At 34.3% G+C, this 71,201-nt stretch overlaps 6 protein-coding genes and 1 non-coding gene across 9 annotated transcripts; 4 read left to right on the forward strand and 3 right to left on the reverse strand.

Moving 5' to 3' along the window:
* Positions 1 to 4,226: 4,226 nt before the first annotated feature.
* On the reverse strand, positions 4,227 to 21,397 carry LOC106651180. 2 transcript variants are annotated; one of them, XM_014369579.2, is made up of 4 exons: positions 21,308 to 21,397; positions 5,210 to 5,436; positions 4,959 to 5,099; positions 4,227 to 4,538 (listed from the first exon to the last, which is right to left on the reverse strand). In XM_014369579.2, exons 2-4 carry the CDS (start codon positions 5,426 to 5,428, stop codon positions 4,320 to 4,322), a joined length of 579 nt encoding a protein of 192 aa, XP_014225065.1. In that variant the 5' UTR covers positions 5,429 to 5,436; positions 21,308 to 21,397; the 3' UTR covers positions 4,227 to 4,319. The 2 variants fall into 2 exon arrangements, with proteins under 2 accessions (XP_014225065.1, XP_014225066.1); XM_014369580.2 differs by lacking the exon at positions 21,308 to 21,397 and adding an exon at positions 6,904 to 7,194.
* On the forward strand, positions 17,378 to 20,690 carry LOC106651178 (facilitated trehalose transporter Tret1). 2 transcript variants are annotated; one of them, XM_014369578.1, is made up of 4 exons: positions 17,378 to 17,394; positions 18,567 to 18,669; positions 18,750 to 19,165; positions 19,412 to 20,690. In XM_014369578.1, the coding sequence occupies exons 2-4, from the start codon at positions 18,600 to 18,602 to the stop codon at positions 20,312 to 20,314; spliced, it is 1,389 nt and encodes a 462-aa protein (XP_014225064.1). In that variant the 5' UTR covers positions 17,378 to 17,394; positions 18,567 to 18,599; the 3' UTR covers positions 20,315 to 20,690. The 2 variants fall into 2 exon arrangements, with proteins under 2 accessions (XP_014225064.1, XP_014225063.1); XM_014369577.1 differs by lacking the exon at positions 17,378 to 17,394 and adding an exon at positions 17,691 to 17,730.
* Positions 21,398 to 22,039: 642 nt separating the features above from the next.
* On the forward strand, positions 22,040 to 26,391 carry LOC106651154 (cytochrome P450 4c3). The gene is made up of 11 exons (XM_014369542.2): positions 22,040 to 22,318; positions 24,221 to 24,427; positions 24,603 to 24,788; positions 24,849 to 24,918; positions 25,025 to 25,151; positions 25,214 to 25,259; positions 25,320 to 25,426; positions 25,568 to 25,636; positions 25,715 to 25,889; positions 25,962 to 26,141; positions 26,225 to 26,391. Exons 1-11 carry the CDS (start codon positions 22,069 to 22,071, stop codon positions 26,389 to 26,391), a joined length of 1,584 nt encoding a protein of 527 aa, XP_014225028.1. The 5' UTR covers positions 22,040 to 22,068.
* Trnav-aac lies at positions 22,720 to 22,792 on the reverse strand. The gene has a single exon. It is a non-coding gene; the product is annotated as a tRNA-Val (tRNA).
* A 2,224-nt stretch (positions 26,392 to 28,615) lies between the features above and the next one.
* LOC106651173 lies at positions 28,616 to 35,561 on the forward strand. Its single transcript, XM_014369564.2, has 16 exons — positions 28,616 to 29,010; positions 30,583 to 30,688; positions 30,774 to 31,140; positions 31,428 to 31,733; positions 31,936 to 32,238; positions 32,310 to 32,537; positions 32,618 to 32,752; positions 32,817 to 32,984; positions 33,055 to 33,366; positions 33,453 to 33,587; positions 33,658 to 33,825; positions 33,901 to 34,123; positions 34,191 to 34,514; positions 34,840 to 34,979; positions 35,048 to 35,284; positions 35,364 to 35,561. Exons 1-16 carry the CDS (start codon positions 28,968 to 28,970, stop codon positions 35,475 to 35,477), a joined length of 3,309 nt encoding a protein of 1,102 aa, XP_014225050.1. The 5' UTR covers positions 28,616 to 28,967; the 3' UTR covers positions 35,478 to 35,561.
* A 1,376-nt stretch (positions 35,562 to 36,937) lies between these two features.
* On the forward strand, positions 36,938 to 40,168 carry LOC106651182. Its single transcript, XM_014369585.2, has 7 exons — positions 36,938 to 36,977; positions 37,156 to 37,250; positions 37,328 to 37,458; positions 37,570 to 38,452; positions 38,519 to 38,801; positions 38,870 to 39,089; positions 39,154 to 40,168. The coding sequence occupies exons 1-7, from the start codon at positions 36,938 to 36,940 to the stop codon at positions 39,212 to 39,214; spliced, it is 1,713 nt and encodes a 570-aa protein (XP_014225071.1). The 3' UTR covers positions 39,215 to 40,168.
* A 9,365-nt stretch (positions 40,169 to 49,533) lies between these two features.
* On the reverse strand, positions 49,534 to 52,162 carry LOC106651151 (zinc finger protein 775-like). The gene is made up of 3 exons (XM_014369541.2): positions 52,130 to 52,162; positions 51,709 to 52,061; positions 49,534 to 51,649 (listed from the first exon to the last, which is right to left on the reverse strand). Exons 1-3 carry the CDS (start codon positions 52,160 to 52,162, stop codon positions 50,929 to 50,931), a joined length of 1,107 nt encoding a protein of 368 aa, XP_014225027.2. The 3' UTR covers positions 49,534 to 50,928.
* Positions 52,163 to 71,201: the final 19,039 nt, after the last annotated feature.

A 71,201-nucleotide genomic window follows, 5' to 3' on the forward strand; every position in this document is an offset into this window, starting at 1 on the left:
CGGAATTCTTATTTTTCGGAGTTATGTTACCTCTCCCGTCGGTTTGTTTACCTACAATGCCACCGCTGCTGCTGTTGTCTGCTTCACGACGCTGCTGCTCCGAAGTTCTGCCTCTGATGTTGCTGCTCGCTGCTGCGTTCTGCGAATTTTCGGAATTCTTAACGTTTGCAGATACGTTGTATTCAAGCGCCAACTGTGTCTCTCGCTCACGATTCGACGAATATCCTGCGTTCGAAAATCGACGTTGAGAAAAACGCTGCCTTCTTTCCATATGAATTTTTTCTGTTTCGATTATATCCTGTAGCAAATTATCAGTTGAGTCGTAATTCATCGCCAAAATATGATGCGCTAATTCACGAGACCACAATCCACTGGCGATCTCATTTCGTATCTCTTTCACAGACATTTGAAGATCTTTGCAGAGCCAAATTTTATCCAGAACGTAGTCTTCGGTTTTTTCACGCTGTTCTTGCTTTCTAGCTGTCATTATTCTGACTTTTTCAGTCTGGCTTCGTTGTCGAGTGAAAGCTGCTTTAAATGTTGTCACAAATGCCGTAAAATCATTTATGGCACGCTAACCTAAAAATCGCAACTTCGCCGCTACTTTTAGGCTTTTGTACCATAAAATATTGTATGCAACTGATACGGATATGCTTTTCCAACGAAACTCGTTACAGCCCTCGCCTTCGGCTCGTGCTGCAACCCCTCGTTTCGCTGAAAAAGTATATCCGTACCCGTTGCATAAAGTACTATAATTGTGTCCTGTTTAGCCATTAACCACTTCCACGCGCCGCCGCGCAGTCGAGATTTTGCAAAATTAATAGCAGTACTGTTGCTCCAATTATATAAATCTTTAACACTGGATAACTCAGTAATCCACGCGTGCGCTTTTTCAGGTCCTTCGTTACCATAAAACTCAAAAATTAAACTTTGCGCCGATGACAGAGAAACTGTTTCACTTGGAGCACTATGTTGAGAATTCTGAAATATTCCAAGCACTTGAACCTGTTTTTCTAAAAACTCCGTCATCAATTGAGGAAAATAGCTTTCTACCGACTGGGAAGATTTTATAGATTCCAATTCTGCCGCCAACTGCTTATTATTTGCTAACACTTCATTGCGCTGTTGCCTCAAACGATCATTTTCTGAAACCAATTTATCGTATTCCTCTTGAGACGACATTTTCACTTCACCACAAAGTACTTTACACAAAATCACAAAAAAAAATTTTGGCAAATCCCACTTCTGATTTGTTATGGTCAGGATGAGAATGAGTCAGAAGGCAAAGTTAAAGAGATTAAAAATAATTATTATTAGTTGAAAAGGTAAAAAATGGAGTACAATCTCGGTCACACGACCCTCGCCGCAGACGGCCCAAAATCAAGTGACTCTCCTGAGTCTGCGCTCGACGCCTCACACACCACAGTCACGCAACGCGCTCAGCGTCCCCTCCCCTCGCACACACATCACACGCGGCACACACACACGCACGCCACACATCGTGCAGACACGCATATACAGTTTAGCACGCGAAGTGTATCTTATTGCTAACACTTTCAAACTTGTTTCAAAATGCAAACGTCTACACTCATACGTCGAGAAGTTTTTACTACGTTGAGATTATAGACAGAGGAGGTTGCAGGGCTTATTATGATTTCCACCTGTTCGTCCCATTCTGACTGTACGTGACTAATCTGTGTTAGTGGCAATGCCTCAGCGGCTGTTGGCTCTTCCGCGCGTGCTCCAAGTAAGCCCGGATTTCCTATACACATAAATTACGATTCAATTTCAAAATCAAGAGGAAAAATCTTCATGGTGAGGTGTTTAATTAGAATAATTAATTGCAACGCATCTCGACAGTTTTTTCTCTTTTCACGAGCGTACATTATTGCAGATATTTTCGTAATCTTCCTCGAGGTGCGAGTAAAAGAAGGACGGATCGAAATTATTGGTGAGAAAGCAATTGTTGCGCTATGGCTAAAAAATTTTCATTTATCTTCGTTCCGATGAACGTTGGCAAAGAAAGAAATATTTTTCCGGGCTTAGTTTGCGCGTCGCCATCCTATTGAAGTTCAATTGTAAAAAAAGTCACTTTCGCGGTCGGTTCCGTCACTCTACTGACTCTGCGCTCTTTTTCTGGTCTCGGAGGCGAGCTCGAAAAATGATTCGGTCGACGCAAGCGCCACGGTTTGCTGCTTCACCATTTCGTTAACGCAACAGCTCAGAGTTGGGCGCGTCGTAAAAAGTAAATTAAATAAGAATTAAATACAAATAAAAGCGTTGGCCCAAGTAATTGTCTTTGGGCTCGAGCGAGAGCTTTTCTTCTTTACTCTGTCAGCGTGTGCATATAACCGAGGCAATTCCTTTTCTTATACTTTGCCGCTGCACGCGTACACCTCTGGCCAAGCAAGCTCAGACGACGACGACGACGACTGCTACTACTACAACCTTTTCTCTTTCTCTTTATAACGTCACCCTCGTCTCGAGCGCGTGCGAGCTAGACCGCGCGCGCCAGCCAAGGAAATCAATCTACTCCAATTGCAAGACTGTGTAGCGAGTAATCCGCTCGAAGAATTGCCGCCTCGCTACGCCTGCTGCGAGACAATCTCAGCGGAGTTTGCGATACTAACCCGCGATACTTTTCTACCGTTTGATTATTTTCTTCTTTTCCATCGCGTAAAAACACCTTTTCCCAATTATGATTGCATTTTCATCGATATATTTAAATTCGAGAGTCGAGCAAGGCTAAAAGTAGTAAAGAACATTTGAATGGCCTGCTCGATTTATTTGCTGCACTCGGCAGATTAGGCCCGAACTTGTTCCAAAAACGGCCTGCGACTAGGATATCGATTGCGAGCTCGAGGGAAAAATATATGTAGATGCGAGTCTGTATGTGTAATATACGTTAGGTAGACAGTATCACAGGGTAGCCTTTAAACATAAGCTACGTGTAGCATGGCTGCAGATAGTATAGTAGCTGGAGAGAAGAGGACGAGTCTCCCCAGAGCCAATCACGAGCGGATTAGCCTCGCGCTCGCTCCTCCGGGCTCCTTCGTGCGATACAGATATAGCCAACACGAAGCTATCCAGCACAGCAGCGCTACGAACTATACGAGGGAGCTCGGCTGGACGGGCGGAAGAAAGTAGCGTCTGCGTTGCTCGAATCGGGGATGGAGATAAAATCATAGTTGCTATTGTGTACGCACACGCATCCGCACTTGCCTGTTACGTATACAGAGAGAAAGCAAAACTATCGAGGGAGAGGTCAAGTCGCGTCTTTAGCCAGTTTACGTGCTACAAACGTATGCGCGATGATATTTCTCCACAAGCATATGCACGACGACGATGATGACGGGGCGTTCAGCTGCGATGCTCTCGCTGCTACTTTATTGCAAACAAGGATTACCCGCGTAATGGGAATTTTGCACCCTTCCTGTATGTATAAATGTATGTATACATGATATACAGGCTGAATATTTTGTATCTATGTTTCAGCTACGAGGGACCTTCGAGCTCCATGCGATCCTGATTCGATCCTTAATAGTTCCATGAACGATGCCTTTCCGAGGGTAGAACGAACCAAAATTCCTAAAACCTACGAATTTCCTTGTCATTGGAATGCAAGAGTAACTTATCCAACTCATTATGTACTACTGATAGTTGCACAGAGGAGCGAGCGTCATTCTGCATTATAATCCGATTGCTAATGTGTGAAAACTGATTAGTTTCGGCCAATCCGCCCTGGGGTGTAATCCGACGGATGCTGAAAGATGAAAAGCAGATTACACGCGCTGTAATTCGCTTTCGACTCTGCATTGGCATGGATAAAACTGTTTTTTGCGCTTGGGAGGGGGGACAAAATGGAAAGACGAGATATCGATGCTTGCCTACGCACCCTTCCATCCTGCAGCCGGCTCGACATCAGAGACTCGCACCGAGATAAAGACGGAGCAAATAAATACTGCACCAGCCAATTTGTCAACAAGATCGAGATAACATCTTCAGCGCCTACCTCTTGCCTGTTACGTTTGGCCGCACACGAGGGATATGCCATGTTTTGACGCGTAACATCTGAACGCTCGGATATTTCGTGATTCAATTGCGCAACTCCGCTCTTACGAATCTACATTCTTTTTGTTACGACGCTGGATCGACCTGAAAAGCTCAAATTGTAAGAATTTACACTAGGACATTTTTCCGATAATAATTTCTTTTATTGGCCCGAATTCATATTCGAAATTAGATTGAAACATTCTATTAAGTTAAGTAAGTTTGAACCATTTTCTTATTCAGAAAAACAGCGTCGTTTCTTTCTTGTTTTAGATGCCATAATAGGTTCCGTCGATTTTCCTGCTGTAACCCGGATTAGTTCGATCGGTATGGGGTCCTTCGATGGCTAACTGAAGACTGCTCGGATGTATCCTCTTTCTTGCACTAGCTTCTAATCCGCTAGACTTTCCAGAAGTTAAGCTTCTTTTTGATTCGATTTCAGCGTATTTGATTTCGTGGCCAAGTGGAACTGATGGTTTTGAATAAACCTGTTGGGGTAGATTAAATTGTATATAAAATTAATTTTTCTTATAATGATATTCTCGACGCCCCAATAAAGTATTACATCGAACTCGTAGCAGAGCTTCAGAGCTCTATGCACTAACTACAAATTTATTTACAAGCACAAAAGATGAGAATTTTTCATTCGTGCAAGTATCAATTCGCGTTAGGGACAAACAAAATTGCTATTTAATCTGTCTCGTCCATCTTAAAATGGTAAAAAAATTGCACGTAAATTAATAAGTATAATCCCTCTTGAATTCAAACAAAATAACTAATAATAAGAACTTAAAAATTCTGCCTGATAATTTCACACTCTTAATTTTACTGTTACCGAAAAAGGTTATAGACAAGAAAAATGAATAATTAGCTTTAAAGTAACTTGAAATAAAAATTAAATTTGTTACCTTTATTTGATTGCGCAACTGACGCCAAGTCTCTTTATCAATCGACTCTGGTTGGATAGCCGTGTACATTTTTGGTACAAATAAATCTTTGTCGTGGTAATAAATCGAAGATAACATAAAATCGAGTGAATCTTTTGGAACCTGTTAAATTAAGATGCAGTTTGGAAATTTTTAACAAACGTGCCAATAAGATGGTAAAAAAAAATATTTAAATGAAAAATACATCAATCTATGTAAATTTTATGCTCCACCTTATCAGATCTGTAGCGGCAGTCTCTACGAGCTGTGCTCAAAGTTTGATGCGCGAACAGACGTTCGTGTGTTTCGATCTTCGAGTTGATGCGCTCCTCTTCTTGGCAAACATCTTTAACGATTTCATGTCCATGGACTAACCACTTGCCCTCCCGAGATAAGTCAGGCAACGAGTAGGGATTTCTTACGGATTTTACTATGAGCCCTGAGGAACACATGTTGATATCTGCAAAAAACCGATGTAAAGTTGCCATAAAAAATATTCTACATTGGAATTGATGTATTTTTTATTCATATTAAAAGTAAACTTATAATTCAATGTATATTTTTTGTTCAGAATTTCTGGTAAAAATCAGCTTATATAAATTAGAAAAAATGAATTGAAATTATTTCTTGTTGTTATATATTAAGCTTTAATGGATGTATGCTCCCTAAATGAAAGGCTATGCACATTATGAAAGTTATATCACGGTAGCTGTAGGACGAGTGAAAAAACACCTGAGGAGTTTTATTTTGTGTTGGTAATCCGGTTAAGCGAATGCACGCGTGTACGTCAGTGGCATGCGATGCGTAAAGAAATGCGAAATCAATCTTGGCTCGCCATTAATTACTGGTACTTAATCCCATCAGGTCGCAGTGCGCGTGTGCTCGCGCGCAGGAAAATTACCCTCTATCGGCAACGGCGCAACACAATGCACAAGTGTACGTTGGGCGCGCGTAAGAAAAGTCGGAAGGGCATACGCGGGCCACACGGAACGCCATCGGATTTCGAGGCACTGCTCGGCATTGCACCTATAATAAGGCCGGCGGGTGGCCGAATCGCGCCTACTCGCACGAGATGCGGTGGAGGCCAATATTACGGCTCGAGTAATTTATGCGTCAACGATCGGTGTGAGAACACGTGCGCGACTGCATGCGGAGCGGCTCGTGCGGCTCGTGCCGCTGCCGACGACGCGTGGGATCGCACGGGCTCCTTTCGGCAAATGCCTCGTTTTATTTATATTGTATTGTAATATATGTTTAAAGGCGATTTTGTTGGCGCAACCGCGCGCACGAAGCCAAGAATAATATAAGGGATTGGCTGGAGCCGCATCGTCGCTCCTCGCTCTACCGATGCACAGGCCCGATCCTATTTAGCTGCGACTAGTTACTTGGCTCCCTTACCCATAATGAAACTGCAGGCAAGAAATCGTGCCCAGTGAATTTTATTAATGCTTCGTACAGATCGGTTTTTAACTTTGAATTAGCCACGGAAATTTTTGCTGGTCTAGCTCGTCCGGCTCAACTTGAACCGATCTTGCCGAAGCCTGATGCAACCTTTTCTCTGTGCATCCGGCATCTTTTACATGGAAACTGGATTAGAGCCTAAGCTGCGTGGATCAGAGCAAAAAGTCTCTGCTGTTGCACTGCCTCGTCAACTGAAATCTACACGTTTATAATTATACCTTTGGTAAGAGCTAGGCATCGATGATCGCAAAAAAGCTCTTGACAAAGCTTCCAATCACGGATAATTAATTAAAATGCATTGATTCATCGTGCTGTTTCGTGGCACGCTGCCTCGCTATATTTTATCTAAAATGAAGACAAACTAATGAATCCGTTTGTTTATCTTTGAATGGGCTTTGATCTGTCTATTATTTCGCTCTCAAAGTTTGATTCAGGCGTAAAGCAAAAAAAAATGTAAACATCTAACCTCAAATCTGACGGCTGAATCCAAGTTTTTGGGGAATAAAAGACGATGAATTTGGCTTGGCAATGTCGGTCGAAAAGTAATCAGTAGCCGAGTATAGGTGCGCTGTTAAAAGGACATTGCGGTGCTTAGAGGTGAGTCAACACAGGTTGAATTGGCGTAGGTCGAGAAAGCGAGGAAGCGTCTCGGGGGCCAACATCGCGGGCTACTCGCTTTGAGCTTGCTTATACACGGCAAACCTCGTGCACCCTATAACATGTAGAATGTGTACGATAAACAAGGACCTAGTGGTATATACAGTGATCGATGTTGACTCAAGACGTGTGCGAGCGCTTGGAGGATCCTTCGCCACGTGTGTACACACATGTTCCCCCCCGCGCACATACGCGGCGCACACAAATACACGAATCCGCAGTAAGGCAGAGAACGACGACACATTGCACATTGCAGAGCATTCGGCAAACGCACGCGTCTTCTGTGTGTGTGTGTGTGTGTGTATATTATGTCCGCGTGTGCCGCGTTAAAGCCTCTGCTACCCGGACTTTGACACGCGCCCTCAGATTACGCGATTACGCGTGTCATCTTCTCGCACGCGCTCGCGACTCTCTCTCTCTATCTCTATATTTCTCAAGGGATTATCTAAAGTTAATAATAATAACAATCAACTTGCGTAAGACAACTCGAAAGTGCACTGATTCCGAGCATATGACTAGTCGAGCACGATTCGTTAAAATAGTCCCAGTTGCGCTGCGATTTATAAAATCGCTAAAGAAATACTTATTTTTTTACTTTTTTCACCCTTCGATGTTCGTGACACCTATAAAATACTCACTTTATCACATCACTTATTACCAACTTTTTTGACTGCTTTATATTTCTCTCTTTTCATTCATCTAATAGGAGCTAAGAACAAGTAAAAACAAACATTCGAATAATCATGATCAATGAGCTCTACATTTTCAAAAGTTTTCAAGGAACTTTTACACGGTTTAGTGAAATAAATATATATAGCAAATATATTTAGAAAAATATTGATTTTTTTTACGTTAACATTATCCGAAGATAACTAAGTAAAGTTTTCTATCTGGTAATTCTGAATGACCCTAAACTTTGAATACATTTTCAGATAATTTTGAAATATCCAGCATACAAAAACCTTTTTCTCCCTTCCTTATTTTATTTTTATGGATTCATGCGTTTATGAACGAGTGTCACACATAAAACGAACGTGTATTCATCTTTTTTTTCACCTCGAACTCGATTCTGCTCTATATAATGCGCAAATACTGACAATAACGTGCACGTAGCTCCAGAACCACACCTTCAAGGGTATGATATTACTAATATTTGCCCTGACTTCATCCCTATATGCTATCATACAGGACTTGAGCCTCAAACGCCCAATGTGATGTGGTGGTGTACCACTGCATGGACATGACGTACGGATGCTCGCTATAAAGGCCGATATTACCATTTAAATATGTTCTATGCGTATAACGTATATGCGCATACATAAACGGACACAAAATGTGTAATTTTTCGCAGTAGTGAAATATCTATTGTTATTTAGAAGGTTAATATAAGAAAATGCGTAATATATTTTGTTTCATAGACCTTATCAACGATTTTTGCATTTATAACTCAAATTTGAACTCGATTTTAAAATAAAATTGGTCTAATCATTGTCATCAGTCAATTTATAAATGTAGGTAGTAAAATTGGGTTTATAGTAAGTAAATCAATGTCTTTCGCGTGAAGGAAAGTTATGTTATTTTTACCTACCAGTAAAAATGTAGTGTAATACGATTGTGAAAAGCAGTAAATGTGTAAACAACACATCGACCCACTGCAAACGATGAAATATTGCCATACTGTCACTTTTGTATGGGATAAAATATATAACGTATATATATTTGTGTTTATAAAAGGAGCTAGGTCCCCAAATACACGCCCTCGAAGGGTGCACCAAAATTCGTTTTTATTTTTTATTTTGAAAAAAATTAGGAAAAGCAAATATTGATGGGCAGACTGTTGAAATCATAAACTATTTAACCAATTGCAACTATCATCATTTTAAAATATAGAAATGTTATAAAAAAAACTAAGATACCTGCCAAGAAAAGCTTGACATTTCTACGGCTCCGTATGTACTTTATTGAATTTTCATTCGGTAAATATTACTGGAAAAGTCATTTAAAAAAGTTATTTTATTTCGAACTTTTCTGGATGGGTAAATTATGATTATTCGTGTAAACGATTCTCATTCGATTCTTTTTTCCTGAAATAAAAATCAATTCAATATAAAAATAAGTTAAATTTAAAATGAAAAACTCGAGTTGACGAAATTCAATTTAACCCTTTAACGCCCAGACGGACAGAACTTTTTTATCTATTGTAGTCTGCAATTAAATCATCTGATCGGAGCGAGTAAAATTCTTGAGTACCCATTTTCTATGTAAAATTTAATGTACTTTTTGAATATGGGTTTATAATTAACATCTGGTAAATATTAAAAAAGTTATAAACAATTTACTGCGAAAAAAGGGGTTTTGAATCCTGAAAAAAAAACTGATTCAAATTTTTTTTATGAAAGAGACTTAGACTGTGGCCAATAATACTCAAAATTGTGAAATAGTAACCTAAAGTTTAAAGTACCGTAGTTGGAATTTGAATATTCAATAACTTTTTTTTCTCATATTGATCGTTTTCGAATAAAAAAGTACATTTTTTGGAACATGTTGGTAATTTTTTTTGGAAAAGTGTATTTTTTGGAGTCTACCATTTTTAATATTTAAAACCTACCTACGGTACTTTAAATTTTATGTTATTATTCCACAGTTTTGAGTATTATTGGCACAGTTTAAGTCTCTTTCATTAAAAAAATTTGAATCAAAGTTTTTTATCAGGATTCAAAATCGCGTTTTTTCGCAGTAAATTGTTTATAACTTTTTTAATATTTATCAGATGTTAATTATAAACTCATATTCGAAAAGTACATTAAATTTTACATAGAAAATAGGTACTCAAGAATTTTTCTGGTTCCGATAAGATGATTTAATTACAGACTGCAATTGAGAAAAAAAGTCTGTCCGTCTGGGCGTTGACGGGTTAATTCAATTCAATTTTATGTGCATATTATGATACGCTTGCAAAAACTTGAGAAAATCAACTGATTTTTAGGTCGACTTCATGTGTTTATAATAAATTTTCATTTATCAAAAAAAAGTTGATACAATAGAAGCAAGATTACGAGTCAAATGAACTTTATACACAATCAATTGGGGTCGCGCATTCCACGCTCTGATTCGTTGTAAACTCAGGCGCTGAAAAGACTCGTGACTGTGATTCGGAATAATGACTTTGGCAGCCGGCGTCTATTACAGAATTTGAGCATGTGTACTTATAGAGGCGATTGGCGAAGGGTGAGCCGAAACGAGTCCGAGATATTTAAGGCGACAGGTGGTGCGTGATATCTAGTTAAATGCATGAACTCGGAAGTGTAACGAATCGATTATAATGCGATGCATTTTTTATTAGGCTATGCATATAAATAGCAAAGAGTACATAGAACTAACTAGACATTTTGTCAGCTCAAGTCATTGACACAATCGCGTCTGAATCTAGTCACCCGTCGAGACTTCAAGTACTTTTGTGACGAAAATATTTCTTATTTATATAATTTGACCGCGATAATCTGTTTGGACCCGATAGCGGTACCCGACCGAATTCATAAATCGAACTTCACGAATGCACTATTCACAAATCGACTTTCAAGAAAATCGAATTTCACGAAAATTTTACTTCACGAAATGTATCAATTGTCATATGAATAAATTGTATTTATATTTTCATTCATCCCAATACTAATACATGACAAGCATATACTCAATGATTATTACTTTTTTACCATCTCATTAAACAACACCATTGGAGTTATCATGAACAACCCAAAAATAATCGTATCAAAATAAGTACATGCAGGTTATATTTATTATCGGTCACGTGGAAAAGATACAAATAATTATTACGGCTAGTTTTGTGCAATAAAATTTGCTTTGCTAGGCTCATTGTAGCTCATTGCATGGAGAAGGTGACGATGTGCCAATTATTAATTTCTATTTTTTAGACCGTGCATTAAACCGTAAACTGGCTAAAGCTAAAGATGTCAATGAAACACGGATTTATATTAACTTTTATTTTGGTGGAACTATTTTAAAATTTTCGTGAAAAGTGCATTTTGTGCAAATGGCACTATTTAGCTTTCTGTAATAGTACTTTCGTGAAATTCGATTCAAAAATTTGGTACGGGATCAATCTGTTTTGACGGTGTCAATTACTAAATATAATAATACTTGATATTTGATCTGAAAAATTGTCTAAAATTATAGTCCTGACAATGACTATTAATAAATGTGGTAACTTATCCCCTCATTGAACAAATTACCCAAATGAGTAACTCGATTATTTGAATGGCATAAAATATTATAGTTTTTTCCTTCCATATGTTACGTGGGATTAGTCAATAGAACACTTTTTTTGAACGTTTCATTCTATGGAAGTTGAAAAAATAATCCAATAATAATAAAATCGATTGTTAATAGAATTGTGCTTAGAGATAATTGAAATGACGTTTTTCCAGTAGGCCAAGCAGCTAAATAATTGATAGGAAATTGGTTAGTAGAAAGAAAAGGCTGCAGCTCATTATTAGTGCAAATAATCACCATCAAGACGAAAGTATCGAATAATTTGAAAAAATACGGCATTTCTGCCAATCCGGAAGAGCAAAGCTGCCGAGTTGGCACGAAATCCTATCATGTTTTAGCGCCTCACGTTTGTTTCCATTTAAATGGTAATCGAGTTCATAATGTAATTGTATATTCCCAAGTCTAAAGCCCTGCGTAGCGCTGCAAACTCACTTTCGGCTTCTCTCGCTCTCACGGGCGCCACCGCAATGCCGTACACAGCAGCGAGTCTATATCTCACGTAATATATATATATATATATATATATGTATATTTTGTATGTATATACATAGCTGCTGCATTGTTCACATTGTACTACGAGAGAGTTGTGTGCGAGCTCGCGCGCACGAGGGGGTCTATCTCCCTCTTTGGTGCATAAACATTCGGGAACAATCCGCGCGCCCACGCCTTGCCAAGCCAAAATCTCTAAGCCCGTTTTCATATTTTGCGAGCTGCAACAATAGCCCTGAGTACCAACGCCACCACCGCTTTATTTATATACCTATATATACATATGCACACCGTTATAAACTATACTCTATGTATATACCGCATCAGACACAACTTTGCCGAGAGAAAAAGCCCCAGTCCTCGGAATAGTGATTTTTCAAATAAAAAAAAATAAAAAATCAGCGCAGGAATCCTTACATCGTGCTTGATATTAATGTGGCAATTCCGTGGTGAAAAGTTGATACTCAATTGACAGCACGCCTCGATATCATTTATATTCAACTTGTTATTAAATTCAATCTAGTGAGAAATTTTATGATACGTTTTGTTATTATTGATGCTCTCTTATTAAAAAAATTTTGATTTTTGAGATATCTTTTGAATTTATCATGAAATGATCTTTTCACGGCTTAAACTGCTCAAATGCTATTAAAAGGTTTGTTTATCTATCGGGAGCATTGAAGAAATTTTACGAGTCACATCATGGTCACATCGCATGGCAAGTCTAAACGAGTGAAATGAGTTCGAGCTTGGTACGAACATGGCTTGTGGGTAGACTAAAATTAAAATAATTGCGTGTAGTTTAGATTTTCAGCAGCAATACAAATTCGAGATTGCAAAAAAAGTTGTAAAATGTTTAGTAGCCGTGCATTGCCAATTTATAGCGTGCGAAGAGGAGCTGAAGCTGGTTGCACCTTGCCCTTTGTGTCCTTCATCATCTTACTCGCGGCGTACTTGCCACCTCCTCCTTTTTCTCATACATATTCATCAAAGGCTAATTAATCATCGCGCCCTAGGCTGCCAGTAGCGAAGCTACAGCATACAAGGCGCTCCCGCCAGCAGTGCGATCTACCCAGTGCAGTCGCGTCCCACCCTCTTTTTCCATCTCGCTCGTTGTAGCGCGCAACCGTAGCATCCCAGCCGCGTTAAAACATATTTATATACATGAATGTGCTGTACAATATTATACATGCACAGACAATGCAGGCGTGTGTGCGTGTTTGCCACCGTCGCAGTGGTAAAGAGTAGTCGTTGTCGCCGTCATCGTTGTTTACAGTGACTCTCATAAATAACCAGCAAAACTTCCAGATGTCCCAAACTTGAAATGTTCGTGGCTTAAAACGAAGAGAAAAAATAATAATTTATTTTGTCTCTGCAAATATTTCCGAGAGTAAATAACTTTGTGGGCACGAGTTGATAATCGCATATACGCTTCCATTTTTTCATTTTGAGTAATGGTGCGTGTAACGAGCGAACTGTGCACGGGCCCCGTTACTGATCGACGACTGACTCCCATGCGCGTCGCGCGTGCTGGAGCTTTAAGCTCTCATCTATTTTCTACATAACGTACTCCAATCATTGACATTTATTATATTAGCTAGTTTTTATTCATCAATTGTTTGTCTATCGAATTTTGATTTTTTTTCTCATTTCGGGGCAAGCATTTTTCTCAAGTGTACGGCGCAAACATAGATCGATGGCCTAATTATGTATGTCTATTACGCAAACTGCGATGGTTTTGAGCGCAACATTGTTTGGAGTTTTTATCATTAAATTAGACCGAAACTAATTGGTAAACGTGGGAAATAACAGACATATTAACTTCTTAACATCTGAGAAAAACGTGATACTATTTGGCGTATATAATTAGCTCTCATTCATTGTAAGCTCGAGTTCTTACTCCATTGAAGTCATTGCTAGGGCTTTTTTTCGTAATCACATTTTTAAAAAGATAGCTAGTAATACAATTTTCCAAGTATGCGTCTAATATGCAAGTATGTGGGTGCATAAGTACAGTTGGCAAGGTATGAAGATGGAAAAAAAGGTTTTTACCTTATATTATCCATCATTTTCAACCCTACGTAAAATTTAATATGCAATGCAAGTGAACGTTAATCTTATTTAAATTTTTTATTTGCTTATTTATTATTGCCGTTTTGAAACTGTTTGCACATTTTGCAAAATGACCCATTGAAAAAAATCTTAATAAAAATTTTATGAATTGTTGATACTTTATGAGATTTACATAGATGAAAAATAGATGAAATATTTTCTCATCACTTTCTATGAGAGAAAAATATTCATTCAGCGGAAATATATTATCACACAAATAATAATTGCTTATGACTGCCGTTGGAATCAATAAAATTCAAAACTATTGCAAAATTAGCACATACTCTAAGAATACTCCACTCTTTATTTTTGATTTAAAATAAACATATACTATTTGAACTCTCTTCTTTGAAAATATGATCTGAATATATTGTTAGCTACTGGCATATCATTTATATTAGTTTTGTCTACACATACTAGCAAGTTATAGAAATAAATAAATATTAATTTTCAGAAGTTTAATCAATACTTTATTACTACAATGCGAGCCAAATCCCAGCTAAAAGCATCTTTTAATAATGTGACTAAGAATGAAGATTAGTGATCATTAAATCAAACATTCTGAAAAGTATCAAAACTATGTAGCAAGTATTCGAAAAATACTCAAAAACTTTATGTAACTCTCGTGAATAGCAAAATTGAGTTAGCCGAGACATTGCGACGACCAAAAGTTTTGTAAAAAAAGGTATAATCAAGGATAATATTAATAAATTAACATTATAATTATTATTATAAAAATCAAATTCATTAAAAAGGTTACAAAATGCGACTCTGATGTATTGACAAATAATTCAAAATTTCGTTAGAGTTCTCCTTTTGGTCTTAAAAGATGCATTACCAAAGATCATCCAGCGACTTGAAATTAAAAAAGTAACGACGTTTAAGCTTAGGGCCACTCATTTAAAAAAACACTTTTTCATTCGTAAAATTATGCTAATCAATTTCAGATCCCTGATCACTTGAAGTATAGTTTGTACCGTAACCATCCGATTTAACTAATGAAGTTTACAGATGCTTAAGAGAATAAAATATGAATGAAACTTTAATCTAATTTGTCGGCTATTTTTCGCCTTTTTCCGCTAGTTTGCAGTTATAGAAAAAAGTATACCTTGAAATGAGTGACCGAATTTTTTCATTACTTATTATGCCCCAACGACGAAGAAAATGTTTATTATAAGAATGTTTTCGACGAAAAAAACATTCTTGAATGAATCAACATGATCTAATAATTTAGATAATTTTCCAAGATGACGGTAGATCACTGCACTGCGATTTTCTAAGTTAAATACATATTTTAGGTAATTCGACCTCTTCGATGAAATTTTTCGTTGGGTTCTTGGATAGATTATAACTTATTCCATAAGGTACGTACGCGGGGGGGGGGGGGGGGGGNGGGGGGGGGGGGGGGCACAAACACGCTACTAGCGTACAATGGGTGCAGTATGGGCTAATATATTGTTTGTTGACAAATGAGCAGTCCCTTGACAAGAGATGATCTTTACATTGCACACAAGAGACTTGCGATCGACATATGGCCTCACAAACCACACGCAAAAAAGTAGCTTTTACTATCGCTCTTAAAACCCCCAAGCTACCATTAGTATTATATTATTTTAAAATTTTTTTATAATTTAATTATTACCCTGAAGTATGTATTTAGCTTAATATTTTTTTCATTATGATAAAAATATGTTTCTTCAATTATTAAGATACTTGGTGCACAATTTATTTTTATTAGTCGAGGAAATAAAGCATTCAACCTCCGATTTTTGAACAGTAAGTCGGATTGAGATGCGGTTTTCGGCATTCGATTGGGGAGAGCGTCTAGAAACTTTGTGAACAAAATTTATGAGGAACAAATGAAAATTTGCATCCGTGGATGAAATAAACGTTTTTTAGAAATGCATCTTGAACTCGCAGTTTTGTCAATATGTGTATTTCGCTAAATATTCATTAAATAAAGGTAAAAATGAGTCTAATTTCTGCACTCGGGGGTTCCTGGGGTCGCTGAAAACGAATATCACAACGAAAATGTACCACGATATACCTGGGGCTCAGGGTGACCCTTGTATACCTCGTATCCTGTTTAATTTTGTATAAATACACAAGATTGAGTAAACAAATACGATGTCAAAGAAAAAAAATGTTAATTGTTGTGGCGTTCCACATTGCAAAAACATTCAGGGAGGAAAATTTATGTCGTGCCGACATGGCCGACACTCGTGTCTTTTTCCGCACACTCGTACCCAAAAGCGCCTTTTGGGCACTTGTTGCATAAATAACTATTTATGGTACACTTTTTTTGGTACATACGTGGTTTAAACGCCTTAATGTGTCTTATGTCACTTGTGTCATGATAGTGTATTATGCAGAGGGTGCCGATGTGCTTTTTCTGCAAAATGAGGTAATCGCAGCACGAGACGAAGGCGAGTGATGTAACGAGTTTTGCTGGAATTGCTTATTCACATAAGTTGCATACAATATTTTATAACACAAGAGCCTAAAACTAGCGGCAAAGTTGCGATTTTTAGGTTAGAGTTCTAAATACCTAAATATAGTTATTGGTTATAGTTTCTTGGTTGAATGTCAATAAAAAGATAGTTATTGAAAATAAAGGTACATACACCATCGGGCAGCCTTCTAGTGCATTCAATTTTTGTTAGAAGCAAAAAATCAAATTTATTTATAAAATAGACCAGATTTCTAGAGCTTGAACTATTTTCAGGGTGAAAAGTTGAAAATTTTAAAAATGGGGTTCTTTAAAATAGTAAATTATCCAACGTGTGGGAATATGCTTTTTCTAAAAACGAGTTTTAATGTAAAGCTTATTTACACAAGTTTCATACAATATTTTATAGCACAAAAGCCTAAAACTAGTGACAAATAGTAATATAAAAATAATAACAATAGCCTTTTTTAGTTTAAGCTACTGTACATTTTATCCCCTTTAAAATAAAAAAGAGAATAGAGAATCCACCGTAGTTTTTGAGACATGTGCTGTCGAAAAAACATGGTTTCGAGAAAAATGCATTTAAAGTTTAAACTGTCATTGAGAGTCGCGCAAATACTTTCAATCCTAGCTTTGAATGACTTAAAATTTGAATTAGCACACTAGATTTGAGGAAGGGATATTTGAAAGTATAAGTAATTCGAAAAGCATAAAAATTCATGTCTCATGAACAGCTATTATAAAAATAGTAATATGTTTCGTTCTTTATCTGAAAATCGTTTTATATTTCTTGGAAACTGTTCACTAAGACGATAAAATGCAAATAGTACTTTCAACATAATAGCTTTTTAATTGATCACCGATTCATTTTTGGACGAATACCGATTTTTCTAGTTTAGATCAGTCGACTTATGAACTCAGCATTGTTCGGACATAAAGTTAACTACAATTTTTTCATTTGTAAGTTTTTACAATAGAAGCATTTTGAAAAATTTGTTGTCTATAATCTTTAGTATTTAGTTTTGTTACTAAATAAGAAACTTGAATGAACAGTATAGGTGATTCAGCTCGGTGATAGGTGTAAAAACTAAGTAAACATCGTATAATTATTACGTATATCTTTTCGACAAAATATTTACAAGACTCTAGCAGACATGATTATGAATAAAAACTGGATAATAATTATATATTAATCGACGCGCGCGTCTGTAAGTAATAATTTTCTAATGTACGTCGCTATTTGATATTTTTTGAGTATCATCATGTATAATATATTAAATATTAGTGAATATTGAAGTAAGTAGTAAAAATCGATTCCTTAACTCTTATCATAATTAGGTTCGATGCAAGCACTGAGTCCAATTAGTAATTATAGCATGCAAACGACAAGTGATCAAACGTTGATTCTCTGTATTATAAAATATTTTGTTCATGAAAAAATACCCTCATTAATTATATAATAAGGTTAAGATTTACTTTAATATTTTTCTAATGTCACATTAATCGCACTTATAAATGCTCATTTATGCGTGTTTAATTAATTCAATTTCATCGTTCAGTATTAAATCACTTTGAAACTGCTGTCAAGTCAAAAATAAGCTTCCGATGAAGCGCAATTTCCAAAAAAAAATTATTCGTCGGCGCACAAAAGGCAAATGTTGATTTATCAATAGATAATAAGCAGAGCTACTGTACATAGTACGAAAGCAAGCGATTAAAAGTTTTCAGCTGCGGAATCATTCACATGTTATTTTTCAATATTAGATAAAAACGAATTTGTAATTTAATACTAGTTTTCTGATACATTGCGAAACATCATTCAGTAGAACGAGTCTCTATTCAAAATCCGATTAATTAAATATCGCTGTAAAATTCAAGCCCTCGTGAGTAAATATTCCTGTTTCTCAAGATAAGTTCTGTGTGTATACAAAGCTATATTATTTTTCATAAAAGCGACTATTTATAAAGTAATCTCTCGATAGAATTGATTTTCATTTGTGACTCGGCATTTATGGTGTTCATACTCAGATAAGTTTTTGTGCTAATAACATTTTATTGTTCAAGTGAAACGTTAAAGAACTGTTCGAGAAGGAGATAATTAAAAAATTAATAGTTTGAATGTTCATTTGTAGTGAATAAAATTATTTTGAGGAAAAACAAGAAAAATGGAGTCGGAAAAAAGATCGAACCTCAGCAGGGTTCAATTGTACCCGCAGTACCTTACCGGCTTGGGTAGTAAGTTAAAACGATAATCTATCATGTTTCACTCAACTTCATACTGTGTTCATTTAATTTTTGATCTTTTCGATCTCCAGTTTCCTTAATTATGCTTGAATTGGGCATAATGGTCGGATGGTCATCGCCTTACCTCGAGCGCTTAACTGGTATCAATGCTGAACCCTTTTATTTGACCGACGAACAAAAATCATGGGTAGCATCTTTATTAAATGCAGGCCGCTTTCTCGGAGCTTTAAGTGGGGCAATACTCATTAACTTTTTGGGCAGCAAAAATTGCCTTACGCTGTCAATTTTACCAACTGCCGGATGTTGGATACTGACAATTTTCGCTGATTCTTACATCTGGTTGTACGCAGCAAGGGCAATCGGTGGATATGGTTTAGGATTAACTTATAGCTGTATGGCTCTGTACGTTGGAGAAGTGGCTTTGCCAGAAATCAGAGGTGGTTTGATTTCTATCGCTATGTCTGGCGGTAGTTCGATCGGTGCTGTGGTAAGTGCTTTTTATCCAATTTCATAAATTTTTTTTTTGGCAACTTGTTGATTAACAATTATTCATGTCGTTTGAATAAAAGTATATGTTTCAAAATAATTTAACGTAAAGTGAAATTTACAATATTTGCAATAATCAGTTCTTTTAATAATTAAAATGTGTACTAAATTTATTTCCGGTGAATAAGTGAATAATATGGCTCAAAAGTAAATATTTTCATGGATCTTTTTATTTTTTACCAATTAGATAAGCAGCGTTTGTGGGAGATACTATCCAATGCATTTAACTGCGGCATGCTTTCTTATACCATGCGCTATCGCGATTGTGTTGCTTGCTTGGTTGCCTGACTCGCCATTTGCATTGGCTAAAAAAGGTAAAGATGAAGAAGCCGAAGAAGCGATTGCTTGGTATCAACCAGGTCAAGACCCTACCCGAGAAGTGACCATTGTGAAAAACCTAGTGGCCAATGATAAATCTCTGACATTCAGAGAAAAAATAGAAAAATTAAAATCTCCAGCTGTGAAACAAGCCTTGATTCATATCTTTGCTTTATTTACTTTTATGCAATTGGCTGGTCTCAACACCATCATCTTTTTCATGCAAGAAATTTTAAGAAAAAGCGGAATATCCGACCCTGCCAGTATGGTGATCTATGTAAATATTACGAGCTTTTTCACGGGAATAGCATCGTGCATCTTAATTGATCGATTTGGAAGACGATTTTTGTTAATTTTGTCAAGTTGTGGAGTCGCGATGGCCATGGCTTGTCTAACTACCAACTCATATCTCATAGAGAATAATTATAACGTGAATAATAATCTGCAATGGCTTCCTGTGATTTCAATATTTTTGTACATCAACGCCTTTTTCGTCGGCCTCATGTGTGTACCGAGTACAGTTTTGAGTGAAATTTTCCCTTCGGATGTCAAAAGCATGGCAGGATGTTTTGCCAGCTTGGTTGGAGCATTTTGGTCTTTTATGGCAACGAAATCGTTCACACCGTTGATGGACATTATCGGGCCAGTTTATGTTTATGGCGCTCATGGTATATGTGCATTGCTGATTATTCCATACGTTTTAATATTTTTACCAGAGACAAAAGCCAAAAGCCTCAAAGAAATTCAAGATCAGCTGACGGGAGATTATTAATTGATTCTCTCCGAAATGTAGTTCAGTTTGTAGATAGTTATTAGTGTAAGAAAGTTCACTAAAATATGCGAATTTTTAAACATGACATGATCTTTAAATCGTTCAAGGTTTTTTTATAAATCTCAAAATAGTAACTTAAAAAAATAGATTTAAGTAATTTCACATCTAGGAAAAATTTAATTTTATGTATCTATAATTAATTTTGCAAGATAGATGATTGTAAATATAAGTGATGTTATATTTTTTACTCAATTTAATACATATATATAGGTTCTATAGGTGAGTTAGAATTATGTAATAGAAAAAAATTATAATTATGTGAATTAAATAGTACTTGAAACTTGATTTTACATGAAATAAAGTAAATGAACATTTATATCAATAGACTATTTATTTTAACTGCAATCATTTCATCAAGAACCTTTTTTTTTATAGTCGAGTACATTTTTTTTATAGTTCAGTTTCTAAGCTAAGCAGTAGCCTAGTGTTTGTTTATAAGAAATTACTATATGACTGAAGAAATGTAAAGTATATACAGCCATTGATTAATTGTTTTAAAAACGATTTTGCTCGATAAACACACGTATGTGACATTCAGTTCAGTAATGAATTTCGTAATAAGTTTGAAATAATTAAATTTGAATAGAGGAACTACTGATATGAAACACATGCCTATTGTATGGGGCCTTAATTCTTATCTCGAGATTATCATTACAATTTCCCACGTGCACGGTAAGCACTACACAGCACCAATGGTGATTTCACGCCCGCTCCTCGTGACATATTACACGAAAATTGGCAGTGACATACGAGGAGGCATTTCAGCTTTATCTATCAAAGAAAGCTATAGCGAACGAAGCTTTGATCTTATGCTTTTTCGGCCATTCGTGTGTACTACTCACGTGAAATTGGAAACTCCGTATTCAATTTTTCTACCTCAGTATTGATCGACAGATTAAAGTCTTGATTACACAAAATTCGAGATATGATTACCTTGAAAATTATTTTCTATAGCAATGTATCAAGTGAATCTAAAATTCTTCATACAAACAATTAGAACTTTAAAAACTCGATTACATTTACAAACATTCCATGTACGCGTTTCATTATACTTGAGTAGAACATTATCAGAGTCTTGTTGCTTTGGTAACCGTAAATAGCTATAAAACTATATGTACCTGCAGAAGGTATGTGCATACACGAATATTGCAGCGATATGAAGCCTACCAAAATTTTATTGATGGAATTATTAGAGGCTATGTTTATGTCCGAAGTGGTTATTTACTTTTATTTTTCACAAATACTCTATACATTAAAGTAATCAAAATATAGTAAATGACAAACAAAATTTTTTTGAGTTCCAAACTGAAATAATTAGCAACGAAATTTTTAAAATTGATTCACTGAAATGTTTATAGGGTTAATTTTTCAATTATTAATCTAATTCGATTAATTTATCGTTATTATTCATAGATCATATTTTTAGAGAGTACATTTATGAGGACATATAAAATATTTATTGTCGAAAATGTCCCGAAAGAAACCATATGCACTTTTACGAATGACACGTACGTATAAATATACTCGTTGAATAAATGTGGCATTGACACTTTTTTCGTTGTACGCTTCATTGCGTAAACTTAAACAAGAAAAATACCATGAGCTAAAATCGATACTGCACTTTTCAGTATTGTTAATTTTGTATATGGAAATACACGAATTTTTTCCAATCAATAAAGTAAATTTTTAAAATTATGCATTCTAAATGTATTTTTCGGGAACATTGTAATAAAATACCCATTTGCCTAACATGTACACACTGGGAATCTGAAATCTACAAATTGAAAATTGTTCTTATGTTAATATTTGGAGTTCTGTTAAGTAGAATTCTACAAAAGTGGTGGTGCAAAAAAAGACGTTTTTTGAAATATCTCGGAAAGATTCCAGGACCACTTTCAATGCCACTGGTAGGCAATCTCATACAATTGAGTTCTGATCATGCAGGTATAGAATTTGTCTTTATATTCAAAATGTTCTTTTATATATATCTTGATCTATGCACTATCGATTTTTGAATACAGTTATATTAAAAAAAGTACAAAATAAATTCAATAGCAAACATTATATTGCTTACAGATACCTTATGAATTACTCTGCATCTGTATTCTATAGTATCGTTCTATATTAGTATTCTATATCTATATATCTATAGTATTATATATCTATAGCAACAAATTTGAATGTTTTTTTTGTGTCTGAAAAGGACTTGAAAGTTATTTTTTGGTTTCGATTAAATTATTATCTATGCATTGATTTCATAATAGTAAGTAAAACTAAAGAAGATAGTTGGTAAAACTAAGAATTTCAAAAAATAAATAAATCCCACCTACATTTTCAAAAAAATATGTTTCCGCCCGGGATCGAACCGGGGACCTTCCGCGTGTTAGGCGGATGTGATAACCACTACACCACGGAAACACGATATAGTAGGTGGTGCTGGCAAAAAGTAGGTATTCAAAATAAGCAAAGTGTGTTGCTTTTTCGAAAGAAAATTATAATTACGAGGAATTTGAAACTGGGAAAGAAATTTTAAATTCGTTTTCGAAAAAATTGTTCAGAAAATATTCTTAGTATAAATCTCAAGTTCGAGTTTCAGTTACTTTCCAACACATGAGAAAATTTCAACATATTTTGTAAAAATAATTTTGATAATTCGTTTGTTTTACTCATAGAGCTATTTAAATCAGTAATTTATTATACATGTAAATTTAAAAACTAAAGAAAAATAGGTGTTTGTTTACGAAATATTATGTAACCATTATTGGAGACTGTTTTACATTATTATACGTAATGAAATAGAAGGCGCCACCTAACAGATTCAGTGATAAGCCATAGATCGCCAAAGAATATTCAAACCGTTGAAGATATATCGTATCTATCGTAGGTTAAACAGAAACTTGAACTTTGAATATTTTTTTTCATTTTTTAACAGAGAATGAGTTAAATTGGATAAGAAATCATAGTTTGATTATGGTAAAAAAAATACAAATAACGACACGAAATTTTTTTTGATTTCTTGAAAATGTTGTCCTCTTTAAATCCATATATACTATGATAAGATTCGAGTCAATATCGATTTACCAGTAGTATTTGAGCGCAACACTAAAAATTACTGAAAAAAATTGATTGTGTAAACGTGTCCATGGACTACAGTATTTTTTTATTGAAATTTAATATACACCACCGCATAGTACTCTTTTTAACGAGTTACTTAAAAAAAAAGAGCTCTCTACAATTTTTTTAACGCCCTGTAGATCGATTTGAAGGTACTATTTACAGTACGTAAATCCCTTGTTTAGCTGAAATCAACACGATTTTCTGGGCATTTTGCATACACAAATCGTACCTTCAAAACGACCTACAGGGCGTTAAAAAATCAAAGAGAACTCTATTTTTTTTTAAATTACTGAAAAGTGTACTTTGTGATGGCTTATGTTAGATTTCAATAAAAAAATTACTGTGATACTGGTACACGTTCAAACAATCAATTTTTTCAGTAATTTTTAGTATTGCGCTAAAATACTACTGGTAACTCGAAATTGACTCGAATCTAATCATGGTATATATGAATTTAAAGAGGACAAAATTTCCAAGAAATACAAAAAAAATCGTGTCGATACGATAAATATAGCACAAGATAGAAACATTTGAAAATCGACAAAATATTGATGAAATTTTTTGTTGCGATAATTTTGTTGCCGAGTGTATTATTCCAGTTTAAAAGGCTCACCATAAAATGTTTTTAATTTTTGAAAAAAATTTTAACACTGGTTTTTCGAAGATAAGATTACGAAAACTTTAGAAAGTATAATTTTAACGTCTTTAAATATGATTTGAATTTTTCAGAGCTTTTTACTCGATTGATGGGTATGAGATTAATGTGGGGAAGCCGAGAAGGTATTAATAAAGCCTGGGTTGGACAAATGCCTTATGTATTCCTCAGTAAAGCCTCTACAGTGGAATTGATTTTGGGAACAACTCGTCACATTGACAAAAGTTCAGATTATCAATACCTTCGACCTTGGCTTGGAACTGGTCTATTAACAAGTTCTGGTAAAAATCTTACACGAATGAAAATTATTTTGAGATCATATCTTCAGTTTTTACCATGTTGTACTTAAGCAAAAACAGTACATGCAGAAAATAATATTGAAGTGAGATCGTTTTAAGAATAAAAGTGTTTTAAACTCAATTAGATTAATTAGATTGCTGCAATAAATTTTTTCAGGGCCAAAATGGCATTCGAGAAGAAAAATTTTGACGCCAACGTTCCATTTCAATATTCTAGATGATTTCGTGCAAGTATTTGGTGAACAGACGGAAATATTGGTGAAAAAGTTAGTTTCAAGGATAGACGAACCGCCCTTCAATGTATTTCCTCTCATTACACTATGTACTTTGGACATAATTTGTGGTGAGATAAATTTCAAAAACTTAATTTTTCACCATTAATTATTTTTACTTTTTTTTGTAGAAACAGCAATGGGAAGACGAATTTCCGCACAGAATCGTTCTAATAGTGAATATGTAAAAGCCATTTTAGAGTAAGTCGATGAACATAATGAAATTATTTATCTAATAAATTTATACACCAACACATGTATTTATACCAATATTAATTAATACAAAAATTGAATTTTTTGACAATAGGATGGGTTACATCATCCAGACCAGACAAACAAGTTATCTTCATTCTATAAACGTTTTTTTCAGAATGTCTTCTCTTTACAAAAAACAAAAAAAATGCCTAGAAATTTTGCATAATTTTTCTAAAAAGGTACGATTGCCATTTACTCCAACATTAATTTTGAAATTAATGATTTTGAATTTGTTGAGTAGGTTATTGCAGAAAGACGCGCAGAAATAATGGGAAATCGAACGGAAAGTACGAGTTAAAGTTCTGATAAGAAGTTCTATAATAATTTTTTTGTTTCCTTTCTTTCAGTTAAAAAAAGGCTTGCCTTCTTGGATTTATTGATAATAGCTTCTGAAAATGGATCAACCCTATCGGACAATGATATAAGAGAAGAAGTTGATACTTTTATGTTTGAGGTTCGCAAATTAATCTTTACAGTTTTTAAAAAATTTTTTTTAATGAACTGCGGCGAGAATGAATATATCAATAACAACAGATAGTTAATGTTGACTTATACAATAAATTCATAATGTAAATAAGTTTTTATTAATAAAAAGGGACATGATACAACATCGTCTTCAGTTTGTTGGACGCTGTTTTTACTTGGTTGTCATTTAGATATCCAGGTATGAACAATGAAAATATTGAAACATTTCTCTGGGTCAACATATAACGGTTTCAAAAGGCATTTTTATAATTTTAAGGAAAAAGTAGTGAATGAATTAAATACGATATTCTCAGAGGGTGATCAACATAGACGGCCAACTATGCAAGATTTAAAAAATATGAGATACTTAGAAATGTGCATTAAAGAATCTTTGCGTCTTTATCCAAGCGTCCCGCTATTGGGTCGAAGAGTTGGAGAAGACATACAAATCGGTAAAAAATAATTTTGCACGTTTATAAGTATATATATTAAAAATGATGCACTTATTGATAATTTCACCACAGGAAAATATTTAGTGCCCAAAGGAAGTACTGCAACAATCATAATCCCTGCATTACACCGAGATCCGGAAGTTTTCAGTAATCCCGAAAGTTTTGATCCCGAACGATTTTCTCCGATGAATTGTGCTAAACGACATCCTTATGCATACATTCCATTCAGCGCTGGTCCGAGAAATTGTATCGGTAATGAGTCACAAGGCATCCAACTCGAACAGATATGCCGAGCTTGCCAGAGGCATTATTTTAATGAGTTATTGTTTTTATAGGGCAAAAATTTGCCATGTTGGAAGAAAAAGCGATCATATCGGCCGTTTTGAGGACGTACGTTGTCGAAGCAGCGGAACGTCGTGAGGATCTAAGTATTACGACCGAACTCGTCACTCGAGCTGAGAACGGTTTGCACATCCGAATTAAAAGAAGATCGACTCACTAGAAGATCGAGGGGTTATATTTTTTACGTACATTTTTACTCGAAACTTTGAAAAATAAAATATTGAATTCCTTACACTGGTAAATAAAAACTATGCATGATTTGAGTAATTGTATAAAAATTTCCCTTGACATGTACAAGCGCGTATATAAGATGAATGTATCAGTTACCGGACACGTAACGAACTTTTTTACTTTGATAGATTGAGGTCACTGTGCGCATTGTACTCAAAATGTTTCTTGAAAATTTTATGTTGCAGAGTGATTTTATGAAAAAAAACCTGAAATGCCCAGTAACTACAATACTAAGCGGTTTTGAAAATATGACTTAATCAATCAGAATATGTTAATATTTATTTAGACTAAAATTATCGCGGTTTTTTCAAGTATATAGACCTCGAGAGTGCGATCTGTATGCATTATAACAACATAATAATAGTAAATTACGATACAAGTGCCATAAGTAACACTTTTTGGTATGGCGTAGTTTAGGGCTCGAGCGCAGCGAGGGTCCTAATAGCTGGGCCGAAAAGTGTCCCCATGGCACGAGTATCGTACAACATTTTATAGCACTGTGTTAAGTTCACATTTATGCCCCCTTTTCCGAGCCATGAATCGCACTTTCTGGGAGCGCACTAGCGTATGCGAGTGTGATGCGAACGTAGCGGTGCCAGAATGTGCGACTTACACCACAGAAAAGCGTGCCATAAATGTGAAAATTGAATTACAAAAAAATGTTCACCCTAAAAAACATGTTTTTTAACAAACATTCCGCAACTTCAATTTTCATTGAAATTTTGTCCATTATCAATTGCTTATAGCTCCTTCAATTTTGATCGCATTGAGACGATTTTTCCTTGGTTTTCTTAGAATTTTTTTCAAGTTTCAAGCTATATTTTTAATTGGTTTTAGTAAAATTCAATTTGACAGTCGCACTTGAACGTAGCCCCTTAAATTACTGAAAAAAATCGATTGTTCAAACGTTCACCTGAACTATAGTCATTTATTTATCCAAATCAAATATACGCTATCGAAATCAATTCTTATTAAAGTTTTGAAGATATCGTTTAAAGTACACAAAATGCTTCGTTTAACCCGTTCACGCCCAAAAGGACAGAATTTTTTTCTCTTTTGTAGTCTGCAAATAAATAATCTTATCGGAGCGAAAACAGTTCTTGAGTACCCATTTTCTATGTAAAATTGAATGTACTTTTTGAATATCAGTTAATAATTAACTTCTGATAAATATTAAAAAAGTTGTAACAATTTACTGCGAAAAAACACGATTTTGAATCCTGAAAAAAAACTTTAATTAAAATTTTTTTATGAAAGAGACTTATAAACTGTGGCCAATAATAATGCATTTACTGCCCTTTCATAAATTGAGCTCAAAATTTTTATTTTTTGCATAATAAAAAAGTTATAACTACAGTTATAGCTATACTAGTTATAGCTAAAAAAAAACGTAAAACTTTTTGCAAAAAATCAAGTTTTCGATTTTTTTTTCGATGTGTAATATAATATATAATCAGGGGTGATCATGACTATCAAAGTATCTCGGTGAATTTTTATGGAATTTTCGAACCGCTACTTCAAACCAAAAATAGCTAATAATATATAAAACATAACTCATTTTTACTCTAAAATTATTGAGTTTAGAGAAACAGTGCACAAAACAAAAGTTTGATAAGTGGTTCAAAAATTCCATAAAAATTCCCTGAGATACTTTGATAGTCGTGATCGCCCCTGATCATATTTATATATCGTGATTCCTTAACATGGCAAAAAAAATCGAAAACTCGATTTTTTTGCAAAGATTTTTAAGTGTCACGGTTCCCCGTGACAGTAGCTATAACTTTTTTATTACGCATAAAATTAATATTTTGAGCTCAGTTTCTGAAAAGGCATTAAATTTTACATGGAAATAGGTCCGTGCAAAATTTTTTTAAGTCCCAAAACTACAAAAAAATCGCTGCGAAAACCAACAAAAAATCAAGCATTTCGATCGTTCATGGGTTAAGCTGCATAGCCTGTATGTATGTATTTCATACATACTTGGCACTATTTGGCATAGAAAGCGTAGCGAGGTGTACACTTGTCACTTGGTTACTCTTAATGTTTAACGCAAACTCGATTGGAATTGCAATTGTAAAAAAAGCCTTCAGAGTCACGTTATGCAGCAGCCGAGTTGCAAGCAGCTGTGGAACAACAGCGACTGTAGCGCTACTCACAACGATCAGTCATTCCAGTACTACAACTCTAATAACTGACGACGCATAAAAAGCAAGAGACGAAGCTGGATCATTTGTAGTGTCGCTACGCACACGCACGCTTGTTCTCGGCTCAGCCGAATAACGCTTCATTTCAATTTTCAAAAGTCTTCGGACGTTCGTTTCCTTACTGCTCAATTCCGACAAGTCAACGACGGTCTGAGGGGGCTACTGACGTTCTCTCCTTTTCACTTTACTAACGCAGTGTTTTGGTTTAATATCCGAGTGATCTAATAACTGCGTAGGTATAGGACATTGGAAAAGTTGCGAGGAACAACCCGAACGTTAACGTTCGCACACGTTCACCGCCATGAAGGGGACCTTATTTATTTTTATCAGCGCTCTTCTAGCTGGTGAGTCGATATCCTTTAGAGTTTATTGAGTCTCGCATGATCTTATCCCCGTTTTCTTACTCGCATTTCTGCCTATCACGCAGCGCGTTGTTATTACTTTTGAGGCCGTGCCGAGTTCGGGCCTGTATTATGATAAATGAAAGTACACAAACTCTCGCATTACACCCACATGAGTGTTCTTTATCTCGAGTGATAAAAGTCTCTTTGTTAAAATGAATCGACGCTATATAAATTGAGACTTGCACTTGCTAATTAACACTTTTTGTTATTGTCATTGATGCGTTTCTTCGACATTTCAGGGAGGTTTTGTATTTATATATAGTTAAAAAAAAACGTATCGATTAACTTGCACTAGCTTGTTGTACATACGCGTCTTTGTTTTGCTTTTGTTTTCATTTCAACCGCCAAGAAGGCCAAAGAAATAACTCGCTAAATATCTGCGTGTTATGACGGATGACTCGTTATTTTTTTGCTTCTGCAGCATACATTAGCCAACACTGTCGACGAAATTTGGACAATTTTTCAAACAAATACGTGTCATACGTACAATTTGTTAAACATAGACACCTCGAGGCTAAACAAATAATGAACTTGAAAATTTTTAAAATTGAATTTATTTTTGTTCTTATTGCCACGCTTACATGAGGCAAATTTTTTACTCGAATGTTGCATAGTCAAAACTGTAGTCCACTTATTCGAGCTTCTTAGTTTGAAAACTAAACCTTTAAAATCTTTTAATTATTTTAACGCTACATGAATTGCAATCGAATTAAATTCGCTATGTCAGAATATCATCGAAAATATATACCTGCAACTGCGAAAAGTGTGACTAATTGCACGCATATATATGTGTGTGTATAGGTATTCTTCATCTACATTTACATCGCGAAAAACTGATGAAATAATGCGTAATGTTGGCGTTTGATACTCTTACATTTTCAAAGTACCTTTAATGTTTTTAACCAGTACTGAGATTCGCGGTAAATTAGCTTTAAGCAGCGTACATGTGGGCTCTCTTTATCCTTTTTGTTGAATAAAAAAGTAATAGATTAGAGTCTGTATTGCTATGTATGGTCAATTAGTCATACAAAAGATAGTTGTATCAATCCAGAATGATACATCAACATTTTTAGTGACTCAAGCTTATGTTATATTAAACAGCCAAACAATTTTTTCACAACTTCCTGCTCAAGCATAGAAAGACAATTTAACAATTACTTGAGTAATATACATGAATAAATTCCATAAACATAATCAGTTATAGGTAATTTTTTAGAATTGATTTTAAAATTTTAAAAGTGTAAATTTTGATAAAAATTTTTATTGCAAATGAATTTTTAATAAAATAACACTTGATGATTAATTCCCTGATGAGTAATAATCTATTTATTACTAATAGTTTTGACATTCTTCACCTGTCAATTAAGATTGATATCCTCAGATTCTTTTTCTTAGCAAACTATAAACTTATGAAAATGTATTTATCTATGATCAAGTGTTTTAAAATAGTAATCTTTTACTTTTTTACTTCTGACCAACATGTTAACATGATACTTAATTTCATTTTTTCAGTAACTACTGCTAGGGTATTAATCAATATTGATGGTCAAGATACACCACATTTACTAGGATCCAAAGCTTGTACATGGGGACCATCATATTGGTGCCAAAACCTAACGTAAGAACTTGTTATAATTGCTACTCCAATATTGAATTTTATTTATTAAAATTTATTAATAAAAAATGTAAAATAAATTTTATAGAACTGCAGCTGGATGCAAGGCTACAAAACACTGTATACCCAATGTTTGGGAAAAAATGCAAGTTCCAGATGATCAAGATAGTGTCTGCACAATTTGTAAAGACATGGTACAACAGGCACGTGATCAATTAGAAAGTAATCAAACTCAAGAAGATTTGAAAGCTGTATTTGAAGGAAGTTGTGCCTTAATATATATTCAACCAATTGTCAAAGAATGTGATAAATTGGTGGATCAGTTTATTCCAGAATTAGTAGAAACTCTGGCATCTCAAATGAATCCTTCAGTGGTTTGCTCTGTTGCTGGACTTTGCAATTCTGCTCATATCGATAAACTTTTAGAATCATATAAAAAGGAGTCCCCCCTTAAGGTATAAATCATTTTTTTTCATTTTGAAAAAATTTAGATTAATGATACAAATAATTTTCATATTATTTCAATTTTTTTGTTCAAAGATTATTAGGAAAAACTGTTGCTATCTTTGCTGTATCAATAATGCCTGACATTTTTTTATGATAAATCTTTCAAATTTCTATTCATGAGTCACTAATTGTTTCACTCCTTTGACTTGAAGTTCTGAGAAATTTATTTATTTTAATTTTGCGACATTTAGTTGAAGTAATTGTTTATGTTAGATTAATTTATTGTTTTTTATAGCCCAATGATGTACTTATTCCTATTGGTCATGATGAATATACACCAGATGAATGCACAAAATGTTATACAATTGCACATCATATGGAGCACAAGTTTGGCCAGTCCTCGCGAGATGAAGTTTTAGACAGGCTACTAAATATTTGTGGACAATTCAGTTCTTTCTCTGATGCTTGTTCATCAATTATTTTGACTCATTTTGAGACAATTTTTTCTCATCTTCAGAAAAACTTGAATGCTAATAATGTTTGCCATCTTTCTGGTCAATGTTCTGGCAAATTCCACATCCATGGAGATGACATTGAGAAGGTAAATTCATTTTTATTTTATAATGCGTAAACTATTGAAAATATTTTGTTCAGATGTAATGTTACATTATGAGCAAGATGCTGAATTACACAAAGTATAAAGGCAAAATGATCAATAAATAACTAACGCAGATATAGCTTCATTTATCGCTCTTAAATTGTTAGTTCAGAATTCAATAATAGTAATTTAATTGAAATTACAGACTCCTGATGTTGAGATTCGACCTCTATCTAGTGTAGGTAATGTTGATATTGGTGATGATTTACCATGCAAACTGTGTGAACAACTTGTTGTACATTTGAGAGATCTTTTGGTTGCTAATACAACTGAAGCTGAATTTGAGAAAGTTCTTGAAGGACTTTGTGGACAAACAAAATCATTTTCATCTGAATGCAAGGCAATTGTAGATGAATACTATCCTGTAATTTATTCATATCTGACGAAAAGTTTGAATGGTAATTTAATTTGTCAAATGGGTGGAATCTGTCCAGCTCCTGCAAAATCCGTAAGAGACTTTTTAATTTCAATTAATTTATTTTTTGTTAATATAATAATGAAATCAAAACATTTCTGTAGAATCAACCATTATGGCCTTTATTACCAGAAAATAATGCCAGAATAGCTTCAAGGATTTTCAAGGATACCCAATCAAATATTGAAACACGAGAGACTGAAGAATTACAGTTACCATTGGAAAGAATGTCTGTACCCTTAAGTTTTTCTGTAATTGATGATACATACTGTCCCAGTTGTGAGTTTGTCATGAATTTCATAAAACAAAATGTCAGAAATCTCCAAGATGCTGTAAATAACTCATTTTTATTATTTAAAGTATGATAAATAAATTTGTTTAATAACTTCATTAATAAATAATTCTTATTTAGGAGGAGGTGAGAGTTGTGCTAAAGGAAATAAAAACAAATTTACCTGCAATTAAAAGTGGATCTGAAGATAACTTTTTAACTAAATATGAGGAAGCGATTGCTGAACTCATTCGGGAGAAAAAAAGTCTATCAGAGGTAAATTGTGACATTAATTTAGATTGAATGATGTAGGCTCATGTAATTTTCCTTTTCTTTACAGATTTGTTCGCTTGTTGCTGTATGTCCTAGCAGTCAAATGATTGAAACATGGAAACAAATACCTGAAAAATTAACAGAAAAATCACAAGTTAAGGACAAACCTAGTTGTCCTCTTTGTTTGTTTGCAGTCACAAAGTTATATGATATGATAAAAGATGAAAAAACAGAGGTATTTAATTCATAAATTATACTTAATTAATACTTAAAATGAACGATTTATGAAACTTTATTCACTATAGGAAAGCATTGAAGCTGCTCTGGATAAAGTTTGTCATGAACTACCTAAAAGTTTAAGTAATCAATGCGTTGATTTAGTAAAAATTTACAGCAAAGAGTTAATTCAACTACTACTCAGTGATATGTCACCCCAAGAAGTTTGCACTTCACTGAAATTATGTGATCCACCAAATGTAGTAATCAAACCTAAATTACCATTTGGTGAAAGAGTTATTGCAGTCCCAAAGAACGACTTGGAAGGAAAACAAATGTGTGCATTGTGTGAATATGTGCTGCATTATATTCAAGAAGCTGTTACTGATCCAAAAGCTGAGGTAAGTTGTATTTCCAACGTGATACATTCTTACTTGATAATAAATAATTTGAATATTTATTCTATTTTTGTAAAACATTTCTAAAGGATGATATAAAAAATGTTGTTGGTCGCGTATGCAAGAAATTACCAAATTCTATTCAAAGTGAATGCAACCAATTTGTGGATACCTATGGCGACGCGCTAGTAGCTATTCTTGCTCAAGAAATTGATCCAGCTGAGGTTATTTAGCTTAAATCTACCTTTTATTTTTTTTTTAAATAATTGTTACTCTTATTTTATCATTTTACAGGTTTGTCCAATGATTCATTTATGTCCATCTCAACAATTATTGGAGTCATGGAAACAGATACCTAAAGAACATGTTATCGAACATCCAAAAGAAGATAAACCAAACTGTCCTCTTTGTCTTTTTGGCGTTACACAGCTGTACAACGTTATTAAAGATAACAAAACCGAGGTAAAAGAATCTTATATATTTATTTTTAAAATAATTTTTAAAAGTATATATAACATAAATATATTTTTCAAATAGGAATCTATAGAATCTGCTTTGGACAAATTATGTGTTCATTTACCTAATAGTTTGATTGACCAATGTGAATCTATGGTGAAAACTTATAGTAAACAAATCATTGAAATGATTTTAGCAGATTTGACGCCTCAAGAAGTTTGTGTTTATCTTAAATTATGTGATGATAATAAAGAGGAAGAGACTTTAATCAGTTTCATCCCAATTGATCAGAACGGTGAAATAAGTAAGTTAAAAATCGATTGTTAAGCTTAATTTAACTGTTGTAATAACATTTTCAATTTTTATCGCAGTGTCAAATGAAATTCCCATGGGACCCACGTATGTAGTAAGTGTACCAGATGAACCTGAAGTTTCTTCAAATACAGAATGTGTAGTTTGTGAATTTGTTATGCAATATCTTGAAAAAGCTATGAATTCCAAAAAATCGAAAGATGAAATTGAACAAATGTTCCATGGTGTATGTAATCATCTTCCAAGACACATGTCGGAAAAGTGCAATACCTTCGTCACCGAATATGCTGAAGTGGTTATTGAACTTTTAACTCAAGAAGTTAGCCCTAAAGAAATTTGTACGATTATTGATCTGTGCAAATCCGATACAACAAAATTAAAAGGTAAAACTGAATCTAAGATTTACAGTAATGGTGAATTAAGAGAAATGGCTCGCATGAACTCTCCTTATGTAGTAATGGTTTAAACTAGTAGTTATACGATTGGAATGCTTATTAATATTAATATTAAGTTAAGGATCAGAGTATTTAATAAAATATTTTTCGATAACATCGTTTTTTATTTTAACACTTGTAGTAACCTTGCATCCTTAGGTTTAACAATTTGATCTTCTGGAATAACTAACGGAATAATCCGGAGCTGTGCATGGTAGAAAATTTTGCAATTGGTGTTAAAAATGAACGTTCAAATAATTAAATATTCCTTTAGAATCTGTTTCAGAATGTGCTTTGTGTCAAAGCATAATCGCAAATATTGAAAAACTATTAGTTAATTCAAAGGCGAACGAAAATATTCACAAAATCGTGACCTCAGTTTGCAAGTATCTTCCAACTTCAGAACAAGATAAAGTGAGTGAAAAATACTTGCTGAACCCCATTAAACTTTTGAAATAATGTAATAAATTTTGAATTTATAGTGCATGATGTTCATGAAGAATTACGATCAAACAATCATTGATGCAATAAAAACTCATGGAAATACACAAAAAATCTGCAGTAACTTATCATTATGCTCGTCATATGATTTTTTAGTTAAACTAAGTATTAGCAGCAGAGCAAAGCGACAAACTAATGATAAAAATCTTGGAACGAAACCTTGTACTTGGGGAATTTCTTATTGGTGCGTTGATGATAAGACTGCTGAAGAATGCAAGGTAAATTTTCTAAAAGACAAAGATTTACATTGGCTCATTTAAATTCAACTATTATATCTATGTCAATGTTTTTCAACAGGCTACTGAACTTTGTATAAAAAAGGGCCACCTATCTGATTCTGCTGCAGCTTCATCCAAATCTTCAACTGAAACTCACAATAGTGAACCAACAATGAAACAAACTTCAACTTAAAATTTGGAGACATTTTTCTTTTCAAATTGAAATGTTATTATTAAAATCATACACTTACTTTTTTTTATTTTTGTTAATGCGTCAATAAGTAATTTATAAATATTTCAAAATTCAATTTTAAATTATAAAAGAGGGAATTAAATCCTAAAATATTTCTATAAAATTTCATGTAGACTTTTTTTCATATATATATTTATAATTTTTTTTATTATTGAAACTCTAAATTCGTAGTCATAATTAACTTTGTAAACGATCAAAAGTTTGTATCTTGCTACAGGGTAGTTACAAAAATAACATTTTTTTTCAAACAAGTTAAAAACTCAAATTTTAATTGTAACAAAATGTTATATCATCAAGTATAAATATGAAAAATTTATCGATACATTAAGAACAAACGGAAATTTGAAAAACTTGATATTACATTTTTTAAACATTTTTAAATAAATTTTTAAGTTTATCATATCTACCTTAATTATAAGTTAACTGTGATAATGAAGTTTCAACTCAATAAGAAGGGAATAGATTGATGGCTTCTGTTTCTAAATAAAAATAAATTTTTTAATAATAAAATAGTAACACACTCTTCTTATTTTTTTCATTAAATTCTAGACATGATTTAATTTTAAAATCATAGAATATTACTTCCCTTGGCCACAAAATAACGATAAGTCCTAAAGCATGTGTAATAAGTTTGAGGCGAAACCGAAGTCGAAAATCAAGCATTCTAAGTATTTTTCATACTAAGTGCTTTGCGCAGCATCAGGAAAATATTCACAGGTATTGAAGACTACTAATTTTGGAACCTCTGCGTGTAAAAAGTTGTGCGTATAGCAGAATTTTACCGTAAAAAAATGTAAGTGCTCAAATTAATCAGCTCCGGCCGCTCAACACGCTTATCCTAAAATTTTTATTTTTTCGCGACACAAGAATCAAGATCTATGTGAGTACACCCTACTCAAGTTCAAATAAGGATAAAAGTATTATTTTCTTGATATAAAATTTAGCGGCAAAATAAAAAATCCCTCATTGTGTTACACAGGACGTCATTATAGTCAGATCATGGAATAAAATCATATAGAAATTAGTCATTACAAAAGTATTAAACGTAATTCAATTTAGCGCGCGATTACAGTGACGCATGCGAGGTGAGGTTTATTTTATGCGAAAATAAAATCTTATGCCGATTTGATCATCTTGTAAACTTCATCACTGATTGTATAGTATCGTACGATGACCATAATATTGAAAGCTAATGAACTCCTAGTTTAGTTTATTATCTATAAGACTAAGTGCTCTTTATTCTAAAAAATATCTAAAAAGTGTACATGTTCAAAAGGTGCTTTGCAACTTCGCAAAAAATTTTGCAAACCTTCTATTGACTTGAAAAATGGTGTTCTCGCAATTCTCCAAAGGATTTAAGTTATAAGAATCAGTATTAAAGTTTCTGAAAAAATTTGGCCATGTGGAAGTGTCATAAGTGTGGCAAGCCCGTTTACTTTGGTTCGTTAAACAATTAGTTGGGGAATATTTTTCGCGATTTACAACAATCATTCTTTTTTCCATTTAATGTTTATTTGAATATTTTTATTATTAGTAGCTTTGTTTATTACTTAGTTAAAGCATTAATTTAAAAAAGTACTTTAATGATTTTATTTAAAACCTTTTTCCATTTTAATAGCTGAAAGGAAACAATCATTAGGATATGATTGGCATCCTGAGTGTTTACGCTGTGAAGAATGTGGAAAGCGTTTAAATCCTGGACAACATGCTGAGGTTAAGATTTAAAACTTGTACTAACAATATAATTCAATTTTTATGGGATGATTCTTTTAAAATATATTTTCTCATAGCACAAAGGAGTACCGTATTGTCATGTTCCATGCTATGGAGCTCTTTTTGGTCCTCAGTTGTTTGGTCATGGCACTAGAGTTGAATCTCACACCAGTTTTGGTAAAAAAGAGTCTCGATCTTCATTACCAAGGTAATTGATTATATTTTCTAAAGAATTTTATAGTATATCTTAGGATAAATATTTACTATTTTTTACAATTATTTTATTCTTAACCCTGACAATATAATGAAACCTTTATAGATCACATTTAGAATCAAAGCTAAAGCTCTTTAATCAGTATTATGAAGGCAAAAGTGGAGGTATTCGAAGTAGGGAAGTAAATGGACGATTGATATTGGAAGGAGCTCTGAGAATTTATTGGGGTGTTCGAGGTGTGATACATCTAAAAGAAGATGATGATCAAAGAACCGTGGTCACTGCTAGACATAAAAATTCATATCGAAGAAGTCATGTGGAAAAAGTAGAACACAAAAAAAAAGTTGAAAATATAGAATCAAAAAATTTATCTCCTTCTGATAATCATCTAGAAAATGAAGTCAATTCAGTTCCAGCTTCTCCAGATCACATAAAAAGTCTTACATTGCCATTAAAATTTGACATTAAAAAAATGAAATGGGAAATGATGAAAAATGAAGGTGATGAAAATGATTGTAATGACAGTTCTGATTTTAAAAAAATGTATCAAACTTTACCAAAAAGTCTGCCTTCACTGAAAACACATGCAACTGTTGACGTACCATCAGTCTCATCAGATACATCAGAACCAAATAGTCCAAATACAGAAACAAGCAATAGCAAAAGCAAAGATGATAGTAGTGTTAGCAGTACTCCCACTCATAGCATAAGCAGTTCATCCAATACAGATACTCCAAACTATAATGGAACACCAACAAAAAATGGTGGTTTACGCAGAGTAGAATATTTTGATAGCTTGGATACTAATGTTGTTAGTTGTCATTCTGTGACTGACGAGGATAGCTGGATAGAAAAAGGTTTAAATCGTTCATTGTCTGGACCAGATTGTTTACAAAGACATCGAGCCGACAGTGATAATGATTCTGTAAGCTCAATTCATTTTCGTGATGATGATAATATGACGATGTCAACTGATAGTGGATTAGAGGTACTAAAACCTATTTTTTTTTTTTAATGTAAAACATTATTTCAAAAATGATTTTTATATTTTCAGTTGGATGGTGTAGTCCTACGACGCAAGCAAGGTTCTACGGCAATTAGACGTCGACCGGGTGCTAAAAGACAATCACGAAATCGACTTCGAAGACGCTGTTCGATTAATGGACATTTTTACAATCGAGAAACCAGTTTTTTTACGCCCCCTCATGGATCTCAAATGTCAGTCTGGGTAACAAGTCTTGTTAGTACTCAAGAAGTTATCAATTTAATGCTCGATAAATACAAAGTTGATGCCAAATCTGATAATTTTGCACTCTTTGTAATTCGTGATAATGGAGGTAAAAAATTTTTTTATTGTTACAATGACGAATTATTGATCATTATAAATCATACTATTGTTTCATAGAACAACGGCGATTACGAGAAGATGAATATCCCCTTGAAGTAAGAGTAGGCTTAGGACCTCATGAAAACATTGCTCGCCTATTTCTAGTTGATAAGCTTTCGACGCCTGAAATTAGTTCTGATGTTGCACAATTTTTGAATCTTTCATTACCAGAGTGCAATAATATTCTTCAACATTATCGTTTTGAAGAAGAACGACAGATTTTCTTGGCAAAAGAAAAGTAAGACATAAAAGTTAATTAAGTTTCTTTTCAAATAATTTTTATCTGTATTTTTAATTTTTAGATATAAAGAAATATACCGAAGAATAAAGCAACGTATGGAAGATCTAAAAGTGCGTTTGTGAGATTTTGGAAACTAGACATCTCTACGGAGTATGAATAAGTTGATTATACAGTTATTGCATGCTTTTTTAAAAAGAGATTTAATCAAATTTTAGTTAAAATGCAGTAGTTGGAAATAATAATTATTGATTATGACAGTTTTATGATTATTTAAATATTAAATTAAATATTGTGAATCACTTAACTGTGAGATGAACTATTTATTTATTAATCGATAAAATTTCAGGTGTACATAACATCTGTATTAAAGTAAATGATTTCTTCCTGTTTGAGCATGATAAGCATACAATAATAGATAAAAAATTAGTTCATTAAAAAAGTAATGTTTATTGAAATTATGATCCTTGTTTTCTAAGAAAAAACAATCTTTATATATAAAAATCTCATTTTTTAATGATATTGCTATGTACTGCAAGTGGTAGCAGGTTACTGCCACATTTACTAATGAGTTTTCGACACAAGTTTTGAAAATAATTGGAATAAATTTTATGCAACCTTCACTACAATACAAAATTAGTTGAAAATTGAAAATGCTGCAAATAACATTCATTATTACGTGGCTCGAGTACAATACTAATCATGCAAATATAAATTCAGTTCAGAATTTTACAAAAAAGTTATAAATTAGATGACTAAAATAATTAATTAAAATAATTAGCTGCTTTACAATTGATTTTAATAAATTATAAACTATCATAAGTAATGAAGCTATCAATATCGCTTATAAATTGACTTATAATCAAAATAGAATTTTTGTATGAATTGTAATAATCATAATAATGATAATAATAATAATAATAATAATAATAATAATAATAATAATAATAATAATGAAACATTTTTCAAATAAAAGTAGCAGTTTTTATCAAGCAGTTTGAAAATGTTAATGAAAAACGCCATAGTATAACTTTTAAAGAGTGAAACTTTTAGAAAACGACGAAACCTTTTGTATACCTATTAAAAAAAAGATACAATAAAGTAACTAATGTTACGAGGAAAGATGCGAGTAATTACTTTTTCAGCAAAACATAAAAGTGTCAGGTTTAAATAAATAATCAAAGACTTACATAGTTTGGACAGAATGCATGTATTTTTCAATTATTTAAGGACTAAGTAGAGTAAAGTAGATCAATGTAATGTTATGAGGAATATGAGTATACTTATCATCATATTAGTTTCAAGGAACGAATGAGTATACATACTCACAACACCGAGGAAATTGGCTCTTTTTTCATTATTCAAAAACAAATTTATGATCTTGGAAATTTTTATTTTAAAAGCTATATTTTTTTATTCACGACACTCATATAATGTGAAATAGTACACGACAAGTTACAATGTGCCCTCTGAAAATATAGACATCATGAACATATTTTATGTGCTGATTTTGAGAATCAACTGTATGTAAATACATTTGATTGACAAATAGTGTTAAATAGAATTGATTTGATAACATAGGCCCACAAAGCAAAAAATGGTTTTCTAGTAAGCCAAATTGTAATAACTTGAATTCAGTGTAATATCACCACCCACTTATATTGGAAATATTTTTTCTGTCATCAAGAATGATAAATTTCATGTAATATTTGAAGCTCAAAGTTTGCTTGAAACCCAAAATCTTGATTATTAAATTAAATTTAAGTTATATTTGATGTAGAAGACAAATTTTTTCAATGTGCTGTTAGCACTTCGTTTTTTTGCTTTTTTTTCAAAACATTTGTAATTTTAATTTATGCACACAAAATTATTGTTGCTATTATATTTGATAAATAATGATTAATAATTATTAGGCGAATAACAAGAAACAATTAGCGAACGACGTTTAGTTTGAAAAAGTTAAACATGTATGTCAAAAAAACATTTTGGTCCAATAATTTATCAGAAAATACTTTTGTGGGCCTGTTTAATTAATGGGCTCGAGTCAATTTCTTTTACATTAGTTAAAAACAATTACATTTTAATATTTAAATTCTAAATACAAAAGAGCCCATCAGTAATAAAAGTGTTGATTTTTTATTCGAATTTTACACCAGTTACTTAATAAGTTTTACTCATTCCTTGTTTCGATCGATAAAAATCTATAGATGTACGACCATAGCGTTTGACAAATCAATCATACAAGAAAAATGTAGGGATCCTCGTTGCTAAGCTCGTTCGATAACATAAAAATATTTAAAATTTGTTTCTTTTCTCAGACACGATCTATTTATTTATTGCTATTATTTTTACAATTTTACTTGGAAAAAATCCTTCGTCCCACTGAAAACAAAGTGTACAAAGAACATAAATTATTTTATTTAATGATGACATTAACAATTCAGTGCAGTAATAATTCACTTGTTGATTAAAAAATCATCTAAAAGTAAGTTCAACTCGCCATGATCGCCTTTGATTACAAAAAACAATACATTTTTCAAACAAAACATACAGTTGTAGCTTACTGCAAAATAGTAAAAAAATTGGTTACAAAAACAAAATTGTACATAATTACAATAACAATATACACAAGTGCCTGTGCTGAACGTGCACGGATGGTTTTTGATGCTGTCTCGAGCTTGTAGTTTATCACAATCTTAAATGGCTTTCCGCCTTACAAAAAATACAGACTCTCGACTCGTGGCAGCATCATTTGATGCGATATTTCACGCATTGGAGAGGGTTTATTTTCACATATATGGTTCTCATTAGTGTTGCCTCATTTCTTATCCAGCCAAAGTTCAAAAACGAGCAACATTTCATCTTTTTTTCTAATTCCATTTCTCTATTGGTAAATATTTACACATTGTACTAATAAGTTTACAAAAAAATTAATATTAACATAATTAGTTTTTATAAGTTAGTTGACTTTGTTGCAATTGATTATTTAACAAATAGTCTTCGTAGTGACTGTTCATTTTTTCTGAGAAACAATTGCGCAACAAGACAAATTAGCTCTTTTTTATCAGAAGATTTTTTTTGTTAAAAAATTGTATTGCCGCCTACTCATCACTATTATTTCAATATTTTTAGTCAATAAAGTAAGTGTCAAAGTTCACCAATTCAGAATTTTATTTAAAATATTCATATTACCGTTTTTATAATGTAGTTGTTTTAAAATATATTTGATAGTGTGCAGTAAATATCACAAAATTAAATTTTACTGCATTGCATAACATTTCACAGTTTCATATACACACTGAGGTTTTTACGTATGAGAAATTCGGTATCGCTTTATAAATTTCGTTGTTTTATTAATTAGCTTTTGAAGTACGTAAAAACTTGTAAAATTGACTATCTATAAAGAATAAGTTGATGATGAATTGACTAAATTTAAAAAAGATACTTACATACTTTTAATTTTTCTTTAGAATTTAAGTGACCAATGAAAAATGTACGCCGTTGAAAACTTCTCAGGGACAACTACGTCTCTCATCAACTTGTCTGTGTGTCTACTGAATCTTTTACATTTAAGTTGATAAAAATCTTGGCACTGTTGTATATTTATAATAATTTCTTTCCTGTCGTACATGACATTTATAAATATTAATTTATTAATTTATTATTTTTGCTTCTTCGGCATTGTGTACATAATTGAACGCTCCTAGTCAAAATCCGTTATTTTTTTATGAAGTTTATGTTTTAATATTATATTTAATTTATTTGTTTATTTATTAATAATACAGTAAATATTACTTACAATGTTTTTTAAGTGACTTCAATTATATCAAATCGCTGTTAAAATCTATTATTTTTCTATCGACAATACTTTCTTCCGAGTACGGTCTCGATCTAATATACAATTTCAGGCTCTCGCATTTCCATGGCTATTATTCCACACATTATTTTGTTTTAAAGCATACACGTCGATTCGTTGGATATATAAATTATCAACGTTGTTCTTTATCCAACTTGGTTAGGCTATCATCATTATTTCTCCTACTACTTTTTTTCAATAATTTTCGCTGTTTTCAGCGAAATATTATACGTACTTATATCTCTATCGCTTCGATCTAAAATTCGATGTACTCGCACACGTGTCCTCAACAATATCATAACAATCGAATATCAATTAGAAAAATAACATCGTATTGTAGACAACAATTGGTTATACAATATTTATGTATATCTTTATATACTATCAAGTAATTGGCATCAGTGAAAAAGAATGTATCCACGAGCTCATTACATAAAATTGTTTAAATATGCGTTTGAAGAACCCTTTGGTGATAGATGTTGCATTTATTAATTATTGGGCTTTTTAACGTTTGTAACACTAATTTAACTAATCATTTTTATTGAAGCATATTATTAGAAAGGTAGACGATATATTTATCGATGCCAGCATCATTTTTCTTTAGAGCCTGAAAAATTATTGTTATCATATTACGTATATTAATTTTACGTGGCCTCAACTTGAGTGCGACATTTCATTCAATTTTTTAATGTTTATCAATGTTTAGTCAATTTCATTTGCGTGAAAATGGTTATAAAAAAGTATTGTTAATCGGGTTTGCAACTATTATCATAGATTTTAAAGGGTACAATACGGTGAACATATATTTATGTTCTACAAAAAAATCTATCGCTACTGGATTAAATGTTTCTATTATTTCTACGCGCAATACACATTTATTATAGTGACGGTAGGATAATTGGCTAGAGTACTTGCAATTATTAAAATAATTTTCGAAAAGACTATCTCCAATAGAAACTACGACATGGAAGAAGTGGAAGAAGAAGTCGAACAAGAAGAAGAAAGACTTTTGTATAGAGTCACTATTTCATAACAACGTCTGATACCCAAGGGCTCTTCATAATTGGACAGATTTCATTTACTTTTTTACGTTATAGCGCAACATACTCATGTAACATCGATTGGTATCGCGTTGCCTCGATTATTTTTTATATCAAATTGTTGCACAAATGACTTTCGCTTATAGGTGCAAAAATTGTTTACCAAACGTCTCACAATTTTTAATAACTAGAAGATGCATATAAGATGTACATTTTATTCTTATTGCTTATTACGTTTGGTATATTACATAAACATTTATCATATCCTTCGACATTCCTTCGTGTTCATCTTTGTTATTTATATCTATGATTTTCATTATAATATGTATTCTTCAAATTTATTTAAATACATATGTATAACAAAGCGACTGCACCCAACTTTTGTGCAAGTTATTGTAGATATCAAACTTCTGATGCAGTATTTTATTCTAATCGGTTACTTAATTTTTTAATGTCTATTGACAATTTTTCGTTCGAATAATTTTGAGCTTAGATCAAATAGATACAGTTACTCCAGCATAAATAATGAATATAGATTGAATATTTTTCATTTGTACGAGAGACATCGACATATTTTAATATTCTGTATGTTTTTTAAAATGATTTTCACGATTAATATAAAGTTTAATATTATCTATATTCATAGTTCATTAGATGAAAACTATATTCGCCATAACATAACATTTTGTATTACAATTGGATTGCTCATTTTCAATTCATTAAATATCACATTTAGTACGAGCTAAAAAATATTTTTAACATACAAGTTGTTAATAATTACATTAGAATTTTTAATTTACTTTAGAAAGAAAAGAATAGAAAAAAACAGTTCTGACCAACTATTTATAATAAATTCTAACGAAAGATGTTTAACTAAATTACTTTGAAGGGATCCAATAACTTCATTCCTTTCATTTCCAATTTTACTTCATTTTTTTTAGCCATCCTTACTTTTTCTTTCGTACATATATAAATATATGTATAATATACATATATAAATACGTGTGATTCTCTGCCAACTCATTTGATCAAAATTTATTATATACCTGATATGGTAATAATATTGTGTGATATGTAAGGGTTGTTCCAGAATTTTGGTAGAATTTTTAGGACCATCTATCACCGTTAACCAGAGACCCGAAGTTGCCATTTTCTCGAAACTCTTATTGATCGCGAATACTTCGAAAATTTTTCACTTTAGCATAGAGTGTCTTAAAAAGCAAAATATTACCGAGAATAACTCTTTTGGTGGGTTTTCCACGTTTTTTGATATTCTTAGAACTCCCCTGGACGTGAAAAAAATCAAACAACTACAACTATTTACGGAGGGAGTAGTTGATATTCTGAAGAAACTTCGTAAATTTTTTGAAGTTGAAAATCCGGATGATATTTGATTAGATTTTGAATTTTGTATTTTTTTTTATAATAAATAGCTGCTCAGATCACTGTAGTAAATATTTTTATGAAAATTCCGAAAGTTCTAAAAAAAATCTGGGAATTTCCGACATATCAAACAATATATCCCTCATGAAAGATGTATAACAATTTTTTTTACCAGTTCAGTTGGCAGAAAATCACCCATATATTCAAATTTTTGGTGCAACAAATCCGAATTGAATTATTTCTCCTTCCTTTTTTCTTTCGTTGTGAATATTTTCATTCGATAAGTGTTCAAATTTGGTTATTTCAAAATTATATCAAGGGCAATAGTACGAATATTGTTATATATGAGCATAATTTACCTAAATAATTGAATTTTTTCATAATTGAGTATCGTTTAATTATTCTATATTATATTCATATTCTTTAAATGTTTTGAACACTTGATCAAATGTAGAACGTATGTTTGCAAGGAATGAGATATTTTCTCATATATTTGAATGTTGTAAAATTTTGCACGTCAAAAATTTAATTCGACAAACTTATTTGAAAAAAGTATATTTTAAGATTTTGTACAGTCAAAATATCGTTTATTCGAATGAACGAATAGTATGAGATTTACTTAATAAGATCATTAAAAATCTGTCACTTGTGTATTGTATATGCACTTTAGCATATGCATACTTTGGCGAAAAACATTGTCATAAGTTAATGAGAACATTAATCTTTGCACTTGGGTTTCTTTAGCTTTTTCATCTATTTTTTGGTCATATAAAATTAACTAACACTTTATGCGTTTATTGTGTACTCATTAATGAATGATGCTTTCAATAAAGTACGTGGTTTGCTCATTCCAAAAAAATAGATTCAATCGCATTCTATTGATCATCAATATGTAATATATGATAAATATTTTAAAAATTTTAAAAACTTATTGACGAATAGGACTCAATAGTTATAGATAATTCGTTTAAAAATATAAGCGTATTCTTGATATAAATAAAAGCATACCTAGAATAATCTTTATTATGGTATTTAGATTGAACAACTTACTTCTAAATTAATTAAGATGCAATTTACATCTTTTCTGCTAACATCTTATAAAATATATTCGGATAATTTTAATCATTCATATATATGTATATATATATGTAATAGTTTTATGCAATAAATCCATTGCATTCTTCATTATTCTTGCAATTTTCACTTCAAAATCATATAATATTTTATTTACAGATTAACGCTCTCAAGAAGAATCATTAAAAAATCTTTTTTTCTTCAATAGTTAAAATTTTATATTGTAATTTTATTTTAGACACCGAAAAAACACCGAGAAAATTTTCTTAGAAGGAATTATTGAAGTGAAAGATAATTTATAACTATATGTAATTTTAGAGACAGTTTTGTATTTTTTCTTAAGTTTAAAATATCTAAGATTGCCTACCTGCATGTCCCTCTTCAATTGGAGACATAGACCGACTGACATACGTTAAGTTGGTAGTTTTTTCAATACAACCTCGATCGAACAATATGTATATACGTCACGGTCACGTTTTTTGTTTTAGTAATCGTCTCATCAATTCCCGACTTTGTCGCTAAAATCGAATAAATCGCTAAACTGTAAATATCTTTGCTCCGTAATCGTTTACTAAAAAATAATTATGAAAAATTAACACATTTTAACTTCCTGTATGATTTTCGCTGATGATTTTGTACTTTTGGCACATTTAATTTAAAACTGATGTAATTACCGATTAATAATCTTCATTTTGAAATTCTATGTAATAGAAAAAATTCTCATAATATTTCTCTCTTTATATGGATGTGTCATTTTAATTCTAGTTGAAACAATATTCGATTCATAATTGGATCACTAAATTAACCTTATAAAAATTTAAAATATCACATATCATAACTGACGGACGTCTTGAAATGAATCATATTTCACTTTATCACAACGTGTTTCATTTTATGACCTTTGAAATGTTTTAATTATATTGAGAAGCATAAACATTTATATGAAAAATATTTCTACAATGTATAACTTATTAAATTTTGAAAAAAAAAGCTTTTGCAGAAATTTTGTTGAACTATATTTGAATATTGCCCAATCTACTCAAAATAAAGTGATAATGGATGTATCAGCTCTTTCCAAATCTATGAACCTCGAATGAATTTTTGCATTTTAGGTTATTTTGTATAGAATTTACTAAAATTGGAATTTAAATGTTAACCTAAATCGCCAGTTCCTCATGCAAACACTTGTTTATAATTTTTTTTTTAAATTTATAAATTTTTTTAAATTTGAATATCACATCTGATGTTTCAGTAAAAATAGGAAGGCCCTCGCTTTTATATGCTCATGAATTACCTTTTTTCCTGTTACGAGCGTGGTTATATTAAAAATTTCATAAGTATCATTAAAAGTTTTTTTTTTTTAATTACTTTTTATTGAGATGTTTAATAATAATTGAAAATTCTTTGTCGTTACATTTCAGTTAAAATCTGTCCATGTCATTGAACGGAAATGGAGCAAATTTTAGTTAGTCTTTTTAAAAACTTTTGTGCTCGGTAATAACTTGATAAAATACTTACGCCATGTCCACATTATCAATTAGAACGTCTTCAATTTTAATTTTTAATTTTTGTACACGAAGATTAATTGTTGACTGTTATAATTCAAATGATAAGAATCATGAAGTAATATCATTATTTATATCTTTATACAGAAATTTGAAATCCCCATCGATACCTGTGTGTGGTACATGTATAATACATACTTCCTTACATGGTAGAAATATAGGAACATTCATTAAATATATCTTCATATATATTATATAATTAATTTTTCATCATTTATAATATATTAGAATTTTATTGTGTATAGAATTAATTAATATATATTTTTTATTATTATTTTACTGTACCTTTTGGTGTTGTATCGAATATAAAGTTATTTTTTTTAATATATTTAAAATGCCCAAATATTCCGTGACGTTCATTAAAATTAATGTCGAATATTATAATATTTTCTATTTATTTTTATATTATTTAATATTTAGATTAAATAAATTAGTTTCAATTGTTTTATTTAAAAAATTGTCTTATAAACATCGTATAGTATTTATAAACAACCTTCAATATTTGATCATCACGGAAATAATTCATTACATCCTATTTGACATCAATGAATACTTTATACTGTCGGTCATAATAAATATATTTATTAAATATGAGATTGTTATAATATGCTCGCAAAACGCTCATTCAAAAAAAGTAACTTGCGCATTTTTTTTTAATTTAGTCAATAAATATCAATTGTTAATTAAATCATTTTTTTTGCACCACCAAAAAACTTCATTTTTGGTTATGCAAACGGGGTTCTATGAGCAGTTAAAATTTTATGAAAATAAATAAGAATTTATGGAAAAAAATTATGCAATATTTAACAGTGGCTTGGTTTAATCGTTTCATAAATGGAGGGATATTATGGACGCGTATGTTAAAATTCTTTCCTGTCTAACTTTAAATATTTTAGACGTCACCCTGAAATACTGTTTGGCACACAGGCATGCTTTTTTACCAATTTCAAGTGTGCTTAGATTGTAATTTAGTTTATTAATCACGCTAAATTCACGTTTTACTCTTTAAAAATGTAGAGTATCGACTCTTGCGAACTAAAATTATGTCATATAGCACCTTCTTCTATTAACTTGCTCCAATTAAGTCTATTCTTGAATAAGTAAAACGTTATAATTATATACATTTAATCAACATTGGGCTAATAATTTTTTTGCAAATCTCTATTTTATCATGTCATTGAAATATATGAATTTTCAAGAGATTTGCAAAAAAGTTTTTTTTTCAATATATTTATTAATATTTTGTAAATTTGTTCATCATATGATGTAAACATATCGTCTGAAAATTTTTCCAATCTTTATTATATATATCAGTTATTAATTATATTTTTACAAGGACGACGTATGGACCGTGCTACGTATTGTGGGTTTTTGGAGGACCTCATTGAAAGTTTTGACTTTTTCTTTTCATACTATAGTAAGTAGATATCTATACATATACGTCGAGTTTGAATTATAACTATTCTTTTTTTTGCGCCAATAAGCGATCTCAAGTTGTTATTTGTTTTTTTACGTACCCGAATAATGGATATATTATGTATATTATAGATATTAATTTTTCTCGTTTATTTTATTAAACGATATTTTATAAAATGGCAACATAATGTTCATTTACATATATTTGAAAATTTGGTTTTAATTTATCTTTAGTTTTCTGTTATTGCTTTTTGTAAGAAAAATTGAGTCGTTTCCGCTGTCAATCAATGCGTTGGTAACGTGCTAATTTTTAATTCATACTTAAGAATTAAAAAATAATAACGATAAAGTGTGTTGATAAAAAAGTTGTCGTTAATAAATGTAAAAGATGGTTGTTAAGGACCAGCATAGATAAAATTTCTGCGTGTAAGGAGCGCAGGTCGCCGCTTTGACGTAAGCCTCGAGCAAAAGGCCGCCAAGGTTTAACGCGCGGGATTACAGCAAAGAGCTCCCGAGAGCTTCGTACGCGTCAGAGTTGAAAGCTCAAAAGCTCGCAAGTTTCTCTGACTTGAGCAAGTTGAGCTGCGCATTTCCTCTAGGCTTCTGCGGAAGTAAAGACGTTAAACTCGATATATATATCGTACGTGCGCGGCCGTCCTCTTGTGATTTTGCAAGCTCGCGTCCGAGGCTTTTCCCTCCTAACGTCTCTCGCTGTTATTATAATGCAGACTCAACGACGACATTTGTCATGTGTGTGCGTTCGTGAGGTGGCAAATAAGTTAGTCGTAGCATATTCCAAGTACCGTATTCCAACACTTTTTTTAACACACAATCGCAGAATTATTTTCATCCTCAGAGTTTCAATTTTAGACCACGAGGACACATTTGCTGCCTTTTTTCCCGTCAACTCGAATTTGTTTTATTTTGGCTTTGTTGCTTCAAGGGCCAGTTTCAAATCTTAACGAATTCAAAAGTTTTTTATACAATTGGCTATAATGACGAAGACGTTATTCGTCGAATAATGAGATAAAGAAGATGACTCGGTACGCTGGTCAAAGCGTGTATTAAAAGAAAAGCCTGTACGCATTTTCATTGGCCGGAAGCATTTATAATCGCTGTCGCGAGCGTGTAAGCGTGCGCGAAATTCGTTGTGAAATGTTCGTTAAGCAGTCAAAAGACTACCTATTTAAAATGGAAATTCTGTTTCAAGAAATATTTAAAATTAGCGTTTGCGCGTAGCTACTGTATCTTTGGTTCGATTGATTCATATCACATGCTTTGTATTTATACAGAGCTAATTTCTCTGTAGAAGGGGTTTGAGCGCCGAAAGGGACGTGGATAGTCACATATAAGTCGCATATTAGTCGCATATTAGTCGCATATTAGTCGCGAGTCGCAGCCGAGGCTTCGGTATTGGTTAAGTCGATCCATGGCAAAGGAGATGGACGGGCCTGGACGAGCTATCCCCGCAAAGCCGGGGAACCGAGCCCGCTGGCGAGTCGACCTCAGCGCTGGTGTATGTGAGTGGTCAGGTGCTTGGAGAGATAATCGGCCCGGGCGAAGCACTTGCCGCACATCTCGCAGTGGTAAGGTCGCTCGCCGGTGTGTATGCGCAGGTGCCTCGTGAGGTCGCTCTTGCCCCCGAAGGCCCGGCCGCAGAACAGACAGACGAAGGGCCGCTCGCCCGTGTGCTTGCGCACGTGCAGCTTGAGATTCTCCTTGGAGCGGACGCACTTGCCGCAGAAGGGACAGGCGAAGCGACGCTCCCGGCGCTCGGCCTCGCTGATGGCGCCGGGCCCGGGGCCGGCACCGGCGCTGCCGCTACCGCTGTTGGTCGTGGCCGCGCCGCTGTTGGTCGTGCTCGCGGCCGCCGCCAAGCTGCCGAGGGCGCTGCGCATGCTCAGGTTCAGGCTGGTCGCGCCGTCCTCGTTGGCCAGCCGCACCTCCTCGTCCATGGCCGCGTCCTCGGCGTCGCTGCCGGCCGTCGGCGTGGCTGGCCGCCGGGCCTCCTGCTGCCTCTCGGGACTGTCCCGAGGTCTAGCGGCGCGCTCCTCGAGGTCCAGCGCCAGGGGACTGGTGTCGCCCCCCTCCAGCTGCGACGACGGCTCTCCGGTGCTCGAGACCTGGTCGCTGCGCTCGCTCGGGCCTTGCGACTCGCTCGACAGGGGCCGCTGCAGACGCTCCAGCGCGTGGTTCAAGCGGTGCTTCTTGAAGGATTTCAGGTACCTGAAAACGTTTGCGTTAGGATCGATCGGACATTTCGGCCGATGCTTTAAATTGCTCACCTGAACTGCATGCCGCAGACGTCGCAGGTGAAGAGCTTGTCGGCCGGTAGGCGCGCCCGATGGTTCTGCTCGCGGTGCTTGACGTAGGCCGAGCGGTAGCGGTAGCGCTGGCCGCACTGCTCGCACGTGAACGGCTTGTCGTCGTGCTGCTGTCCGGCGTGCTGCAGGACGGCGTGGCGCTCGAGCAGCCAGCTCGAGGGGAAGCTGGCCAGGCAGACTCCGCAGCGACGCGCCAGGCCCTCGAGGCCCGCGGCGAAGCCAGCCGACGACAGGAGCGACACGCTGTCGGCGGCCCCGCGCCCGCTCAAACCGCCCCAACCTGCAACGGGCTCGAGACCCAGGGCTAAAGATACCTGTGGCAGTAAGTACAAGTAACGTTAATTTCACCCTCGCAGCGCTTCTGATTGCTTTTTCGACGCGCTTTCGCGTCCGATTCATTACCTGTCATCGGCATCTCTCATTTATATATTCTATTGCCTGATATTTCTTAGCATAAATGTAAAAACGAGCCAAGTTTTTTTATCTCAACTTCGTGCCCATCAAAAACAATTAAAGCAAATAACGATGATTTTTCAAGTACAATACATGCAAGGCATTAATAAAAAGCTATACAACAGTCGGTTTGATATGTGAAAATAATTAGATATGAAATATATGAAGCTGATGATAATATAAATTCAATGTAACCTTGGATAAAAAGAAAGGAATGATATTGGGTAGCAGTATATATTTAAAAAAAAAACATACCATTAACACAAACAGTTTGCAGTTTTTTATTTCACAAATTGTTCATTTACAACTATGATATGCATTTGTTCATCTACGAACAGAAATAAATTTGCCTCTGACATTTTCTTTGACATTTCTTATCAGTATGATGACAAATGAGATAATTAGAGTCTCTGTCTGTATAATATTGTGTATATTTATATGTAAGCGTCGCATCACGTACGCAAGTAGTGGCTCTTTCATTAAGGCGTCATTGCTCGCCCCGACGATTCGAACTAACGAATTTCGACGAAAAACAATAAAAAATCATATGTATATTCAACAGGTTAATAAGTCATCAACTAAAATCTCATATTACGAAAGGCGATATTTCGGATTCAACCATTTTTTATGATACTTTATGAAACTTTTTAAAAATGGCTAGTGTAAATTATCGTTAAACGTTTTCTTTTTTAATTTTTAATGTTCAAATCTTTTCAATATATTCATAATTATTAACATACAGTTTTCCACCAAACATAATTTCAACTAAAATTCTTAGTTTCTTAGGCGAATATTCAAAAATTGTTAAAAAAATGTTGTAACCATCGATACGCGTTTCGACTAACAATTTTCAAAAGTTCCATAACGTGATCGAAAATTCCTCTTTCGTCTTTCATGCAAGTATGACAATAATTTTGTTCATTTTTTCTAGATTTCTGATTTAATAATAAAATTTTACGTATATCTTCTATTATTACTTGAAAAATGAAAAAACAAAAAAAAAAACTGTTTATAGAAGGATGGTGCCATACCTGGTGGTTCTATACTTGAAAGATGTATGTGAATACGTTATGCATCGTACATCGTTACATGGTAGAACATAAGGGAAATGCGTTTGACTCTTCTTGAAAATGGTAAACAACACTTATATATAATTATATATTTAAAAATTTACAAAATTTACTTTCAATGATATAAAGATTTCTTAAAGATGCATGTTAAATGAGTCAAACTTTGAATCTAATCATTTTTTGAATTTGGTCGATCGTCATTTGTTAAAATTTTACTGCAATGGTGTATCATTTACGTTTTAACTAGTCTCCTTCATTGAAAAATTCATAATCTTCTGATTGGTTCGACATATTAACCAAATTTAAAAGTCAATGCAAATTAAAAATTATATGCGTTTTGATCGTGGAGTTTCGAACACAATTATTTTCATTAAGTTCGCTTACTATGGGTAAACTTTAATGTTTGCTAAAACAAAATTGCTATAGCTTTATGTGATCTTTATATTTTTATATTTATTTCTTCGCGCTTGTATGATATCCCTCTCAAGTCTTTGGGATCTGAAAATTTACAATCAAAAAATCATCCGTCTATATGTTTACCTTTATAGTATACTGTATATGTATAAGATTTACGAGCCGCGACAATTTCTACCTTTTTTGCTATTCTGAATTGCGTATATGCATCTAATAAATTTCCCTTTTGTTAAATTGTTCATTCCATGCTTCGTGCTTTTGGGTACACCGCATAAATGTAATCTATGTAATATAGCCGCAGATGAATCAAGCACACCTGTACACTCACACAGTTACAAATTTATGTTTATATAGATATAAAATTACACAATCGACTGAAACTTTTTTAATCTCATCAAATAAATGCATTTGCTTTTCGCTTGCAGGCTCTGACACAAACGCGCGCATAAACACACACACACACACACACACACACACACACACACACACACACACTCATACACTCACGCACGGACGCATACAGATTTTTTTGACACCTACGATACGTCAAATACGCACTGGCGCGCGCACATACACACGAATGGTCCTATTGTGTAAAATGTATTTATGCTGGAAAATCGCATGAAATAACAAAATCATCGTCGATACAAATTGTTCAGCGATGTCCATATATTATTTAAAGATTACTATTACTATAATTTTATTATTGCTTTCATTGCTCCATGACTCATTATACAAAAACACGTTGCACGTTCTGTACACGCATTATCCAAAATAGAACGGATTATGAAAAATACGTTATTCGTGTATAAGTTGCTCACACGATTCCTCTTTTTAGAAGAGTATCGATTTTTTCTCTAGTCCATTTCCATTTGCTCTCTCTCTCTCGCTCTCTCTCTTTCTCTCTATCTGTCCTTTTTATTAATACATATCCCTAAATCAAATCGTGTAAATGAATTCATTTTAGCGAAATGCAATAGCAACGAAGTATCATCCTCACTTTTCCTACTTTCATAAATTGTTTGCTATTCTATCGGTACACCAAAGTTATACAATAATGAACCAAAAGCTTTCTAATATCGTACGAGTCAACTGTACTTATTTATGTTAACTGTATTTATTTAGTATCGAGTTGCAAAAAAATGTGAATGGAAAATATTGATTTTCTCTGTCAGTACACATCTGATCGCGATGACAAGATGCAACTTGCAATTCTAACCCAATAAAAAAAAAACTTATTGGCACGACGATAAAAAATGAATTAAACAATAAATAAGTACAAGAATATATTAGCAGAGAAAGGGCGGGGTGAGTCAGTCGGGTTTGAGCCGAGAAAAACCCTGAAAATTGTTTTATTATTTATAAATAGTTTCGGTACATCTTTATCCAAAATAACTCTATATTATTATTAGTTTAACATGTCTTTGTTGAAAAATTTTTATTGCATGAAAAATATGTTATGTACTATAGATACAAGATTATTAGAAGCTCAGCGCTACTTTTCGCTCTTCACGCTTCGACGGGTTATTGCACTCGGTATTAAAATAATTTACGGGAAATTTTCAAGATTCTTCGCGCTCGTCTCGACTCGGCTAATTTATAGGACGTTTGCGATATATTTGCCTTTGAGGCTGCTCGAGCTGTACCGATGATTTCGAGAAAGGCTGAACCGTGCTTACTAAAGTAAGCGAAGAAGTTTGCTAAAAGTGAATCGTGTTTGACATAATAAGATTACGCGATTATTATGTCGTTCATTCTCGTGTGCACGCAGTTGCTTTGTGAAAAAATAATTTTGCATATAAACACTATTAAACAACAATGAGGATAGCCATGCATTTGTTACAGCTTCAGTTACGTATCATCGTCATTTTCACACTCTTTCGCACCATCACATTTTCTCTTGTTTTGCTCTTTTTTCAAGTTTTACACTTGAGTACTTGTTCATATTATATTTATTTTTACAATAGAAAACATATTGCATTTTACATAAATTTGCGGGCATTCGCATTCTTTTCGTCGTTATACTGTATACGCTTATTTGTTATAAAAGCGCTATTACTAATGACGGTCCTCGGTTTTCTTCAATTTTTCAATTTGATAATTTTACATTAGCATTCTACACTGTACACATTACACTTTTATAATAACTCGTCGTGGTTTCGAGTATGTATTCATATAAATGTTGCATCATATTATATGTGTGAGTATGAAGGAATACATTGAGAAAGGGACCTCATCGTGTCTGTCGTGATTGCGCGCAAATGTGCGTGTAAATAATGTATGTATATGTGCAAAATGTTTTTGCTTGTTCTCTCAGAACAGAGCCCAGCAGAGCACGTGCGACGCTCCGGCGCTGATGCTTTTCTTCTTTGTCTCTCGCTCGTACTTGCGCGTACGTTTGTGCATTATATTTTTCCTTCTTTTTACCTTTTATCACCGCCTCTTTTTTTCATCGCACTTGCGCGCGTCTACGCCATTTTTTGTATTTTCTTTTTCTATTCATTTCTCTCCTTGTTTTTTTTCTTCTGATTTTACCTTTGGCTTTATCTTGTCATGCCGTGCTGTATAATAAATAACTCGTTTGCTTTTATATATAATATCATCAAGGCTCGATTCGCTTATTTTTTTTTATTGCATTTCTCTCTCTCTCTCTTGTAAAGTTTCTTCGGTCGACGCGTAAACACGAAAAAATCATTGATGCGCATTTAATTTGTATATATATTTTTTTCTACTTAGAATTGTGCGCATTAACTGCCTCGCAGAAGCTCTTCATGATTCTTGTGTCTTATGTACCTACACAGCTGGTAATGTATATGGATCAATGTAATAATGGGTAGCGGCCTGTCTGTGATCGCTTTTGGATGTAACATGCTTCTTACTCCAATTCCTATTTATTGTGTTACAATTTTTAACGTTTTACTTTCCAAGCACTGGAATTTTTACCTCAATAAGCTCGGACATTAGCAAGTGTGCAGTGCAATATTTGTAAGAGGATCTTTAATGAGGTTCCCTTGCGAATTTCTCAAGAAGTACGTACATCAATATCGATAGATTTTTACCTCCCGAATCCAAGGGTATAACTCTATTACATGCCCAAGCCAGGTAAAATCTCGAGAAAAACGTGATCAAAGTTTCGAAAATTAACATGGGCTACATAGGAACGCATGAAAATTCGAGCTACATTTACAATTTATGAAAAGAAATCAAAGTTCGCAGGGAAATGATTATATACAGATTGTAGAGAAAGTTCTCATCTTTCCATAACCGTGTCTCAAAATAGAGGTAACCAGCCGTTTTTAAAATATCTTTTTGACAAAAGATGCAAAAACAAGACTTTTTGGGCTCGTTTTAGGGCTAGCAGACGACAAGCCAGCTAACTTAACCCATGTTACTGCGCGAACACTCAATTGACTAGCGTGTTACCCGAGGGAACCTCCTTAAACGTCGATGGCTCGTATATTTTCATTTGCACCTACCACAATCGACGTGACCGAGTCAAACGCCAAAATGTCTTTACGATCGAGTTTTTTTCCTAAGTCTCATGGAATCTATTCGAGTCTATGAATAATAATTGTCACGTTCGTTGATGAGATCCAGCGCTCGTGTTATAATATTGAGGACTAGTGTCAAAACGTCAGCTTCTTGGAGCACTGTCACGTTTCAGAGAGAAAATTCTTCACCTTCGTCAGTCTTCAAAGTCGAAAGTCCATAAAAATCGATAAAGAATCCCGTCACATGCAGGCATTGGAGGAAAAGTAACTTTGGAGAAAAAAAAAAGAAAAAAATTATGAAGAAGAGGAAGCAGCAGCAACAGCAGCGAGAAGAGAAAGAAGAAGAAGAAGAAGTAAAGTGGAGTAAGAAGAAGCGGCAAGAAGTTAGCTATGCAGAGTTGCAGGTCGAGTTTCGACTTCAAACGGCATCTCTGGTTGAGCTGGAGGGAACTAGGGGAGCGCGAGTCAAGTCGCTGATGAAATTTATACATCGAGGAGGGCACGCGATGTGCGTGCAAGGGGGCAAAAGCTGACCGGGTCACACGCGCGGACCTAGTCTTGGCTGCAGAAACGAGATGTCGAGCACGTTGCAAATATTGAAAATACAGTCTCTCGCTAGGCAGGTTTAGACGACAAAGCGCGCGCCAGGTAGGCGTAATAACAGCTCCCCGCGCAGCTAACACAAGTGCGAGATGAAAGTACCGATACAGTCGTGCCGGCTCGTTCAACAGTTAAAATGTTCTCAGCTGTTTTTCGAAACTCATATTGAATACTTTTCTGTGAGCGATTCAATCGTATTTTTCATTTTCTCTGTAGAGCACTAGAATGTCGCTTGGAAAAACACATCTTAAAGGGTCTTAGGAAAGGACTCTGAAAATGTTCATTTTTACACCGAGTTGGGGGGGGGGGGGGTCTCGTTAAAGGAGGATTTTTTCTTCCAGCTCAAGTCGCTGAGAAATTTATTTTCCGAGCGTACGCTATTTATGGTCGGAGCTTGTGGGCTATATAGGTCGGTCTGGCCTAGCTCGAAAATGCGACGGTTTTACTGCAAAATTGGCACTTTTTCCCGAGGCACGATTATTTTTTTCTTTCGCCAGCCACGTAGCAGAGAGAATATGCCAAGCACGGACTGCGTGTTGCGTATAGGTGTGTAGGCGTTTCTGTAGTAGCAGCAACAGCGGCAGTCCTAGTATAGAGTAAAAGAGTAAGATGTGTTAAGTAAGAATATGTATGTGTACAGACACACATATAGCCAGATACGCGTCAGAGTATGTGCGTGTGTGCGTGTGTGAGTTTTAGCAGGTAGGCGTGTCTTGGGGCGGTGCCAGGTGAGTCGTAGCTGACCTCGGCGGCATTCTCTCTTTAGCTCTCTCTCTCTCTCTCTTTCTCTCTCTTGGCTGAAAGAAGGAGGAGAAGGTAGATGTCGAGGAGGTGGAGGAAGCGGAGGAGGAGGAGGAGGAGGAAGTAGGGGACACAAGGGATACACGAGCGACGTCGCCTTCGTCGTAGTAAGAGCAAGTTTGTGAGTACCGCGTGTGTTACACAGATTGCATATCGAAACGAGCGTAGACTCGCAGATGACCAAATCTCGCGAATCAACGTAATAGGGACTAGCAGTTGTACCTCTCACACTTCGTTCTGGTTCCTTTTACGAGGATTCATAAATATTTATTGAATTGTGTCGTATTGCAATTATTAGACACTCGGAAGTAAATATGCAAGAGCAAAGCTATAAGCGAGGGTTCGATCATGTACTGCTCGCAGTTGTAATCTAGCGATATGCTTGACAAATAATTCCAAGTGACATCGAATTTCACTGAATTAGCCGATACTTTCATGGTCTAGGTAATTTGGTGAATTTTAAAGCTTCATTATCAGGCACCGCGATCGTGCAGGCTTTTCCTGCAATAAATAGCTCATAGCGTGTTGCTCATGACCACGCGCGAAACATATGAGCCACAGAAACAAGTAGAATTCGACTTGTTGCGGCGTCATCGTCACCGTGCTTTCCTATTCCTTATTAGAATCGTTACAATCAATCATGTCGGATGCGTGACAAAGTAGAAAAAGTGAAATCTGCATTCGAGCCGAGCCCGTGCATGATATAACGTCTGCGACGTAAACTGCAGCGGCCGAAAAATCAGTTGAAAATGATGTATGTTATATATATAAATAGCTGCTGCGGGAGCTCGAGGCTGCAGAGCCTTGGAGCGCGCGAGTCGCTACGTGCGTGTGCGCGTGGGGCGGATCGCGTCACGATGAAAAATGTGCGCGCTAGCAAAATAAAAAATAAAAAAATAAAAGATCGTCTCTTTGCGGTCACGAACCTTTGCCCATCGTCCCTGTATATAAACTCGTACGCGCGTATATACCTATATTTAAAAGGTTTGCGGCGACTAGCAAAGAGAGAGCTACGAGGGAGGAAACTCGTTAAAAGCGCGCACGAAAGCTCCTTCGCCCCCGTTCGTTTTCTCTCTCTCTCTCTCTCTCTCTTCCCTTGAGCTGGAGCGTGCGCGTGTGGATATGATAGATTTTTAAGCTTTACGATCGAAGCATGTGCACGCACACATGCACACGTACATGGCATAGAGTATAGACTTGACACGCGAGCGTATATATTCGTCCTTTAACGTTAGCTTTTTTGGTGGAAGAGTTATGTGGCGTGTTTGGCTGCACTTTGTTTGCGTCTAGCTGAGCCAGTCCTCTGGTAAGATGATGCGAGGATGAATTACAATAGCTATGGGCTCTGCCAAAAGTATTTTCAATTTATGTCTAAAAAAGCATAAATAAATAACAACAAAATAAAAGTTATAAGCCTGTATATTGTTACAAAAGTACAAAAAAAATTGATCAAATCGCACGAACGATTCATTTGTCAGACATTCAGAATAAAGAATATAGAAATAAAAACGAGCTTTGATTCCTGTTCTATATTCAGTAATTGAGAGCTGCAAAGATCCTCTGCACAAGCAAGTCTGGACATTTATGTATGCATAAAGTTGTTGTTGGGCAAGGAAATAAAGTGCGCATGACTTGTTGTAGCGGATGGGTATATAGGTTTCAATAGAAAAAATGCAGCGCATAAGGAAAAAAATGATAAAGAAGAAACGAATAGGTAGAGCCAAGTCGCGAGTGGAAAAATAGAGAGAGACTGGAGAGGAAAGGGACGAAGCAAGGAGTAAAGAGAAAGAGAGAGAGAGAGAATTGGGGAAAAAATATATAAAAGTAGAAAAGCTCGTGTATATGTTTCTCCGGTAAAATAATGCCTGCGTGCTCTTTTTTGCTGTTTTACCCCTACGTACTCGTCTATCTGCACACAAGTGCTTTGCCGTGAGTCACGACGCTCGCCCAAATCACGAGTATTTTTCGCATCGGTCGATTGAATTTTATTCACCGAGAGTTAGCATATCATACAAATCATCTATCCTACGAGATGGAAATTAAGTTTGGTGCTCGATACGGGTGATTTTTTTCTCACGAAAGAAAAGACATCGAGCTTGACGTTAACTTACGTCGACTCGAGTCGACGCGTTCGAAGGAGTTGCTACTCGTTTGTTTGTTTTCCGCGATCGGGCCGTGTATCGTAGTAGCGCTGCGCTGTTCCTCTTTACTTCGTTGCTACACGCAAGTTCATCGGCATAAGTCTGGCCGCGTGCAATATCCGCGTTTCGCGCTCGCAGCTGTGCGTGCAGCTCGACGAGCAGCCTATGCACTACCCCCGTGCGCGCTTATCGTAAGGCCGCGTCACGCAATAGCCGAGCCGAGCTTATATGGCTACATGAGTACGTATTATTATATATAGCTGCAGATATGCTTCCATTCAAAAATTACCCGACTCACAGCCAAGCCAATAAAGTTTTGCCGCATCGATTCGGATGCAACGGCAGAGTCGCCGTATATCACGCGTTTCCAACCCGCACACACGATATGTATACACAGCCTATCTTTGTCAACTCTTCATATTTTACTGCTTTCTTTGCTAATGTCTCTCTCCTTTTTACCTTTCTGGCACCCTCGTGCGCGTATATTTTGCGAGATTCCCGATTTATACACTCCACGCATCTCATTTACGCGCTGCATTTGGCTGCATGAACCGAAGTAACTTTATAGTAATCATCTTTCGATCTATTCACTTTTTTAAGGAGGCTCTTTCGATTTTGTCAAAGATGAGAGAATTTGATGTAATTGATATCATCGATTCCTTAGAGCATCACAATTATGTAGAAAAAAAAAAAATTGGGGGTCGGCGAACTAACTTCCGAGAAAACTGCAGTCGAAAATGCTCATTTTAACATGCAGTCTTATGGGAGGCTATCTTTTTTTGTTAATAACTTTTTTCAATGATGAGAGACTTTGATAAAAGTTATATTTTCTGAAAGGGAATTTAATAATGTTTAAAATGAAATGATAAAAAATATAGGTTGGCGAACGTTCTGAAGAAATATAACGTGATAACCGTTGAATTCCTCGATGTGATCCGAAAGACGACGCAACGCAAAAGAGCGCGAAATTCAAATTCGAATAAAAATAAAAATTTTAAATTAAATAAAAAACGGGGCAATTCTGAGAAAGAAATCTTTTATTATTAAAATATGAATTGAACATTTTATAAAAAAAATCAACTAAATCTATTTCTCAATGGGAAATAAACTTAAAATCAGATGTCTGCTCGAGAAAGGCCTAGCCGTACGGCACATGCGCATTACGTTGCGTTCTGCACCATGCGTAAGCTACAGCGCGTTCGACTGTACAAAAACCGGTACCGAAAGAGCCTCCTTAAGTACGAATTCCCTTTTAATTTATGTGCTCCGAATATTTCATCGATACATCCCAATTTTAAGGCAGTGAACATGAGGATTGAGTGCAAGCACATTCATGACGCTCAATGGCTTTAATAGTAAATGGCGATACAAGTTTCATGCGTAACACTTTTTGACACGGCGTATTTCTGGGCTCGAGCGCAGTGAGGGTCCTAATATTTGGGCCAAAAAGTGTCCCCTACTCCACCCAAGTCCCATTTATGCTCCAAAAAATTGTGTTCTCAATTCTATTTTTGTCATTTTCAGATCGGTCCACAAGTATACAAAAAAAAAAAAAATTGTTTCTTTTATTTGAAGTCATAAGAAACGATGGTCAAAATCACATTAACAATCACGATACAGGTTCGGAAAAAATATTTTTCGAATGCGTTTTAACATTTGCCAAAAGGGATTTCGTACCTTGATAATCTTTCGGGAGTTTTCAACTCTTTTTCATGTAAAATTTTTAATTAATGCTTTTTTGAAGAATATTGACCAGGGTTTCGGCTGTATTGCGCAATTAAATCAATCATAAAGTGCAAGCTTAGGTAAAGGAAAAGTGACATTAACTCGATGAAGAAATGAAAATGAAACTGTCTGATGTCGCGCTAGGCGGAAAACGTTACAATGGAAACAGGGCATAATACCTATGTTGCATTTTAAGAATCGACAAAATGTCAAAGAATTGCTTTTGAAGTCAGTCCACTTGAATGGAGCCATTAACAGAGAATGTCATTGCTGGCTTTGGTGCTGTATACACAATGTAACGCGTAAACGAAAAATTTGTACTGGCGCACGCATCAGATCGGTGTATATGGATTACTATATAACATGTTTGCTATAAAGTGAAAGAAGCGCGCACCTATGTCAGCTATATTTAATTGAATTCTTACGAATACATGCATATGTACAAGCTGCTCGCTGCACTTTGTGCCGACCACTCATTATATGTGCAGAGTTATTATCGTTGCTCAGAAAAGATCTCGCCTTACTCATGTCTTTCTTTTTTATTTTCGCAATCATGCTATTTTCACTAATTTTATATTTATTCTCTTGTGTAGATGTGGGTGTGTGTGTGTGTGTGCGCGCGCGTGTGTGTGATGAACATTTTATATCATCTCAACCGCCATTGTAGTAAATAGTTACAGTAATAATATTGTAGTTTTTTTCTTCATATTTTTATTTATATATAACGTGCAAAATGATCAGTTTTCTTTGTTTCCTATACAACCGTTATTCATAATTTATACATATATTTTTTGTTTTAATAATTTTATCAACAATTATTTGCATTTATGTTCGTGTTAATACCCCGTTTATCATTTATTGTTACAACTCGTACGTAGCGTACTTTCTTACTTATGCGCCCAGGCTGCTATACCAAAGGCTCCATATATAATGTATGTATAGTATATATATATATATATATATATATATTTATGTGTGTGTAATATGTATATAAACGATTACCATCACTCACGCAGTAGCTCTTCCAATAAGTTACGAGCAATTTTGCTCGTTTTCTGTTTGCACTACCTCATTCGCTCCCTGTGAAGCATCGATATTTTTTTCTGCCTACATAAATTATATTTTTCCTTAAAATCGGCTTGTAGCATTGCCAACCTAAGCTTCTCTCATCGTTACTTGTATGGATGCTCCGTCGACGGTCTTTATGAGAGTCTGGGTTTTTTTTATAATCAATAGCAGCATCATGTATGCTGTATCATAAATTAATGGTATGAATGAGGTCTAAATGCTTATGTCGTCACCTTATCGATCTCTCCAAATATCACTATGTTAATATTTACCCCCTTGCTTTATTATCATAAATCATGATTTGTTTTTAAATATTGGGTGGTTCGTTACATCTACGTGTGCGTCTTGTATGTGATTAACCTTATTATTAATAACTTTTTTAGTTACTCTCAATTTTTTATTTACATAGCGCTGTTTTTTTAACAACATTCTTATCTACATATTATGTGTGTATAATTTTATAATTTCATTATATATATATTTTTTTTTCATTCTATTTTTTTAATATATATATATATATATATATTTTTTATACGTATTTCCTATAAAGATTTGTTTTTTCATATGCCTGCTTTAATTATCTAAATGTCTAGTCATCAATCAGGTCTAAGTTTGTGTAAGATGCGTGTAAATACATAACTCATTTATGGTTTTCTTGCATACAAATGTTTGTTACGCATGTATACGATACACAAGTTTATAAATTACATATCCCGTAAATGCACGGAATGTATATTGCTCGTTTACGTATAAAACATGATATTTTGTCAAAATTCGTGCAAAAGCCCGAGGACTCGCGTTTTATTTGCCATTCTAATGCCAACCGTTATGCACGAGAATCTTTCGATTGCGCGTAATATAAATATAAGCACGCGTCACGTCTTTATGCTCTGTACAGTATTGTGCGGGCACATGCCCGACTCGAGTATTATAAAACCCGTTACGTATATATAGTAATGCACTAATCTATTAAAATTCTACGCTTCAATCTCTGCGTTGTTGGTAAGTAGATACATTAAGCGAGACACTAAGCGTCGCACTTGAGATGCTAGTGTGTAGCAGGAGGTTGGATCGAAAAATCTCACTGAAACTTGCGCTTCGTCTCAGACATATGCTGTAATTTCTCTGAGAAAGAAATTTCTTCAACGGGTAAAGCTCCTCGCGCGATTATTGCTTTTGAATTTATTCATGATGAAACCTATTTACTATTTCTCTCTCGTTCACTACTTGAAAAACAGTTGATATTTTTCCAAAAGCGTTTCTTAAACGTTAATTTAGTACGCTCATGTTTATAAGTACACGCACTATCCTTAACGAGAAATTAAAATATTTACTTCATTTTCTACTTAGTAGCGATATGATATTATCACGTTTTCTAATTTATTTGTCTACCTTTTGCAAATCAAATCACTATCAAAATGTGATTTTTTCCATTAAAGTAATAACTGCAACAAGAATATATATCATGCATCTATATATAAAACTTTGTCAACCAATTATATTGCTGCTAATCAAGGTAATTGAGGTAAAGCTCGAATTCGACGATAACAGTTTTTTTTATTTTTTTTCGCAACGCAAGTTTATTCCGATGCACAATGATAACAGAGAATCTTTAATCGCAGGCGATAAAAATACGGAAGCAAAACACCTGACGAACGGCACGCAACATTTATCAATAAGTTATATGAAAAAATTGCCCGCAATTATCCATGGAACATGCAAAAATCCAATTATAAAATCCAAGCTCAATAGGAAGGGGGTAGAGGCTCGAGAGAGGGTGGCTGGGAGGCTGCGCTATACGCGTTCGTGTATCCGTATACAACACATAATAACAGACACGGTAGGCAAACAATAAGCGTCCCATTAGCCTCGATGCCGCCGATGTGTATGTACTATACATGTATACGTGTCTGCGAGTAGTGTGTTGGTGTGTAGACGCGAGTTTTTGCTTCGCTACCCAGCAGGGCTTTCGTCTCTCGCTCTCTCTCACTCGGCGCTACGCGTCTACAGACTTGCGAATATATCTCGACCTCAAAATTAATCGATAGCTTGCATTTTACGCGTTAAGCATGAGCCTAGGCGTCCCCCCTCCACCTCCACCTCCAGCCAGGCCGAGTCGTAGCGGCCGAAGAGGCGCGTCGCCCCGCACCCACCCACGCTGACTTGGCGTAGTTGCCGCGTCTCTCTCTCTCTCTCATTCTCTGTGCGTGTTGACGAAGTCGTGCCACCTGACCTGGTTCGCCTCTCGCGCGCTCGTCGCGTTTCTACCCTCCGATGCTGCTGCTGCCTACCTGTACATCGCCTGCACAAACCCGCCCCACATGGATGCCACTACATACTACATGCAACTGCTGCTGCGTATAACCCCGCATATCCGCAGATTTTTCCTGCACCGTCTGCGCGCACCCAAGGCCTGCCACGGTTCTTATGGCCTACCGCGATTGTCCTTATTCGAGAACTTATCGCAACATCTGATACATTTAACAGGACGTAATAATTGATTTTATAACAACAGTATGTGCTCCTCGGCTGCAACTCGACTCAATAGGATTACTTTTTCTAAATTCGGTCTTGAATCTCTCGAAGATTGCGACGACGCGCCTGCTTTGAGTCTAGCCTTGCTTAATGTATTCAAGAATAAAAATTTTAAGAGTGCATCAAGATTTGATGAAATTATCAAATTACGAATTCCTCAAACAACGAGAATCGTGAACCAAATTTTTTAGATTTGAGTTTTGGATTGTTTTAATTAAGAATTTTCAGCTTTTAGCTATCGCTTATGCACTGCTCGGACGCATGATTTACTCGACTTATTATTACCGAAATTATTACTGCTGCAAGTATTTATTAGCTGTGACTAGGTATGGAAACGCGCCAACTTGATGCGAGTATAAGGCACGTGTGTATATAGAAAATTTAAATATACTTCATTATACGAATAAGTGTGTGCGCCTGGTGTTTACATACAAACATACATATAAGATATATAATACGTACGGACGCGTATTTATGTAGGGTTGTTCTAATATACCAAGCAACTATTATTATTCTTATAGTAATGCAAGAAATACATGACATCATTGGTATTTAGAACATCGTGCGTTATTTCAGTGCGTGGCTGTACGTGTACTTGTATTTTCTCTAAAACTTTTACCAATAATTTGCTAAAATCTAATTCATATAATAATATCTTTGATTGTAACGCAAATAAAGTTTGCAGTTTTACAAAATTATTGTAGAAATCGCGTCCCATAAGAGCGAGCCGCAACTTTTCAAGATTGGTCATTATTGAATGCAAATAATGTAATGCGTGTAACACACCCAAGTAGTGTCGAGAGCTTATCGTGTTATTTAAAGAAAAACTTTGAAAAGCAGTTAGGCAGAACATTATCATTGAATTAAAGTCAAAAAAGTTGATAAGGCAGTAGTTAAAACTATGATCTATTATTCGTAAGTCAAGTCATACAGAAACTTATAAAAAGCATGCACATGGCTCTGTATAGGCAATCAACTATTACGAGGACAATCGGTGGATTTGGTCAAATTGAAAAAGCTTAACTTGAAATGTTGCCCACAATGGTAGCACATTGTCGAAGAGGATTAAAAATAATGATAGAGGAAGAAAATAACGCATATAATATCGCAGCTCACATTAAAACGAGTGCGCGTGCGAGAGAGGCGTCAAAGTTCAGAATTCGAAAGACTCGTGTAGCAGGTCTTTAAGGGGCTCGAAAACATGACGCGTTCGCAGCAACGTATTCGTGTTGCAAGAGAGCAACGAGCTCGTCTGATGTATACGAATGATAAAGTCTTTCCTTCTGCAGCTGCAGGCGTGATGCGTCGCTCGCCCTGATCCCTGATATAATAAATGTGTGTGTGTGTGTGTGTGTGTATACAGTCGTTGAACCGAAAAAGCTTAATCATGCGAGTGTATCTTGGTGCGCTCATACTGTTGGTATAGAAATGCACAGAGCATAATTATCCATCAAGGTACCTTGCAACTTTCAACTCATGCGTACCCGTATACGCGAGCCCGTGAGATGTGCCACATACTCGAATGCGTGTGCATCGCGTCGATCGTTCCAACACCCTTTCGACGGCTAGATTCGCACTCGCGATACTCCGCGCACGGCCGAAACCCAACGACTTGACGCTCGGACCTGAGATCAAACCGCCCTGCGCTCCCTTCCCTTCTCTTTACCTTGCTCTTTATCCCTTTTTTCCCCGCGCGCTCTTGCGATGAAGCTGCGTGAAAAAGTAGGCGGTATAACGCGCGAGCAATTTGTTCGCCACATTTGGCGCCTATGAGTACGGCAAATATCGCCCTCTTGCAGGGCGATTCGGATGAAAGATTGAGAAAGTCGCGAGAGGCTACTACGCGATAGCTATACGCGATACCCTTCTCTCGAGAGCTCCCCCTGCCTTCGCGGGAGGTGTTAAACTTGTCTGATCACACTCGCCGCCAAATCTTCGTCTACACCTTGTAAATTTTTCATTTTTGAATCTTCGCCTCCTTTGTCTAATATCATCCTGATCCTCGCGATTCTTAATTCAACATTAAAAAATATTTTTCGACGAATAGCTCGCCAGCTCATCAACTTACACGTTACGTGTGAATTTTGCAAATATTGCTGCTTTAACTCGTCGTTAAAGATCGTGTGTGTGAATTTTAATTTTTGTTTTGGTCTTGATTGTGCCAGTAAAGCCTACGCACGTAATATTTTTGCACTATCAGTGCAGTGTACTGCCATTTAATCCGTCACGCGCAAACTCGTCAGTGGGCCAATAATTCTTACATTCTTACTGCAGTATATTTAATAAATTCCATTCCATGGATTCTAAAGTACGCGGATGATCTCTTTTGTAACACACCTTGCGCTGTAGTTATCGGTTGTTCTTATAATAGATCATGAAAATTTTCTAATTAGAAAATTCAGATAAGTGCAATTTTATGCAAAGACGCGGTAACTATTTTTGCAACCATAAGTGAAGGAAAGATCTTTTCATAATCGAGTTGACAAAATGTAGTAATTGATTATTTTTATGTTTGTTAATAAAAATTTTAAAAAAATTTAAAGGATAGGAGCGGTGCAAAGATGGACTGAAATAAATAAAAATGAACAAATAAAAAGGCTCGTTTTCAAAAAGATACTTTATATAATATATATATTCAAATATATATATTTTTTATACTATTATTAAATTAAATAATATATTTATATGATGAAAAATTAAACCAAATGGTACATAATTATGATCATCCGGAATTAGTCATAAAGATAAAATAATAATTTTAATGATAATAATAATAATAGTGATAATAATAAATCATGCTATGTGTTAGGAAGTAACAAGTTAATCTTAGCTAACAACTTAAAAAATAAAGCCGCTGTAAATATTTTGACAATATTCGACTGCGTAAAAACTTATTGATTGCAATAAATCCAATGTACGGAGTCAACATAATATTAATATTAATGATAGCGATAATTATGATCTTAAATTTTTTTGCAAGTATCACGCGCAGTACGTACATATAGCATAGAAATGATCAAATTAACTAATTAATTAAACAATAATATTCGTACGTATACTTATATGAATCTTCCGTTAAAATGTGTACATTAATTTTACTACGACGAGGAAAATGATTCATTTTTTAAGGAAAAAACATAAACAAAAGGAGAAACGAAGCATCGTCATCACATCGTGGGGGACGTCGACGCAGAGTCGAGTTCTCGGATGAGGAGGACTGACTATACGAAGAAATCCCTGTAAAGGAACTTTAGTCCAGAGAAACATATTAGTAATAATAGTCTTTTACATTACAAACCATTTATAAGAATATAGTTTACATAGACATACATCGTATGGAGTGTATATACGCATACACATACATACAAGGACAGGTCGTATGTGTAGTGTGTATTTGACTGCGCTTGTGTATACTGTATGCACGGGGTACCTACAATTATCCTATATACCTTTACGGTATGCTTATATAGCGTTTCAGCGCGCAGCTCGCTCGTCTCTCCTCCATTGGCTCATTTTCCACTTTTTTCTTCATCATTATAAGTTTTAATATTTTTTAATGACCCTCGTTAAACTTTGACTCGTACAAGCTTGATTGATGTGCTCACTTTTCTATTGCTTACAACGATATCTGAGTCGATGTCTCAATTTTATCGCTCTTTTCTTTTGACGTATACAAACCGTTTAATTTACTGATTTTGAACAAAGCAAGAAATAGAAATTTAAGTACATCTTTGGGGAGAAATGAGCCGAGCAAGGAGAGACGATCAAATAAATATGAGATCAATTTGAAAAAAAGGAAAAACAAGCCGATCTTTCAATCGTATACATTGTGTAAGAGTGCGTCACATAGCATTTACTTATTAAAATCGCGCCAAGCTTTCATTAAATTTTAAGGAAAAAATTTAAATAATTACAAGCTTGTTCAGGTTTAATTTTCACAAAGATTTTTCGCATCATTAATAGTTCTATAAGAGCAAACTAAGTATTTCAACGATCAAAATATCGAAAGAAAAGTAATGTGAAATGATAAAATTAATTGCGCACCGGGTACATAAATAATCATAGAACGAGTAGTTATAGTAATGACAAAGTTGTTAATGCAGTCATGTTTCTGCAGCACGGGTCTTTGATATGGACTCATATTCTTCGGTGCTTTATGTATATGAAAAACAATTGAAATAAAAAAACAATAACGGATGAAAAAAAGAAATAAAGAAATGAATTTGAGCCAGATTTTTAGACCTGATAGATACGTGGGCAACGCTATGATATAAATATTTTTATAGCAATCATAATAATAATAATAATAATAATAATAATAATATTAATAATAATAATAATGATAATAATAATAATGATAATAATAATAATAATAATAATAATAATAATAATAATAATAATGATAATAATAATAATAATGATACTAATAATAATAATAATGATAATAATATTAATTTTATTAATGATAATAATAATCTATCAAGCCCTATCTTCCTTATATCTAATTACACAAACTGGAACTTGGCTAATTGATTGTACTCTACGTCAGAGGTGCAACTGTCCATCGCGGTGTGACATTATTATGTTCGAGCAATCGTTGTAACATAATTAAATATGCTATTTGCACATTTTATTTGTATATTGTCTTCGGAGGCTGAATGCTGTTTTCATTACATTTGCCATCTCGTATGTAACGCACGCGACTAACGTACGTGCTTAAAAAAAAAAAAAAAACAAACACTTGATAAAGAATGTCATGCACGTGTGTGCGTGTGTACATGTGTATGTGTGAGTGTGTGCGCGTGTGTGTGTGTGTGTGTCCATCCACCAAAAGGTAAACTAATTTTATGCGTCAAACTTCGTGGATTCAGTACTCGCTTACTCATATTATATATAGTGGCATAAAGCTACTGTGGAATGTCATTCGTAATTACTGTGAGGTTTTCAAATAATTTTTCGACTTGTAAAAAAAGTTTTTTAAAAAAAAAGGAAGACTCGTAAAAATGCAAGAGATTAAGTGAAAACTTCATCGACAAATAACTATATACTTATGTATTCACAAATTATGACGACATTTATAATCGAGTACCTTGCTTTGTAAATAAATTAGGCGTATCGAGAAATTGTCTCTTAAAGAGAATTAAATTAATTAATAC

The sequence above is a fragment of the Trichogramma pretiosum genome, unplaced genomic scaffold (genome assembly GCF_000599845.2).
Source record: "Trichogramma pretiosum strain Unisexual culture from Peru unplaced genomic scaffold, Tpre_2.0 scaffold8, whole genome shotgun sequence".
In the NCBI taxonomy this organism is placed as follows: Eukaryota; Metazoa; Arthropoda; class Insecta; order Hymenoptera; family Trichogrammatidae; genus Trichogramma; species Trichogramma pretiosum.

Coding starts and splice junctions, on each gene's coding strand:
- LOC106651180 (XM_014369579.2), bottom strand. CDS start 5,428: ATGTGTTCCTCAGGGCTCATAGTAAAATCCGTAAGAAATCCCTACTCG. Junction 5,100..5,209: donor GCCGCTACAGATCTGATAAG/GTGGAGCATAAA, acceptor TTAATTTAACAG/GTTCCAAAAGATTCACTCGA. Junction 4,539..4,958: donor AGTTGCGCAATCAAATAAAG/GTAACAAATTTA, acceptor CTACCCCAACAG/GTTTATTCAAAACCATCAGT.
- LOC106651151 (XM_014369541.2), bottom strand. CDS start 52,162: ATGCCGATGACAGGTAATGAATCGGACGCGAAA. Junction 52,062..52,129: donor GTAATGAATCGGACGCGAAA/GCGCGTCGAAAA, acceptor TTACTGCCACAG/GTATCTTTAGCCCTGGGTCT. Junction 51,650..51,708: donor GTCTGCGGCATGCAGTTCAG/GTGAGCAATTTA, acceptor AAACGTTTTCAG/GTACCTGAAATCCTTCAAGA.
- LOC106651154 (XM_014369542.2), top strand. CDS start 22,069: ATGCATTCTAAATGTATTTTTCGGGAACATTGTAATAAAATACCCATT. Junction 24,789..24,848: donor TACTTTGGACATAATTTGTG/GTGAGATAAATT, acceptor TTTTTTTTGTAG/AAACAGCAATGGGAAGACGA. Junction 25,637..25,714: donor GTTGTCATTTAGATATCCAG/GTATGAACAATG, acceptor TATAATTTTAAG/GAAAAAGTAGTGAATGAATT.
- LOC106651182 (XM_014369585.2), top strand. CDS start 36,938: ATGTGGAAGTGTCATAAGTGTGGCAAGCCCGTTTACTTTG. Junction 38,453..38,518: donor CAACTGATAGTGGATTAGAG/GTACTAAAACCT, acceptor TTATATTTTCAG/TTGGATGGTGTAGTCCTACG. Junction 39,090..39,153: donor ATTTTCTTGGCAAAAGAAAA/GTAAGACATAAA, acceptor TTTAATTTTTAG/ATATAAAGAAATATACCGAA.
- LOC106651173 (XM_014369564.2), top strand. CDS start 28,968: ATGAAGGGGACCTTATTTATTTTTATCAGCGCTCTTCTAGCTG. Junction 33,588..33,657: donor AAGAAATTGATCCAGCTGAG/GTTATTTAGCTT, acceptor ATCATTTTACAG/GTTTGTCCAATGATTCATTT. Junction 34,124..34,190: donor TGATCAGAACGGTGAAATAA/GTAAGTTAAAAA, acceptor TTTTTATCGCAG/TGTCAAATGAAATTCCCATG.
- LOC106651178 (XM_014369578.1), top strand. CDS start 18,600: ATGGAGTCGGAAAAAAGATCGAACCTCAGCAGGGTTCAATTGTACCCG. Junction 18,670..18,749: donor GTACCTTACCGGCTTGGGTA/GTAAGTTAAAAC, acceptor TTCGATCTCCAG/TTTCCTTAATTATGCTTGAA. Junction 19,166..19,411: donor GTAGTTCGATCGGTGCTGTG/GTAAGTGCTTTT, acceptor TTTACCAATTAG/ATAAGCAGCGTTTGTGGGAG.